Raw genomic sequence first — 63348 nt, 5'->3', positions numbered from 1 at the left:
AAACGATAGAAGATTGAAGACAGAAGAAGACGGAGTGGTTGGAAATCTGAATATTTTTACAAATACCGACCTCTGCATGCAACAGGTAAGCTAGGCATGGTTTTCATTGTGAGTTTATTTTGGCGTTACAGTATATCGTGATTTTTGCTACCTCTTTTGGCTGCCATGTAGCTAACGTTAGCGACATAATATTACTATTAGCAGTTGGCTTAACCTAATAACATGTCACCACGGACATGACAGCGGGGCAGAGACGGGGTGCAGTGAAGTCGTGTCGTTAAAAGTGGAGTTGGTTGTGAATTGTGAGGTTTTTATGGTGAGTTCATATTTTGGCGTTATATCGTGATGTTTGCTACCTCGTTTAGCTGCCATGTAGCTAACGTTAGCGTCATAATATTACTATTAGCAGTTGGCTTAACCTAATAACGTCACCACGGACATGACTGCGGGGCAGAGACGGGGTGCAGTGAAGTCGTGTCGTTAAAGGTGGAATCGGTTGTGAATTGTGAGCAAGACAGGGCAGGACTCGCTGATGGAGGTTAGCCAGAAGCTAACGCGCAGGACTGAATCAAGCTACGGTGCCAAAATGCAGTCGTACAGAACATTTAAGCGTCACGTCATTGACCCATATATATATATATATATATATATATATATATAACACATTTTTAACAAATAAAAACACATTCTTAGCAGGACAGTTGAGAGAAAATAATAGAAAAGACCGCCTTCAAGTTTTTCCAAATTTACATTGCAATTACAGCAATATAGCTGTAGCAATTCAGTTGTGGATGTTTTGGTCACATAATTTTTCAATAAAATGCGTAAAATGCAAAGTATTTAGTGAAAAATCTTTCCTGCTCTCAGTTGTCCATGTCCGTGACAATGTGAAGTGATGCTTGCCATTTTAGCATCTTATCTCAACTTCATTTTATATATATGTAAGGGTCAAAGACGTATAAGGATTTTTGACATTATTATTTTTAGTATTTTAAAATTGGCCTGTCGAAAATCCTTATACGTCATTGACCCATATATATATATATATATATATATATATATATATATATATATATATATATATATGGGTGTTTCTGCAACTGCGGGCACTTTTATGTCCCAGCAGTGAAATGTTTTATTTATGTTAAAATTTGTCATATGATGCTTTATAAATATATGCAGAGTACCAATACACACCTTGACAAAAAATACAATAACTGATTAATGTGATTTAATATAATATTATGAAGCATTTATAGCTCAAAACACCATTTTTGTTAACGTCCCACACCTGTGGTCTCAATGTTGAGATACATAAAATAAGCTAATTTAATGTCTTTACCGCAGCAAATTTAGGTGTTGCGGTAAAGACCTTGTGTTGCGGTAGAGACAAATTAAAGGTTTACTGTATATTCAATTACAAATATTCAGTATATTATTAATACTGAAGTATATATTATGTAAGGAATAATTGACGACAGGCCGTTGAATTATTATAAAAATAATGCACACCCGAGGTGGTAATGCGGTCACGACGCGAAGCGGAGTGGCCGTTACACTTCGGGTGTGCATTATTTTTATAATAATTCAACGGTCTGGAGTCAATTATTCCGCTTATACTACAGTTACCACACCTCGAAATATTGTTCAGATGATGTATTTCAAGACGTTTGTAAAGTTTTTGTCATTAAAACGCTCTTGTATGTAGGACTAATTCCTTGCGCATCTAAACCCATGCTCCGTTGCTAATTCCAAAACGTCATTTTAGAGTTAGTAACGGAGGTTTGAGCCGCTGATAGCAGAGTAATGCTGGACACACACGTAACGACTAGAAACATTCTCTGACTGTGAATGCAGCAGATGTTAAACACCACTGTGAACACAGACTGAACGCGCTGAAAACGCGTGCATGATCAGTCATAACATAAGTATCAAATTACATTCATAACCGGCCTTAGAGAGAAGCATGTGCGTCAATATTATTATTTATTTATTAATTCAATTCGTTTTAATTAATTCGTTCATTCTTTTTTTCTATTAGTGACAGTAGACTAGACTAATAAATGAAACACAAAGCCCTTTTAACAAGTATAGGCCTATCAATTTTATTTATTTGTTATATTATCTTCAATAATTACGAAAACCCGTGCAACAGGACTATCAATTTATTTAAATATTCAGTTTAATTTTCTATTGATTATGAATAGGACTGTTTACTTTATTTATTAAAATTAAACTGCATGTTTTCATTGATTGTGAAGTTAGACATTGAAAATTGCAGATCAAGCGCATGGGGCTGCAGCTCTTTCTTGTTATGAATTGTATCGTATTGTCCGTTATTACAGTTGACTACGCGAAGTGATATGGAACTGTAATGAGGTCAAGACCTGCCGGAACTACTTTAGCCGTGCGGTTCCCTGAAAATAATTGCACACCTCAGAACGTTCGTCAACCAATCAGATTCAAGCATTCAACGGCCCTGTAGTATAAATATTAGTATATATATAAACATGCCATTGTTGAACCCTAGATGAGACTTATTTTTATAGAAGTTTAGAAAGAAAAATTTATAAAATGAACGTTATTGTAACGTTGCGGTAAGGACACTTTTTAAGAAGATGACCTGAAAAACATAAAAAATAAACATGTTCCGGATTAAATTCTTAATGACTACATTCAATTTTGTGTACATTTTTATATGTATTACAGACTATGATGATTCAAATTGAAATTCATAGAGGTTGATTTTTTTTTTTAAATTGGGATATTCAAAAGTGCCCATAGTTGCAGAAACACCCATATATATATAACACATTTTTAACAAATAAAAACACATTCTTAAATTTCAGAGCATCTCACTGTGACTGATCAACAAATGTAGCAAGATGTGAAACCTTAGCTTGTTTAGACTGAATACTTCTAAGGGAAGTTTTCACCAAGCTTTTTGTCTGGGTGGTACCGGCCTACCCTGGACCCCCCCAAAACCATCCATGCGTGTATGTATGAGGAAGGATGTGATGCTGCATATGTCAGTCAATGGTCATGTGGCAACGCCGCCATGCTGCTGTACCAGAAGTTAGGTTTGACAGCCCTAGTTTAAATTGATTACTGAGTGTCTGTGCAGCACAACATGGTTATCATCTAACAAGTTAACTTCTCGGCTTCAACAGGCTCGGTCAGCTTTCAGTGTGCACATTTCAGAATTTGCATATTTCATTAGCCCGTGTTTGATGTTAAACAATGTGCATCCTGCAATAGCAAAGCTCAGTACACAGCTGTTGCAGCGTCTATGTGTTTGTATTAATGTCTGTTTATTTATTTATTTTACATAATAGATTTTTTTTGTGACTTGCTATTTTTCAAAAACCTTTTTGTGAGATTTGCCTTGACTAAGTACGAATTACAATTATTTTCACAGAGCCATTATGTCCGCAAGGAGGAGGAGAAAGAAGCCTATAGACGATGCAAAGACATACATTCTGTCTTGCACTGACAAGGATGGGTTTATGCCGAGATTCATTGACACTTACAAAGGTAAGTTGCAGAAGATTTTTTTTTTTTTTTTGCCTTTGTCAAAGACAGACAGTGATCGAAGTGAGTGTGATACTTTACAGCCCAGGCAAGATTGTCAGAGTGCTTTGTCAGAATATTCTACTGAAGTGTCCAGAGAAGTAGAGCCTATTGCTGTGGTAGACTAGCTGCAGTTTAGAGTTTAAGGCAAATTTTCATCTTGATTGATCCCAAATAAGTGACATGGAAAGGAAAGGGCGAAGTTAATGGGGATAAAACATCTGCATTATAAAACATTAAAAGTAGATGTCGTCATTCACATGTATGAATTTCAGTTATTTTCTTGTTGTTTCCCTTGGCCTGTTGGGTCTTATTTTTCATTTACTGAGCTCCTAAGGTTTTTGAAAAGCATTCGTTTTGATTTTTAAAATGATGCAGGAACCATGAAGTAGCACTTTCTTCTTCTCTGTTTCTGCTTCAGCATACAGTTTTTTCCTCACAGTCTCTGGGTGTCAAACCCCAATTATTACAAATTTGTAATTAATAAAGTTATTGCACTTGAGAATCCGAATTTCAATGCACCTTTCGTTCACTGCAACTTAAAGTCCCACTCCGATCATCTTTTGAGCTATTTTAAAGTGTTCTCAGTGGTCTTTAAATTATGATTATGCAGTTTTTAGCCCAAATCAAAAACATGTGCTCTTTTCCAGGACTTTGCTTCTGCAGAGCGGCAGTAGCTCATTAGCAATTCGCCTCTGCGTTGTGGGCGGAGCCAGCGCTGCGGTAAATTATGAAAGCTAATACCAATATCTCTCTTCTTAGCACTGCAACCCACTAAAGCACACAGGTGTTGATCCGCCATCGTCTTCTCTACTCCTCAGAACCTGAGTGGAGTGGGGCAGGAGCTTGTGGCCCCCCCCCCAGAGTTATTACATCACAACTCCAGTCTGTTTTAGGCTGCCTTATAGTGACTGCCATTGGTTCACAGCCATTTGAATGCAGAAATACTCAAAAATGCAATTTTGGGCTTAATTTTCTAAAGATATGTCCTCTAGCTTTAGAAAAATGCCACAAGAACATGTTAAAGTCCCTGTAAAGTCATAATTAAGTACGTGTTCTGAGTTTGTCATATCACAGAAAAATATGTTATTAGCCACCCAGCCAAATTTGAATGATAAAAAAAGCCGGCAAGTACATAAAATAAGCTATCAAAATCTTGAAAAAATGAGCAGTGGTCTCTGCTCTCAAACGCTGGGGGCGTGTCCGCTGGCTGCGCTGAAACCACGCCCACTCGCGGGGAAGCTGCCGTCGCCACACTCAACTGTCACTGCTACAGCCGGAATGGATGCTCCTAGCAGCTTATTAGGTTTATAATTATAACATAAGCACACAAGGCAGCTTACCCTCATTGGTGGGCACGCACTGCCGATGATGGCACAGTTGTCGGCGCGACGGGAGGATGAAGGCCGAGGCGGGAGATAGTCGGTTCGGCCCCATTCACCAGTAACAGCGGATTATCAGAGCATCCCAGTTAAGTTGTCTCCGACGAAAGTTTATAAAACTATCCCGTGTAAAATGATCACTACAGAGGCGGGTTTTGGTGGTGATCCTCAGCTCTCCATCAAGGTGGCTCTTCACAAAATTAATCCACCTCTTCTTGATGTGATCGTTTTTAGGAAATTTAAATAAGGACACCGATCTGTTTCGTACATGATCGCATCCAGGTAGTAGTGACGAAGGCATAGCTAACTAGCAAACTGTCAGCTGTAGTAACTAATAATAGTACTGACTGACAGTGACTCGCGATTGAGCGGCAAACCGATGCGAATGTGCTATATTTATATTGTTAGGGAACGCCGCGGCCAGCATCAGGGGCTCCAGTGCGTCATCAAGTAGGGGCGTGTCCAGCAGCTCAGGGGCTCCAGTGCGTCATCGAGCCCCCGTTTTAGCCCCGCCCAAAAAATCCGGAAAATAGCAATGGTGAAAAACTGTTTAACGGTCTAACTCCACAATTCAGTACTTTGCAGTTCACAGTCTTTGTAATATGTTTTAGCAATACATTTCTAACATGTATAATGTGTTTAGAATTTTTTTTTAGAATTACCTTTACAGGGACTTTAACAACACGAAAAACATGATTTTCATCGGAGTGGGTCTTTAAAGCTCATTTGCACAATACATTATTTAACCAGTCTCTCTATTTGTTGTATATACGTTTATTATATTGCTTTTCTGTGTCCTATATTTATTTTGTAAATCAGGATTACTTTCTGTTTTTTATATTGCTATTTAATATTTAGTTTCATGCCTTGCTGCGGCTACAATGTAATTTTCCAGTTTTGGATCAATATAGTACATCTGTCTGTCTGTTTATGTCAAAAGTCTGAGTTGCATGATGTTCTTACGCTTCACTGGTGTTACCTGCACTAAATGGTACACGGCACTCTCAGTTTAAAAGAGTCATAACCTAGTATTACCTTGGATACCCACGCTCTATTATAGTCTTTCAGGCTCTTCTAAAAAAATTAACACAGAGCTCCTCTGACCCTTATTTCTGAAGGCATTATTGTCTCGCGAGATCTGATGCGATATTTTGGTTGTCGTGGACGGTCATTTTAATAATGCAAATGAGGGGCGCGTTGATTGGTGGCAGGAAGGAGGGGGGTTGACACCGCAGGTAACTTCAGCATATCATTCCAAAATGACATCATGGCGCAAGTTGTGAATGAACCCGACCTGGCCGCAACCTACGGGATTCAACCGTAAATGCACGAGCCAGACTCTGAACCTGAGCTGGAAAGGTAAGATGTAGAGTCGATGGAAGTGAGATCAACGTTTGCTATCATGTGGTGTTTTTGCCTTGTTTCACGTTGTGGTTTTTTAGACATTCAAATTTGTGAACGATTCCGGCGTAAAATGATTAGCACAGACACAGACACCTAACGTTAAGCCAGTGGGAAGGGTTGTAGGAACCGCGTCATTAAAAATGAATTTAATCCACTGGTCCCTGACAGCTTGGTCCGTTCTTGGGAGAGAAAACACATTTAAGTTAAGTAATGTTGTTGATGTTGATTCTGGCAGTCAACAACAGAGCAACTCACGTGTGCGTAACTACGTTTCTGCATCTTTCGCGACTAAATATGAGGGGGAGAGGGCGGGCTTCCTGCAGCATAGGTCTGCGGTGTCCATATATGGTGTATCCAGAAATTAAAATCTCGTGTTTGAGTGCGCGTGCACGTGGGCTGGTTTACGAACCCTGGGGTAAACAAACGCTTCACTTTTAAATATCAGGTTCCCGGCCAGTGTATAATCGTTAGGCAATCATGACATACATTGATTCTCGTGGAAAAGTGAAAATTACAGGTAATGACTCCTTTAAGGGAACCGAACAGAGCATAGACAGGACCTCAGTAATGCATTAATGTGGATGGGTCTGCATCAAAAACATTTTTTGGCCACATAAAATCTGATCAAAAAAGCACTTTACCTGTAGAGTGTGTATCTCAACTGGGAGAGTGTTGAGCATTGTCTGCTGGTAATACACTGACTAGACGCAAGAACCTCAACCTCACTTTGAAAATACTGTAGTATCTTAGCCTGGGAAAACCCAGACCACTTCCGGCAAATTTAGATTTGCTCTGCAAGTGGGTCTGGCAAAGAGCCCATTGAAACCCATTTCCAATCCGCCGAAATCGCGGCACCAATCAGAAACGTTTTACACGATGACGACAGAGCAGAGACGGTGACGCAGATTTTGTACATTACAGAGATGGATGCCGCCGTGGAACATCACAACATCACTCGTTCGAATCAGCTATCGCGTCTGTTTCAAGCGATTTAAAATGGTCATTTTCGTTAACACAAACAGAGAATTGCTGAGAGTCTCGAGATGTTTCTCCGTCGCTCTGCATACGTCATGTCATTCATCGCTCTGATTGGTTTTAGATCTTTCCGACGTCCGTTGGTGACGCCCCTGTGGAAATGAATTGTCTATGGAGCTTTGCCAGACCCTTACTCAGTTACAACTGAGAGGGTCTGGGTTTTCCCAGGCTAGTAGTATCTCTTTTTGAGTCCCAGAATGAAATGTTTAATTATTATATATTATTGTAGGAAGAGGAGTGTTTGCCGCACACCCCATTGAACCCGGGGACTTCGTGTTGGAGTACAGGGGTAAACTCCTCACACAGGAGGAATGCAAGTCAAGAAAATACTCCGAGATTGAAAGCACATTTCTCTTTGACTTTCAGTGGCAGAATCATCACTTATGGTAAACATTGAAAGATGGATGTTTTGTATTGATTTAGAGAAATTATGAGTTAACCCTGAAACAAGGGTTTAATACTTGATGAATGAATGAAGCACACATACTCTTAAATTCTTTTGAAAATAACTCTTTCAATAAAACTTTTAAAAGAATGTAAAACTATTACCATTTTTCTGATACTTTTCAGCCTGGATGCATCGGAAGAAGATCGATCTCTCGGAAGATTGGTCAATGACAACCAGAAAAATCCAAATTGCGTTATGAAAAAAATCATAGTTGACAACAAACCCCATTTGTGCCTTTTTTCTCTGAAGAAAATAGAAATAGGAGATGAAATTGATTATAACTATGGTGATTCAAAATGGCCTTGGCGCAGTAAGGTGAGTTGGTTAGATGAAGTATAGAGATTTATTTATTTGAATTTTTTGTTGCAAAAGCAAATTTTGTATTTCTCCAATATTAACCATGTTTCTAATATTACTCTTGACTGTCTATGGAAATGCATTTAATCTTTGATCTGTGATGTGTGTTAAAATGAGTTCTTCTTTATCTGCAATCCAGTTGAAAAAAACCCAAGCTCCAGCCGCAGCAGTAGAGAATGAGACCAGCCCTGTTCCTCAGACGCTAAATGATGGACCAAACCCAGATCAGACCTGCACACAGGTAAAAGTACATTCAAACGCATTCATCTATGCTGACATGTGGTGGTGTTCTATTACTAAAGTGGACCAATGCTTATGTGGCTTTATATTGGCTGTTAAAGGCCAGGTAATGTCACACACACCGGCATGTTTCCAGTCATGTTCTTATGGGGTCCTTCCATCTTCCAAGTACATTTGTTTCTCTAGTCTCTCCTTTACACACTTATGTGTCTGTAGTCTGACCCATGTGGGGCCCTTCCGTCTAGTTCTTACTGTAATTGTTTTTAATGCACTATGACAACACCTGACATGACCTCAACTGTGATTTTAACATTCGTAATTGTATACTGTATCTGAGCCGTTCGATGTTTTAAAGCAATATTTTGATTTGATCCACTGCAAACTCCTGGAATAGACGTGAGCTGCTTTTTAGTCCATGCTCTCAGTTGAAGTTCAGTGCTGTTTCACCATTAGATGACCTTATTAGCCTGTGAATGTCTCTTCAGACAGTTCTGAGACTCTTCTTGTCTGTCTATTTCAGGTGAAAGGCCTTCAGACTCCTGCCACAGCAGTAGAGAATGAGACCAGCCCTATTCCTCAGACGCTAAATGATGGACCAAACCCAGATCAGACCTGCACACAGGTAAAAGTACATTCAAACACATTCATCTATGCTGACATGTGGTGGTGTTCTATTACTAAAGTGGACCAATGCTTATGTGGCTTTATATTGGCTGTTAAAGGCCAGGTAATGTCACACACACCGGCATGTTTCCAGTCTTGTTCTTATGGGGTCCTTCCATCTTCCATATACATTTGTTTCTCTAGTCTCTCCTTTACACACTCATGTGTCTGTAGTCTGACCCATGTGGGGCCCTTCCGTCTAGTTCTTACTGTAATTGTTTTTAATGCACTATGGCAACACCTGACATGACCTCAACTGTGATTTTCACATTCGTAATTGTATACTGTATCTGAGCCGTTCGATGTTTTAAAGCAATATTTTGATTTGATCCACTGCAAACTCCTGGAATAGACGTGAGCTGCTTTTTAGTCCATGCTCTCAGTTGAAGTTCAGTGCTGTTTCACCATTAGATGACCTTATTAGCCTGTGAATGTCTCTTCAGACAGTTCTGAGACTCTTCTTGTCTGTCTATTTCAGGTGAAAGGCCTTCAGACTCCTGCCGCAGCAGTAGAGAATGAGACCAGCCCTGTTCCTCAGACGCTAAATGATGGACCAAACCCAGATCAGACCTGCACACAGGTAAAAGTACATTCAAACACATTCATCTATGCTGACATGTGGTGGTGTTCTATTACTAAAGTGGACCAATGCTTATGTGGCTTTATATTGGCTGTTAAAGGCCAGGTAATGTCACACACACCGGCATGTTTCCAGTCATGTTCTTATGGGGTCCTTCCATCTTCCAAGTACATTTGTTTCTCTAGTCTCTCCTTTACACACTTATGTGTCTGTAGTCTGACCCATGTGGGGCCCTTCCGTCTAGTTCTTACTGTAATTGTTTTTAATGCACTATGGCAACACCTGACATGACCTCAACTGTGATTTTCACATTCGTAATTGTATACTGTATCTGAGCCGTTCGATGTTTTAAAGCAATATTTTGATTTGATCCACTGCAAACTCCTGGAATAGACGTGAGCTGCTTTTTAGTCCATGCTCTCAGTTGAAGTTCAGTGCTGTTTCACCATTAGATGACCTTATTAGCCTGTGAATGTCTCTTCAGACAGTTCTGAGACTCTTCTTGTCTGTCTATTTCAGGTGAAAGGCCTTCAGACTCCTGCCGCAGCAGTAGAGAATGAGACCAGCCCTGTTCCTCAGACGCTAAATGATGGACCAAACCCAGATCAGACCTGCACACAGGTAAAAGTACATTCAAACACATTCATCTATGCTGACATGTGGTGGTGTTCTATTACTAAAGTGGACCAATGCTTATGTGGCTTTATATTGGCTGTTAAAGGCCAGGTAATGTCACACACACCGGCATGTTTCCAGTCATGTTCTTATGGGGTCCTTCCATCTTCCAAGTACATTTGTTTCTCTAGTCTCTCCTTTACACACTCATGTGTCTGTAGTCTGACCCATGTGGGGCCCTTCCGTCTAGTTCTTACTGTAATTGTTTTTAATGCACTATGGCAACACCTGACATGACCTCAACTGTGATTTTCACATTCGTAATTGTATACTGTATCTGAGCCGTTCGATGTTTTAAAGCAATATTTTGATTTGATCCACTGCAAACTCCTGGAATAGACGTGAGCTGCTTTTTAGTCCATGCTCTCAGTTGAAGTTCAGTGCTGTTTCACCATTAGATGACCTTATTAGCCTGTGAATGTCTCTTCAGACAGTTCTGAGACTCTTCTTGTCTATTTCAGGTGAAAGGCCTTCAGACTCCTGCCACAGCAGTAGAGAATGAGACCAGCCCTGTTCCTGAGACGCTAAATGATGGACCAAACCCAGATCAGACCTGCACACAGGTAAAAGTACATTCAAACGCATTCATATATGCTGACATGTGGTGGTGTTCTATTACTAAAGTGGACCAATGCCTATGTGGCTTTATATTGGCTGTTAAAGGCCAGGTAATGTCACACACACCGGCATGTTTCCAGTCATGTTCTTATGGGGTCCTTCCATCTTCCAAGTACATTTGTTTCTCTAGTCTCTCCTTTACACACTCATGTGTCTGTAGTCTGACCCATGTGGGGCCCTTCCGTCTAGTTCTTACTGTAATTGTTTTTAATGCACTATGGCAACACCTGACATGACCTCAACTGTGATTTTCACATTCGTAATTGTATACTGTATCTGAGCCGTTCGATGTTTTAAAGCAATATTTTGATTTGATCCACTGCAAACTCCTGGAATAGACGTGAGCTGCTTTTTAGTCCATGCTCTCAGTTGAAGTTCAGTGCTGTTTCACCATTAGATGACCTTATTAGCCTGTGAATGTCTCTTCAGACAGTTCTGAGACTCTTCTTGTCTGTCTATTTCAGGTGAAAGGCCTTCAGACTCCTGCCACAGCAGTAGAGAATGAGACCAGCCCTATTCCTCAGACGCTAAATGATGGACCAAACCCAGATCAGACCTGCACACAGGTAAAAGTACATTCAAACACATTCATCTATGCTGACATGTGGTGGTGTTCTATTACTAAAGTGGACCAATGCTTATGTGGCTTTATATTGGCTGTTAAAGGCCAGGTAATGTCACACACACCGGCATGTTTCCAGTCATGTTCTTATGGGGTCCTTCCATCTTCCAAGTACATTTGTTTCTCTAGTCTCTCCTTTACACACTCATGTGTCTGTAGTCTGACCCATGTGGGGCCCTTCCGTCTAGTTCTTACTGTAATTGTTTTTAATGCACTATGGCAACACCTGACATGACCTCAACTGTGATTTTCACATTCGTAATTGTATACTGTATCTGAGCCGTTCGATGTTTTAAAGCAATATTTTGATTTGATCCACTGCAAACTCCTGGAATAGACGTGAGCTGCTTTTTAGTCCATGCTCTCAGTTGAAGTTCAGTGCTGTTTCACCATTAGATGACCTTATTAGTTCCTGTTCGATGTTTTAAAGCATCTTTTTGATTTGAATTTTGATTTTAAATATTTTGATTTGATGCACTGAAACCCCCTGTAATGGTCAATTGGACCATGGACCAATGCTCATGGGGCTTTAAAGTAGTCAGGTGACCTTATTGGGTTGTACAGGCCAGGTAATGTAACACACACTGGCATCTTTCCAGTGCCATTCTTGTGGGGCACCTTTTAATGCATTATGGTAACATCTGTGGAGAAAAAAGAAGAAAATCTGCATACTGGGTTAAAGCTCACAGTTACCTTTTTTATTGACTAAAAAACAAACGTTTCGATCCAAATGGTCTTCCTCAGGCAACTATATGATAGTATTGTAATACTATAGTATAGCTGTACACTGATTTTAACATTTATAATTGTACACTGTCTAAAAGGGCTGATGTTCACATTTCTGGATTTAGATTTTTAGTCAGACCATGCCATGTTTCTTTGGCCAAACTTTCTAATTCCATACTTACTGAATTTTTGTTTATTTTTAGGTATTTACTGTCCAAGGATTTTCACTGGTTGATTATCCAGATAGTGATGAAACTGATGAGGATGGTATGGAAAACGAACCTCCCACCCCACACCTGGATGTTATTATAGGGCAGAATGATATTGGCCCAGATGTTTCAGATCATTTGTACGAATCAGATGAAACTGTTGTGAAAGAAACTTGTGATGAGGCTTCTCCAAGCAACCATTCCAACAATCAATCGGATGATGAACTTGTTCCACCACTGAGACGCACAAAAAGCATTCTGGTAAGCCCCAAAACACATTTTAACAATATAATTAACTTGTTTATGTGATCAATTTTGTGCCACTAGTAAGCGAATTTGAATTATTTTATATTTGAATGGGAATCATTCACTTTGAACCTGAATCGATTGTTTTGAACAATTGCTTTTAAAATCTGAATCTAAATGGACTCATTTGAAATTGAATCTATTGGATTGGCATAAACACCTTTAGGAGTGATGTCCAGTGATCAGCGCTCAGGTGTGTTCTTAAAAAAAAAAAAAAAGATACAACGTGCCCAGTGGTGTAGGCTACTGGTCAGCCAGCATACCGGGACAAACCCCGGTAGGCCGACGCTATCACTCCCGGACGCCGCAGCCGGTCTCTGTTGCCAAAATCCGGTCGCGTCCTCCTCCTCGCCTGGTGCATTAATTATCAATTAAATAGAGATCACCAACAATCAATCAGTAATCATTTATTAGAGAGCTCAACTCTTCTTTTCTGACTGATTGCTGATTTTTAATTGATAGGGAGACAATTGTGAGGTGAGGAAGACACTTCGGAAAATTTACTAATCTCTCCCTCTCTCTTGAGTAGTTCCATGTCTACAGGAATGACACCATATCATTATGATGAATCATTTGCTGTGAAGTCATTCAATTTAACAATCAAATGCATGAAAACTGAAACGTTACTCTTTTTTTAATAATTTTGTCAACGTTTACTCCACCTGAAAGGCAGTTTGGACATGGGCCTCAGCAGGTGGATGGAGGGGTAATATTGGTCAATAATTTTCATAGGTGTCTAGCTCACCTGACAACCTCTGAATGGTCTCCCTATCAATTAAAAATACAGCAAAATATCTCCATGTCTCCCTTTTTGCAGATGGACAGAGTACGAGATTTTACCCACAGTCTCTATGATTCAAGTAGCGACGGCGCAGAGGAGACTCCTTTTTTTAAGCCTGAAAGGGATTCAAAGAAGCTGAGAAGAAGGTCTTGCCGTCCCGTAAGTCTTGGGGGGGGGGGCAAATGTCTGTTGCTCTTGCTAGTGAGTCTGATGGGGATTCTTCTAATTTGTAAATTTACTTGTACTGAAAATGGTCCATACACATTTTTCTTAATTTAATATCCTGAGCCTGTTCAATCAGTATACTCAGGTTTTTTATATTTAATGTTGCAAAAATAGTTATTAACAGATGTGTGTTTGTTTTTAAAGATTCAGATGAATCTCTTTGAATCGGATGACTCAAACTTAGGTAGCGAAGAGGAGTATATTCCAAATCCCAAGGATGAAAGCACAGAAAGTGATAGCAGTATGGAATTAACCCTGGAAAAGGAAAAAAAGAACAAAGGTGCATCATCCAGTCAGAGCAAGTTTAAGCCCAGAGAGAGAAGAAGTAGATCCTCCCGAGAGAGTGGAAGCGAGTCCTCCAGACAGAGCAAGTCTAAGCCCAGGGAGAGTGGAAGTAGATCCTCCAGAGAGAGTGGAAGCGAGTCCTCCAGTCAGAGCAAGTCTAAGCCCAGGGAGAGTGGAAGTAGATCCTCCCGAGAGAGTGGAAGCGAGTCCTCCAGTCAGAGCAAGTCTAAGCCCAGGGAGAGTGGAAGTAGATCCTCCCGAGAGAGTGGAAGCGTGTCCTCCAGACAGAGCAAGTCTAAGCCCAGGGAGAGTGGAAGTAGATCCTCCCGAGAGAGTGGAAGCGAGTCCTCCACACAGAGCAAGTCTAAGCCCAGGGAGAGTGGAAGTAGATCCTCCCGAGAGAGTGGAAGCAAGTCCTCCAGACAGAGCAAGTCTAAGCCCAGGGAAAGTGGAAGTAGATCCTCCCGAGAGAGTGGAAGCGAGTCCTCCAGACAGAGCAAGTCTAAGCCCAGGGAGAGTGGAAGTAGATCCTCCCGAGAGAGTGGAAGCAAGTCCTCCAGACAGAGCAAGTCTAAGCCCAGAGAAAGTGGAAGTAGATCCTCCCGAGAGAGTGGAAGCGAGTCCTCCAGACAGAGCAAGTCTAAGCCCAGGGAGAGTGGAAGTAGATCCTCCCGAGAGAGTGGAAGCAAGTCCTCCAGACAGAGCAAGTCTAAGCCCAGGGAGAGTGGAAGTAGATCCTCCAGAGAGAGTGGAAGCGAGTCCTCCAGTCAGAGCAAGTCTAAGCCCAGGGAGAGTGGAAGTAGATCCTCCCGAGAGAGTGGAAGCGAGTCCTCCAGTCAGAGCAAGTCTAAGCCCAGGGAGAGTGGAAGTAGATCCTCCCGAGAGAGTGGAAGCGTGTCCTCCAGACAGAGCAAGTCTAAGCCCAGGGAGAGTGGAAGTAGATCCTCCCGAGAGAGTGGAAGCGAGTCCTCCACACAGAGCAAGTCTAAGCCCAGGGAGAGTGGAAGTAGATCCTCCCGAGAGAGTGGAAGCAAGTCCTCCAGACAGAGCAAGTCTAAGCCCAGGGAAAGTGGAAGTAGATCCTCCCGAGAGAGTGGAAGCGAGTCCTCCAGACAGAGCAAGTCTAAGCCCAGGGAGAGTGGAAGTAGATCCTCCCGAGAGAGTGGAAGCAAGTCCTCCAGACAGAGCAAGTCTAAGCCCAGGGAAAGTGGAAGTGAATCCTCTAGTCATAGCCAATTTGACTTTAGCCAGAGAAGACTTTTGGAAAGATGTCATGATCCCACACAAAGATTTCCAAATAGCAGAGTTGATGGGAATGAAAAGGAAATAGCAACATATTCTGAAAACGATGTTTCAGTGCCCCTGGAAGAAGAGCAGTATATCATTGTCAGTCCAACTTTAAAGAAAGATGATGGATCCAGAAGCTATAACAAGAAACATTTCTGCTTTTATTGCAGGAAGTTTGTCCAGAAAATGTCAAGACACTTGTGGCGTAAACACCAAGATCAATTGGATGTTGCGAAAGCATTCAGTTTTCCAAAAAACTCAAAGGAAAGAAAACTACAATTGGACTACATACGAAATAAGGGAAACTTCGAGCACAACAGTCATGTTTTGGAAACACAAAAAGGAAAACTAATCCCATGTAAACAACCGGGGAAAAAATCAGATGGACATAAATTTGCACATTGCATTCACTGCTATGGGTTGTTCTCAAGAAGAGCGATGTGGCGGCATTTCAAGGTCTGCAGCTTCAAACCCAAAAGTACTAAACCAGGTAAAAATAGAGTTCAGGCATTGTGTGCTTTCGCTGAACCTTCTCCATCGGAATATACAGACGCGTATTGGAAGTTCTTGAGTGTAATGATTCAGGACAAGATTGCAGTTGCAATTAAAGGAGACAACTGCATCCTCAATTATGGGTTCAGGTTGTTCAAAAAGAATGAGAAGATAGTTAGTCAACACCAGTATATACGCCAAAAACTGAGAGAACTTGGCAGGCTTTTATTGGAAGCTAAAAAAATCACACATGTGAAGACCATTCAAGAACTCATCAAACCTGAACAGTACTCCCAGGTTGTCAGAGCTGCAAAGAACCTATCTGGATTCAGTGAGGAAACTGGCATATACCAATGTCCCTCTCTTGCACGCAAGGTAGGACACAGCCTGCATTCGTTGGCTATGTTTATCAAGTCCGAAGGACTGAAAAAGAAAGATAAAGAAACCATTAAAGATGCTGAGGAGTTCGCACAGTTGTATTTAGAGAGTTGGAGGTTTGATATTGCAGGCCAGGCATTAACCCAGCTTAACCGGGCCAAATGGAATGCACCGCAACTTTTACCTCTTACACAAGATATCCAAAGGCTACATTGCTATCTAGAAGAAAAACAGCAGCAACATCTCAAAGATTTAAAAGAACATCGTTCATCCACAAATTGGAAGGAACTTGCAAAAGTAACGCTGACTCAAGTTATGCTTTTTAATCGGCGGAGAGCAGGTGAAGTGTCCCGAATGCGCCTGTCTGCATACTTATCGAAGGACACATCAGAGGAACAAGGAGATGTAAATTTGGCCCTCACAGCGCTTGAGCAGAAGCTCTGCAGGCATTTTGTGCGAATAGCAATTGTTGGAAAAAGAGGAAGGAAGGTTCCTGTTCTTCTAACCCCATTAATGAGACAATCACTTGATGCTCTTACTGAGAGCAGAGAAGAATGTGGGGTGCTGAAGGACAATGAATATCTGTTTGCATTGCCAAAATCTGCCCATTACCTCAGGGCTTGTGACTGCATGAGGCAATTTGTCAGTGAATGTGCTGACATAAAAAATCCTCAAGCGCTAACATCAATTCAACTGAGGAAACATATTGCTACCCTGTCTACTGTATTGAACCTCAAAACCACTGAGCTCGACCAGTTGGCAGACTTCCTTGGTCATAATATCGCTGTTCACAGGAAACACTACAGGCTTCCAGAAAGCACCCTCCAATTAGCCAAAGTAAGTAAAGTTCTCCTGGCAATGGAACAAGGACGCCTAGGAGATTACAAAGGAAAGAGCCTCGATGAAATACAAGTCGATGTGAATGGTAATTAACTTTATATTCTTGAAGACACACTCATTTGAGAGATAATACTACTGTTGTATACTCTTGCAGATTGCCCATAGTTTCAGCTTTCCAAACTAAATTTTTTATCAATTATCATTTTAGAGACCATTGACATGGAGGGACCTTTAGCAGAGGACATTGAAGGTATGTGTATACCATGTTCCTAAATTGATTCTAAATGATCCATTTTAGATATTATGTGTATTGTATTCTTAAGTTATTTCCCTCTCCAGATATCAGTATGCTAGGAGATGATGGGACAGACGATGAGGTCAGCATGTCATCCACGGAAGAATGTACCTCCACATCACAAAGTCAAAACCAGGGAGTGTCTGCAACCGGTGAGCTTGAACGCAATTCTTACCTTTCGTGCATTTCACACAGCACGTGGCAAAAATGTTAACATCAACAACTCCACCTCCCTCCTTTGTCCCACCCACCTCTTTCTCCTGCAACTCTGTCAGGAGACCTGTCTGATGCAGAGGCTGCACAATCAGTCAAACACAACCCCAGTTTTAAAACTGAACACTGCGTCAGTACTGCCTGAAATTACAAGTACCATTAACTTTGAGGTTAGCGTGAACCCACCTATTGCTTATAGGTTGCTCTAATCTCTCGGCACAGACTTCATACAGGGATTGCACAGCTACTCCAACACGTCCCTGTCACTACAGAACATCTGGAATGTGCACGATAAGGTGATGCAGGACAATTCCCTGAGCACATTATCCAAGTCTGCTTCATAGCCGCAAACAGACTCCACGGTTGTCCGCATTGCTGAGCAGTGACCGCACTTGCACTGCAAAGGGTTGCCGACCCTTTCCTCACTGTCATCTCCGTCCGGAGCCGCTGCAGCTCCCTCAACTTCCGCAAAAACGGGCCTCTCAACCCTCCTCCTCATCACTGGCTCAAACGCATATGCCATCGGGTTAGATGACATCAAATAAACTCGTACAGCCTTGTCGTCTTGACATGTTTCCTCCTCGTCTGTGTACTCATACTCAACTCGCTGTAACTGTGTACTCGTCTCGCTGTAACTGTGTACTCGTCTCGCTGTAACTGTGTACTCGTACACAGTTGAAGAGGAAAAATGTTTGAGTAGACGTGCAATCCCTGCATGAAGTCAACCTATAAACAGTAGGTGAGGGCACACTAACCTAAACGTTAATGCTACTTGTAATGTCAGTAACAACAGTCGCTTTCTGTCTGATGAAATCAGTTCATCTTATATTGTCCAACATACAATCTTTTCGGCACACAGCTACTTCAGCACTAGTGGACTGCGTGGGACGGTCTGTCGTTCGTACACTATATGAGGAAATATACTGCTTGAGTGCCACTATCCTTTAGGTCTTAGATGTTTCCCTGCTGCAACACACCTGATTCATTGTGCAGAGCTTGGCAACAAGCTGTTTGATCTATTTAATTTGAAGCAGGGAAACATCTCAGACCTGCAGAATAGTGGCCCTTGAGGACTGGAGTTGCCCATACCTGGGCTAACATGACAACTAATATATTCATGTCTCTAGTCACTTGAAAAGAATTTAGGACGATAGGAGACGGGATGAAATAAACTGTGTCTCTCTTTAAGAGACACAGATCCCATATACCGACTTCTTGTTAAGTGCCTTGAGACGACATCTGTTGTGAATCTGCGCTATATAAATAAACTAAATTGAATATACTAAATTATTTTATAAAATAACACAACCACTGTACTGACGGCTATTACATATTTCATGTAGTGTATACTACAATAAAGTAATTTCTTTGTCCAGATGTCAGTATGCCAAGAGAAGAGGGGTCAGAAGATGAGGTCAGCATGTCATCCCTGCAAGAATGTCCCTCCACATCACAAGTCCAAAACCGGAGTGTGTCTGCAAAAAAGAGAGGTAAGCTTTGGGGCTTGCACTCTCTTTTCGGCCAGAGCTGCTCATTTATTTTTAAGGGCTTTTACTTTGCTTCCTTGACTCAACACTTGAAATATGTCTGTCCCTCCTTACTGTCCGGTGCCACAAGCCTGACAGTGGCTTGAAAGAAGCTGTTGCAGGAACAGACCTTGTGAGCCTGCATTGTTGTAGGGTTGGGGAAAGACTGGCATTATCACCTTTATATCAATAAGTTGTATTTAAAAAAAAAATCTTTAACACTTTATGGAGTTACTCAGGAAAAATGCTTGCATTTCCTCCAACAACGGAGGTGTACAGTGACCAGTTGAAAAACTCGAACAACCTATAATCACCTTAAATACCTCCTAACTACTAGTGTTCCTTCATCCAAGTCTCATTAAGCCTCCACATGCAGCTGACTTTATTAAATGACCTTTTAAAAGTGCCTTGTAAATAGAAAATATTATTATTATTATTGTTTTTATTATTATTATTTTGTGAAATGCAAGAAAGAATAAAATTGCTTTAAGTGAGAGAGAGAGTGTTTATACTCGAGTGTAGGGTAAAAGCATCCTGTTGCAGTTTCTTTTCCAGAATTATAATGTAATGCCGTCAGAAGTACAATGAGCCACTGCAAACCACTCAGTTTAATAAATACAACACACAAAGAAAAAAGAATGCAATCAAAACAGTTAACTATAAATAAAGTTAAAAAGCAAAACTAAACGGAATGCGTCTGAGCAGGCACTCCTCCGTTGCTTTCTGCCTTTCGTTCACCCGTTGCAGCTCTTCCTTCAGCCAGTTGTCGGTCGTTCTCATGGGGGTTTTGGCAAAAGAGGGAGCTCGGGGCTTGGAGAAGCTGGCAGCACAGGGGGGCTGGGGTTTTTCCACCGCTTCATGCTCTCTTTCAGCAACGAGACCCAAACATCCGGAGACTCGTGATCACTCTGGCCAATCACAAGAGAGTACATCCACGTAGGTGCGTTTGCGTAGCTGGGCAGCACGTCAGGTCCGAAGAGGTGCCCATCAAGCTGCATAATTAAGGATTAATGTGCAGTGTTTTTGTTTTTACCAAACCAGTGTATAAAATGAATAATAATCTCAGTCATGTTATTATGAAGAGTTGTTTATTCCAACAAATAAGAACTTTATTTATTTACATTGTTAACAGTGCAATGTCTGCAGTGTTCTCTCACTCTCCACTGAAATCTGTGTGCTCCGTGTGAAGTCCACCTTTACTTATAGTGGTAATCCCAGAAACGGTTCCTGTCCTCTGAAAAACAGAGGCGGACATCACACTTGCTGCATTGGGTATTGGTGTACCCTTTACTGCAATGTCTGCAGTGCCCTCTCTTTGTCTTCAGGGGGAAATGTCCAGTTTGGTCCATGCGCACATCCATGGGTGGTGGTTTGCGTGACTTTTTAGAAGAGGGAGCCTTTGGACTTCCATCATCCATGTGTGGTCTCTTTCCACTATTCAGAGGGCTCCTGTCTCTGGGCTCTTGTTGATTGAAGATGGCCGTCCTCTCTTTGGTGTTTTCAGTGTTGTGTCCACCAGATTAGAATATAAAGAACAAATGTATCAATTTATGTACATCTCAAATACCAGTCTGATTTATCACAAACAAGGTAAATAGCACAAATAGATCATTACCGTAATGAGAGAGGAAGCCAACTGTGCTTGGAACTTTCTCATGTTCAGTATCTCCTTCTTTGGAATCCTGAGAGCATAGGCTGTGCTGCTTGTAGAGGAGCCAGGCGTTGACCACAGCAAGGGTGATTGTGTGCCAGAAGATGTAAATGTACCACCGCCAGGATTTCAGTGCATACTTGTGTTTTGCTGTAAATGAGTCCAACAAATCCACACCTCCTATGTATTTATTGTAGATGCCCACAATGGAAGGCTTTCTAACGTCAATGTACGTTTTGGCGGCTTTGTCCCAGTGTTGAATCTCCTGAACAGGTTCTGGTCCAGCGAAGGATGACACAAGTGTCACCGCCCTGTTGTCGTACCATTTGACAGCACAGATGTTATTTCCCCTCCACTCTGTGGTCAAAGCCTTCTATGCCCTTCTTCTTGTGCAGTGGTGTGTGGAGGGAGGTGACATCATCTGTGAGAGCTTGACCAGAAAAATCAGTGACGTCTGTCATGTGGCATGATGTATTTCTTTGATTGCCCGGGCTCAATATTCACATTAGCTGGACAATCGGTAGGTTCTTGGTTTTCTTTGACCACAGAGACATCAATATCTGATTCTTCATCACTTGCATCAGTGTCGTCAAAATCTATGTCCACATCACTTTCTCCTTTTTGGATGATGGCAATTACATTGTGCACATTGTACCGAGGATTTCTCCTTGCTGGTGGCATTCTGAAATGAAAAAGATAAAATTGAAACAAATGTACATTGTATATACAAATAGCACACATGCCTCATTATGACGTGTTCACACTTTTGACTGAAGCAGCCTATTCACACATCTCACCGGTCACACTATACCTAATGGCTCACCTATAGTAGACTGTGATTGTAATCCTTACAGGAATGCATTCAGCGTCCAGTTTACAACAAAATCTAACAGTGATGAACATTTACACCTGTGCCAGAACAAAGCACCAGGAGCATCCCGCACAACTTGGAGGATTGGCCAGGTGTCTCTTGCAAAAGAGATCTTGGATCTCAATGGGACAGACCTGGTTAAATAAAGGTTATAGGCCTAATGATAATAAGCACTTTGACTATAAATTGATAAGAACATTTTGTTTATCAGTAGACTAAGAAAGGGAAGATTTGCACAAACAGAATTTCTTTGTTAGTAAGTCCTGCAGAATTTGATAGCAAATTATAATGTTTAGATATGGCAATATATCTTTCAACTTTAGTCTCTAATACAGTATAGAATATGTAATCCGATATAAAGCTAAAGGGTATAATGTTTAAATCATGTATAATTTGTTGTGAACATTTTCATTTAAGTTCCCCTCAATATGTTCCTCTTAAATACAGGGCAATTATGACTGCCACTCTCATCCAACATTGTAATATTGCAACATTTATAAAACAAGCTCTAAACAAAATGTAGGGCATATTTTTAACATTTACTGTATATGTCCTTGTTCTAGACACTGTAAGAAACACAGAAAAACATATTCCAAGCATTTTACTTACTTGAAGATGAATCCAGTCCAGTAAATCAAAGGGATGTTGCTTGATCAGAAAGTTGTAGGATATGTCACTTCTTGACTTAAGGGTGGGCTTTGTATACAAATCCTGGATCCAATTACATGGTTGGAATAAAATGTAAGACCCACAGATCATATTGATGTGGTTGTATAAACAAACAAACAAGAAAAAAAAGACAAAAGGGGTTTTGGGGAATAACCACAATTGTTGTAATTCTGAAACAGTGGGTCTTACAGGGTTAAGTAAGATTAAAATTTCTTTATAAAAGAAAACCTACAATATTTTGTGTTTTTGCCTACATAGGAAAACAAACGGCCGTCAAAAGAAGCTGGACCCCAGACGAGTGTGCTGCAGTGGACACACATTTGAGGAGATTTATTGTAATGAATCAAGTTCCTGGTAAAGAAGAGTGTCAGCGCTGTATTTCTGCAGAACCTCAAGCTCTCAGAAACAGAGACTGGAAAGCAGTTAAATATTATGTTAAAAATCGCATTACAGCCCTGAGAAGAAAAGTCTAGTGTGAAAGCACCTAATGGATCTGAGGTAAAACCAAAACATTAGAGGTAGGATCTTAAAATGTTTTGTCTTTGGTTGTGTTCTGTTGTAACGTTGTTGTTGTAAGGGTTTGCTCAGGTTTTATGGCTGTCCAGTGGCCTACAAATATACACATTTCACAGTACTTATTTAATTTTATTTTTAATTTGATGGATGTTGGATGGATATTGAATAGATGTTTGATCGATGGATGGATGTTCGAGAGATGGATGGATGTTTGATGGATGTAGGGTAGATGTTTGATGGATGAATGTTTGATGGATGTAGGGTAGATGTTGGATGGATGGATGTTGGATGGATGTAGGGTAGATGTTGGATGGATGTAGGTTAGATGTTGGATGGATGGATGTTGGATGGATGGATGTTGGATGGATCAATGTTGGATGGATGTAGGGTAGATGTTGGATGGATGGGTGGATGTTGGATGGATGGATGTTGGATGGATGTAGGGTAGATGTTGGATGGATGGATGTTGGATGGATGTAGGGTAGATGTTGGATGGATGGATGTTGGATGGATGTAGGGTAGATGTTGGATGGATGTAGGGTAGATGTTGGATGGATGGATGTAGGGTAGATGTTGGATGGATGGATGGATGTTGGATGGATGGATGTAGGGTAGATGCTGGATGGATGGATGTTGGATGGATGTAGGGTAGATGCTGGATGGATGGATGTTGGATGGATGGATGGATGTAGGGTAGATGTTGGATGGATGGATGTTGGATGGATGTAGGGTAGATGTTGGATGGATGTAGGGTAGATGTTGGATGGATGGATGTAGGGTAGATGTTGGATGGATGTTGGATGGATGGATGTAGGGTAGATGCTGGATGGATGTAGGGTAGATGCTGGATGGATGGACGTAGGGTAGATGTTGGATGGACGTAGGGTAGATGTTGGATGGATGTAGGGTAGATGCTGGATGGATGGATGTAGGGTAGATGTTGGATGGACATAGGGTAGATGTTGGATGGATGTAGGGTAGATGTTGGATGGATGGATGTAGGGTAGATGCTGGATGGATGGATGGATGTAGGGTAGATGCTGGATGGATGGATGTAGGGTAGATGTTGGATGGACGTAGGGTAGATGCTGGATGGATGGATGTAGGGTAGATGCTGGATGGATGGATGTAGGGTAGATGCTGGATGGATGGATGTAGGGTAGATGCTGGATGGATGGATGTAGGGTAGATGCTGGATGGATGGATGTAGGGTAGATGCTGGATGGATGGATGTAGGGTAGATGCTGGATGGATGGATGTAGGGTAGATGTTGGATGGATGGATGTAGGGTAGATGCTGGATGGATGGATGGATGTAGGGTAGATGCTGGATGGATGGATGGATGGATGTAGGGTAGATGCTGGATGGATGGATGTAGGGTAGATGTTGGATGGACGTAGGGTAGATGCTGGATGGATGGATGTAGGGTAGATGCTGGATGGATGGATGTAGGGTAGATGCTGGATGGATGGATGTAGGGTAGATGCTGGATGGATGGATGTAGGGTAGATGCTGGATGGATGGATGTAGGGTAGATGTTGGATGGATGGATGTAGATGTTGGATGGATGGATGTAGGGTAGATGCTGGATGGATGGATGTAGGGTAGATGCTGGATGGATGGATGTAGGGTAGATGCTGGATGGATGGATGTAGGGTAGATGTTGGATGGATGTAGGGTAGATGCTGGATGGATGGATGTAGGGTAGATGTTGGATGGATGTAGGGTAGATGTTGGATGGATGTAGGGTAGATGTTGGATGGATGTAGGGTAGATGTTGGATGGATGTAGGGTAGATGTTGGATGGATGTAGGGTAGATGTTGGATGGATGTAGGGTAGATGTTGGATGGATGTAGGGTAGATGTTGGATGGATGGATGTAGGGTAGATGCTGGATGGATGGATGTAGGGTAGATGCTGGATGGATGGATGTAGGGTAGATGTTGGATGGATGTAGGGTAGATGTTGGATGGATGTAGGGTAGATGTTGGATGGATGTAGAGTAGATGTTGGATGGATGGATGTTGGATGGATGTAGGGTAGATGTTGGATGGATGGATGTTGGATGGATGTAGGGTAGATGTTGGATGGATGGAGGGTAGATGTTGGATGAATGTAGGGTAGATGTTGGATGGATGGAGGGTAGATGATGGATGGATGTTGGATGTGTGGATGTTGATATTCTTATTTATTTTAATTTACCTGAACACTGAAAGTGTGTGGGGCATATGTTAAATATTTTTCATTTCTTTAAATATCTCTGTATCATGATTTCAAAATTTGAGGCTTCTCTGGAAAGAATAACTTGTGAACAGAGACATTATGGATGCAGTGCAATGAAACATAATTTCAATGCCTATATAAGAGAAACTGTTGGGTTTACATAAGTTCAGGCTGATGTTGTTAAAACATTGAGTGGATGGATGTAGGGTAGATGTTGGATGGATGGATGTAGGGTAGATGCTGGATGGATGGATGGATGTAGGGTAGATGCTGGATGGATGGATGTAGGGTAGATGTTGGATGGACGTAGGGTATATGCTGGATGGATGGATGTAGGGTAGATGCTGGATGGATGGATGTAGGGTAGATGCTGGATGGATGGATGTAGGGTAGATGCTGGATGGATGGATGTAGGGTAGATGCTGGATGGATGGATGTAGGGTAGATGCTGGATGGATGGATGTAGGGTAGATGCTGGATGGATGTAGGGTAGATGTTGGATGGATGGATGTTGGATGGATGTAGGGTAGATGTTGGATGGATGGATGTTGGATGGATGTAGGGTAGATGTTGGATGGATGTTGGATGGATGTAGGGTAGATGTTGGATGGATGGATGTTGGATGGATGTAGGGTAGATGTTGGATGGATGGAGGGTAGATGTTGGATGAATGTAGGGTAGATGTTGGATGGATGGAGGGTAGATGATGGATGGATGTTGGATGTGTGGATGTTGATATTCTTATTTATTTTAATTTACCTGAACACTGAAAGTGTGTGGGGCATATGTTAAATATTTTTCATTTCTTTAAATATCTCTGTATCATGATTTCAAAATTTGAGGCTTCACTGGAAAGAACAACTTGTGAACAGAGACATTATGGATGCAGTGCAATGAAACATAATTTCAATGCCTATATAAGAGAAACTGTTGGGTTTACATAAGTTCAGGCTGATGTTGTTAAAACATTGAGTGGATGGATGTAGGGTAGATGTTGGATGGATGGATGTAGGGTAGATGCTGGATGGATGGATGGATGTAGGGTAGATGCTGGATGGATGGATGTAGGGTAGATGTTGGATGGACGTAGGGTAGATGCTGGATGGATGGATGTAGGGTAGATGCTGGATGGATGGATGTAGGGTAGATGCTGGATGGATGGATGTAGGGTAGATGCTGGATGGATGGATGGATGTAGGGTAGATGCTGGATGGATGGATGTAGGGTAGATGCTGGATGGATGGATGTAGGGTAGATGTTGGATGGATGGATGTAGGGTAGATGCTGGATGGATGGATGTAGGGTAGATGTTGGATGGATGTAGGGTAGATGTTGGATGGATGTAGGGTAGATGTTGGATGGATGGATGTTGGATGGATGTAGGGTAGATGTTGGATGGATGGATGTTGGATGGATGTAGGGTAGATGTTGGATGGATGGAGGGTAGATGTTGGATGAATGTAGGGTAGATGTTGGATGGATGGAGGGTAGATGATGGATGGATGTTGGATGTGTGGATGTTGATATTCTTATTTATTTTAATTTACCTGAACACTGAAAGTGTGTGGGGCATATGTTAAATATTTTTCATTTCTTTAAATATCTCTGTATCATGATTTCAAAATTTGAGGCTTCACTGGAAAGAACAACTTGTGAACAGAGACATTATGGATGCAGTGCAATGAAACATAATTTCAATGCCTATATAAGAGAAACTGTTGGGTTTACATAAGTTCAGGCTGATGTTGTTAAAACATTGAGTGCAGATTGTACAGACCTCTAGACATTACATTAATAATTTGTTTTAATCATTTCATAAAAAGTTTGACTGACAACTGTGTGGCATAAACTGTGTCATTACAATAAAATTGGTAATTACAGTTTTGTCATAAAACTGTCTTTGAAACCGTATGTCTTGTAATCTGTAAAGGCAGATGGAAAGTTTCACATATATACATAATTACTCATTACAAAAATAACTATTTTAGTCCAAAATATGGAAACTGGGAGTAATAATAAAGGCTGGTGTCAGCAGCTGCAGATAGTGACCTTGGGCCCCATTAACATATAAAAACTTGGTATGTATGTGTGTATGTGGGCGGACCCCACAAGTCGGCAATCCTAGAAACAGTCCCCACAAGGGGCCAAATACCTTTTTTGACAAAACTTTAGAAATTTGTCAAATTGAAGTGATATTAATGATTGAGATTTTTTTTTAGATCTAATGTTGTTTTTTACAGCAGTGTAGGACCACTGGAAAGGGTGGATCCCACAACGCATAAAAAAACTGGTGGGCCCCATGAGAGGGTCTGCGCAAGAATGTGTGTGTGTGTGTGTGTGTGTGTGTGACAGAGCTGGTAATAAAACAAGAATCAACATCAGCTTGTCTTTAGGAGATGAAGAACTGAGGGATTGAAGTGTTGTAAAGTGACGTGGAGATGATGGTGTGTATTACTCAGCAGGAGAGTGAGTGTGTTATTGAACAGATGAACTGTCGTGTGTGTGTGTCTAACAGAGTTCACTGTAAAGCGTGCTCTACTGTAAAGATCGGGTCATTATGGTTGTTGTGCTGGAGTTTATTCTCAAGGAAGTGTGTGTGTGTGCGTGCGTGCGTGCGTGCGTGTGTGTGACAGAGCTCATAATAAAACAAGAATCAACATCAGATTGTGTGTGTGTGTGTGTGTGAGACAGAGCTGGTAATAAAACAAGAATCAACATCAGATTGTGTGTGTGCGTGTGCGCGTGTGTGTGTGTGTGTGTGTGAGACAGAGCTCATAATAAAACAAGAATCAACATCAGATTGTGTGTGTGTGTGTGTGTGTGTGTGTGTGTGTGTGTGTGTGTGTGTGTGTGTGTGTGTGTGTAAGACAGAGCTCATAATAAAACAAGAATCAACATCAGATTGTGTGTGTGCGTGTGTGCGTGTGTGTGTGTGAGACAGAACTCATAATAAAACAAGAATCAACATCAGATTGTGTGTGTGTGTGTGTGTGTGTGTGTGTGTGTGTGTGTGTGTGTGTGTGTGTGTGTGTGTGTGTGTGTGTGTGTGCGTGCGTGCGTGCGTGTGTGTGTGTGTGTGTGTGACAGAGCTCATAATAAAACAAGAATCAACATCAGATTGTGTGTGTGTGTGTGTGTGTGACAGAGCTGGTAATAAAACAAGAATCAACATCAGATTGTGTGTGTGTGTGTGTGTGTGTGTGTGTGTGTGTGTGTGTGTGTGTGTGTGTGTGTGTGTGTGTGTGTGTGTGTGTGTGTGTGTGTGTGTGTGACAGAGCTGGTAATAAAACAAGAATCAACATCAGCTTGTCTTTAGGAGATGAAGAACTGAGGGATTGAAGTGTTGTAAAGTGACGTGGAGATGATGGTGTGTATTACTCAGCAGGAGAGTGAGTGTGTTATTGAACAGATGAACTGTCGTGTGTGTGTGTGTCTAACAGAGTTCACTGTAAAGCGTGCTCTACTGTAAAGATCGGGTCATTATGGTTGTTGTGCTGGAGTTTATTCTCAAGGAAGTGTCGTGTTTATTAATGTGTAAAACTACAGTAACGTCTTCAGCTCGTCGGCTCGAGATCTTTACGTCTGAACTGCTTATTTCTCTCAAGACTAGCAGTGAATGTGTTATGAGCAGGAGGATAATAATCTCTCTCTCTTTAGTTATGATAATAATCATATTCATCCGCACAGTCACACAGAGCCGGAGCACAACCGAACAGTGTTCTTCCACAGAAGGTGTGCAGGTGTTTTTAAGCACTAGTGTACCTTTAAATGATCTTTTGTTGTTCTCTGTATGTCTAGTGTATTACATTAATTTTATGTCTGATTTATAATCTAAGAAAGCTTTTGGTTGCTTCTGTAAAAATGTATTGATTGATATTACTAAAGGGTTCTGTAGAGGAATTGTTTCTATAATGTATTTTTTTCTATGTCACTACAAACATTCAGTTTCTCATTGTAAGGAAAGCACATAATAATAATGGTGCATAACCATCAGAACTGGGGCCAGTTTTATTGACAATAATATTAAACTCATATTCAATCATAAATTGGTGTCAAGCATTGGCAGATTTTTCCATCTTACATTTAGTAGAAAACTTACAGTGATGATTTATGGATGGTAATATATGCTCAATTACATGAGTACTTGTATTTATGTAAAGAGTTGTACATCATTTCTCCCATCATCACGATTGGCATTGACTTCAACATGACTCTGGAGTATAATGTCCCCTGATGAACAAACAGCCGTGATACTCGTCAGATTAATCAATCTCAGCATCTGCACATTTAATTGTATTTAAAAGGGAATTGATTGAAATTTCAGTCATTTTGACAGTATTCTTGCTTTTCTATCCGGCTTTTTTTACAGTCCGAGAGTGAGATTCCGATCAGAAAGGACCTACTATCTCAGGCGAGCGGGTCGATCTTACACCCCCGCCCAGAGTTATGGAGACTGCCTCTGAGGGGGCTCAGCTCCTAGATTCCGGTCTGAGGACTGAGGTCGTTGAGACCATTCTCCGATCCAGAGCTCCCGCTACAAGGAAGTTATATGCCGCGAGGTGGAAACTTTTCACCTCCTGGTGTGGAGAACGCCAACTGGACCCAGTTAGCTGCCCGGTTGGTACAGTGCTGGAGTTCCTGCAGGACCGTCTCTCCACGGGGTTATCCCACTCCACACTGAAGGTGTATGTTGTGAATTCCCTGCTGTGAGGAGGTCACGTCACAGCAAGCAGCTTCATGCAGAGACTGAGGGACTGTTTGCGCATGTGCAGTGTGTTCGGGAAAACTTATTATTGAGGAAAGATTATTTATTGAGGTCGTTATTATTTTGATGTTAATGTGTCAAACTACAGATCGGTAGTCTGTACACTGACCTCTAGTGGCGATTTGCAGTATTACACACTGTTTATATCTGTTGTAATGCATGCTATTTTATCATTATTTACCATTGATGCCACTGAACTTTAATTAGTATTAATATTGGTTTACTGTTGTTATTTCTGCAGGCATCACAAACCACACACATACACATATTACAGTGCCCTGTAGAGTTGTAAGAGACCAATAAATTCATCTAAAGGAAAGAAGTTTCTGCGTCTTCTCTGACCGGAGGATTAGGCCAGTATACATACAGCCAGCATTTCATCACCGCAGCTGTTCCGTTACAGTATACGTGGCGGCCCTGGCTGCTTACCTCGCCCCTTCGAGTGAGGTTTCTCTTGGGAGACACCCACTTATATCTCGCTCCCTTCGTGGCACGCTGAGGCTGAGGCCAGCAGTACGCACGAGGGTACCATCAGGGGACTTGGCCTTCGTCTTAGAGGGTCTCTCCCTAGCTCCTTTCGAGCCCCTTGAAGAGGTTTCCGAGAAGTTCCTTACTCTCAAAATTATTTTTCTGCTTGCTATTTCGTCTCTCAAGAGGATTGGAGACATTCAAGCACTCTCGGTTGCTCCCTCGAATTCTCACCTGGCATGGCTAAGGCTTTTCTCTATCCGATACATATGTAACCCGGGACGTTTCCTATTCTTCGCGGAATAAGACAGGGTTTATTTTTATTGGTTGTAGAAACATTATCCATTGATATTTTGCGCAATGATAACTTTGTTGGTCTTAGTGTCTTTAACAGAGAGATTCGAATATCACAATTAGCAGATGATACCACTTTATTCTTAAAAGATAAAGAGCAAGTTTCTCCAGTCTAAACTACAAGTAATGCTTTCTCTATTGCTTCTGGACTCAAGCTTAATTTATCCAAGTGTGAAATTATTTGCTTATTTGACAATGTAGAAACTGAAATTGAAAATATACCAATTAAAAATGAAGTGAAATATTTGGGGATTCAGATAACGAAAAATGTAATTAGTAGACAGCTTATGAATTTCGCTCCATGACTATTAAAAACAAAATATATTTTTAATAGTTGGCTACAAAGAGATCTGTCAATTTTAGGTAGAGTCTTTTTATCCAAAGCAGATTATCCAGATTATCCAGATTATCCCTTCCCTGTCTTTAGCTGTAGATAATCACACCTCCAAAAATATGGATAAGATTTTTCTTGATTTTATTTGGAATAATAAATCTCACAAATTGAAGAAATATATTTTAGCAAACAAAAGGAGTGAGGGGAGTCTTGAAGTCCTGAACTTTGATGATACTAACAACACATTCAAAATTAATTGGTTGAAGAGATGCTTGCTTGGGTCAGATTCTGTGTGTTTTTTTTATCCCTAATAATATATTTAAAAGGGTAGGTGGCCTTTCTTTTTTGATGAAATGTAATTATTCCACTGGTAAATTACCCATTACATTGGCTAGATTTCATCAACAGGCTTTGTTAGCCTGGAAATTGATTTACAACCACAACTTCCCCCCCCCCCCCCCCCCCCCCCCTATTCCATTTTTTTATGGAATAATTCCGATATTAAAATTAGAAATAGATCATTCTTTTTTGATAAGTGGTTTGATAAAAACATTTTTTTATTGCTGATTTATTCAACTGTTATCTTATGAGAGTTTTATGAATATATACCAATATCCTATCCCGTTTAAAGAATTTAACTCTGTTATAAAGGCTATTCCAGGTGGTTTAATATGTCTGATGAAGGCTTTCCTTACCCATGAGTCATGTTCTGAACAACTACCCTTGTTATGGTTGGGAGGTGTTTCGCTTTTAAGTAAAGAGTGTAATAATAAATATATTCATCAACTCTCTCAATCAAAAAACGCTCTTACTCCAAAGGGAAAGCATTTTTGGCGTTCTATAATAGATGTCATTCAATGGAGGAAAACATGGTTACTGCCATTTAAATATTGCATATAAAATGAGAGAAGTGCATTTTAAAATGTTGCATAATATATACCCTTGTAATGCACTTTTGTGCAGATACTGTGATGTAGATGATATATGCACCTTCTGTAAGGTTGAAAATGAAGACATATGTCATTTGTTTTTCTCTTGTAATGTTTCATAAAAATGCTGGGTTGTTTCAACCCAATTTTGGGTAAAATATGGACAAACCCAAACGTTGGGTTAAAAATCTAATGTAAAAATTTAACCCAACTGCTGGGTTTGTCCATATTTGACCCAAAATTGGGTTGAAACAACCCAGCATTTTTTAGAGTGTAGTTTCATCAATTTTGTGGAATTATTTGAGCTCTTATTGTTTTTCTAAAGTTAATATGAATGGTAATGCATTAAGGATGTCATTTGTCTTTTTGAAAACCCAAACAAATCTTTAGAAACTACTGTTAACTTCCTTATCCTGTGGCAAAGTTTTACTTTCACAAACAAAGATGTCTTAAGAAAATGCCTACTTTTATAGATTTCTTATGTGAAGTAAAATATTTAATCAAATCACTAAGAATAATTGATAACAGATAATGTACTTATTTTTTGAAGAAATATGATGAAATCTTTCATGTACCATGATTTATAAATATATATATATATTATTTTTTTCTTTCTTTGTTTCGTTCTTTCTATTATTGTCCTATGATTGTGCAAGATACAAATTTACTTGTGTTAATAAGGTTCTGACTTTATCTTGTGTTTGTGTTATTATAAGTTATTATTTAGTTTACTGTGGTGTCACTTTCCACTTTATAAGTGCTCAGCAACAGTTAGACCAATCAGCATTCCCTTTTTTCTCCACCAATCAGACAGTCTCCATTATCGCGCAACCCCGAACTATACTTAGTATGCATGTAACTGTAATCGGAGACACTCGCTTTATTCCCGATCTGGTATATCTGAGGGAAAATATCTTTATCTCTTCATTTTTGCTTCATGCGTCCATGAGAATGTGAGTCTATGTAAATATTGTTGTCTATTTCTTGCTTAGATTAATACAGTATGCTCAAATCCTTACACTTTATTTTGCCTATCGATGTGTGCATTTCTGGAACTAAATAATAGACCATATTTAGGTTAAATGATAGTTTTACACCTTCATATATCTTTGAAAGTGTTTAGAGCAATTTCATCGTGTTTTGTAGTGTTCAGAGCGATTTCACTGTGTTTGGTTGTGCGCCTCGTAGGTTTTAACTCTGATCGCGCGACACCAGCACGCGCGCTCTGCATGTCAGACGTGGCGCGCGACTTAACCCTTTCTTAGCCAAATGTTATAGAACTAAATATTGGTGGATTTTTTTCAGCCAAACAGGCAGTTTAATCATTATGTCTGTACAATTCAACGCAGTATTATATGTACCAGTTAGTTCATATTTTGCACTTTTGATATATTGTTTATTGTTACAATTGTGTATGAATGTTATTCATGAACCCATTTTTGTCTGTTCTGTTTAGAAACCATGAACAAACTCACATCATTGTCAAACTGTTTCATTAAAAGAGTGGCATAAGAGTGTAGATATCCGTCATCATTATTGTTCTAACCGGACAACCTGGGGAGATTGAAGATTTAGTATCAACCCTAATTATAGTCTTTCACAAAGGTCACAAGTTTGGGTCTCCTTCCTGACACCTTTTTTTATATGGTCCTTCGAGCCGGATCTTCAGTTTCCTCAGAAAATGGATCACACTCGTCCACGCCGTGATGTCCGTCGGCCTCGCTACCTCGATGACTTCTTGGTGAATCTCCCGCCACATCGCACGTCTCCTTTCACACTCCATGACCACTCCAACGAGGGAGCAGCTTTCCAACATCCTGCCCCAGTCATCACTCCAAATACAGTTAGGTCTGCGCATCAGAACCTCAGCTCTGAAGCAGTCATGTCAGCTTTACAGGAGATGAAAGAGGAAAACAACCAGCTCAGGCGAGATATGCAAAGCCTCTTCAATTCTCTCTCCCTGAGATCAGTGCCTCAGCCTCAACACCTCGATCCAAGGCATTCTGCTCAGTTTGAGGATAGCGCCACCTCATATATGCCTTATAAACGTCCTGAGAGAACATCCACTCCTAATTGCAATCTTCAAGCAATAGTTGATGATCTTCCGCCCTGGCCTGACGCTGTACCTATTCCTCCCTGGAACGAGCCTCTACCTCCTCCACCTCCCGCTGACGTGCCGCTAATCCCTCCGCCGCCTCCGCTGTCATACTTTCCTTCATATGAGGCAGGGAATCAGTCCACTCCAGCGTATGTAGAGCCATATACTCTCCCTCACAATAAATACTCTGTGGAGGCAACATACAGAGGGCCAAAGCCGGACATTCCATGTTTCACACATGATGATCCACGTCAATTTGCCCGTCTCAAAATAGCACTTGACAACCTATTGCCCAGAGATGCAACTGAGCGGTTTCAATACCAAATACTAGTTGATCACCTCAAGTTTGAAGACGCGCTCCTCATTGCAGACTCCTATAGTAATAGTCCAACTCCCTACTCGAAGACAATGGCCTCACTGACCGAAATGTATGGGCAACCTCACAAACTAGCCCTGCAGCGTATCAATGAAGTCCTGGCCGAGCCTCCGATAAGAAGTGGAGACAGTCGAAGTTTTCGCCTCTTCGGTCTCAAAGTCAGAGCTCTGGTCGGTATGTTAGATCAATTGGGCAAGGAAGGCAAGGCTGAGCTGGATTGCGGGTCACACACATCACAACTTTTATCTAAGTTGCCTCATGAACTTAGAGCACAATTCAAACGTTACATTGACCCCATTCGCAATCCGATACCTACCTTGGTGCACTTCTCTAATTGGCTTGAATACGAGGTCCGTGTTCAGGATGAGGACTATCAACCTTATCATTCACGATCTCCACGAGACGAACCACAGAAGGGCTTCAAGTCCAAATTGCAGAAGTCCAGTGCACGCCCTACCACAGTTTTGCTCGGCTCTGATCCTTCTTCTAAGTCACCTGAGTTTTCATCACAGGTTCGACCACACATCAGCTCTAAACTTGAGAAACCTAAGAAGTATTGCTCCTTTTGTGATGACATTCAACATTACTTCAAACAGTGTCCAGAGTTTAAGAAGTTTTCCACTGATCAGAGAGCGTCATGGATCAAAACTGGCAAGCGCTGCTGGAGATGTGGCAGAAATCACCTTGCTGCTCAATGTTATCTCAAAGCTAAGTGTCAGCAGTGTAATCAGACACACCTTGATATATTGCATGAGGTCAACACTCCCGCAACCAAATCATCCCATACAACCACAGAGACTGGACAACCAGCTACCTACTACCTAGATCCAGACCTCAGGAGTAGTTGTGTATTGCTGAAGATGGTCAAAGTTATTCTGCACAATGGCAAACACAGACTAGAGACTTATGCCATCCTCGATGATGGCTCTGAACGCACCATCTTGCTTCACAGTGCTGCTCAAGATGTGAAGATTGTTTCAGGAAAGTCAGTGTCATTCTCCATATCCTCATCTGCCCATCATCAGAAACAATTTCGCATCCATGGAGCCTTCACTGCGGCAGAGCTTGGCCTTTCCAAGCATTCTCATCCAGTTGAGGCCCTACAGAAAACGTATCGTCATCTCAGAGGCCTTCCACTACCTTCATTCAGCCAAGCGCAGCCACTTCTCCTCATTGGATCAGACTATCCTCATCTTCTCTCTCCAGTTGAGCCTGTGCACTTAGGTCCACCAGGGGGTCCTGCGGCATTGAAAACTCGTCTCGGCTGGACTCTGCAAGGTCCTGCCAAAGTCCTGCTCCACCAGACCTCCACCCCCCAGTGTCTGCTTATTAACACTCCCACTTCATCTACTGACCTTCTCAATCACGTGTCCAGATTATGGGAGATGGACATTCTTCCTTATCGTAACGAAAAGCTCATCACCAGGTCAAAACAGGATAAGGCGGCCATCACACTGCTGGAGAAGAAGACAGTCAGAGTTAACATTGACAACGTGCAGAGATACGCCACCCCACTGCTCTGGAAGGAAGGTCTTCCTCCTCTCAATGCCCCAAAGGAAGCTGTCCTGAGTCACCTACGAGGCACAGAGAGCCGTCTCGCCAAAGATCCAGTCAAGGCTGCATCATACTGCCAAGAAATCAATAAACTGGTGGATTCGGGTTATATCAAGAAGCTCACATCAGCTAAAGACCATAACAGGCAATCATGGTATATCCCACATCACATGGTCCATCATAATGGCAAAGACCGCATCGTCTTCAACTGCTCATTCACCTTCCAAAACACCAGCCTGAACGAACATCTACTTCATCCTATGGATCAGTTGCCTACCTGCGGACTGTTAGCGCCAACGATGATGTCCAGGTAGTGTTCCTAGCGGCCCGTTCCCGTGTTGCTCCAGTCCGCCAGCAGTCCATCCCGAGGCTGGAACTCTGCGCTGCCCACCTTGGAGCCCAGCTTGGTGCAGTCCTGAAACGAGAGCTCACAGTCTCCATCTCCTCTGTCACCTACTGGACCGACTCCACCACCGTGTTGGCATGGTTGCTGTCTCCTTCCTGCCGCTACAAGGTGTTCGTCGGTACCAGAGTTGCGGATATTCAGGAATTAACTGAGAGCAGCTCATGGCGCTATGTCCCATCCAGTGAGAATCCTGCTGATGATATAACTCGTGGACTGACCCTCTCACAGATACAGAGTCCCAGCCGCTGGAGATCTGGACCTGCCTTCCTTCTCGAAAGTGAGTCAACCTGGTCCTCCTATCCAGACATTACATGTCCTGAGGATTCAGCAGAGCTACGCAAAACCAAGTTTTGTGGCGTCATCTCAACTTCCCTTCATCCATTTTTTCCTGACACTAGCCAGTTCAAAAGCTTCCATGAGCTACTGGAAGCCACAGTTCGAGCATCTCACGGGGCGGCCACAGACTCTAAACCCACAGCTGAGTCTTTCAGACAAGCTGAACTCTCTCTTTTCAGACAAGTGCAACGTGACTGTTTTCCAGAGGAGTTTGCTCTCATTTCCTCCCAAAAGCCCATTCCATCCAGCAGTAGGCTTATCACTTTGGCCCCGGAATATGATCCAGAGACTCAGTTAATCCGTGTTGGGGGCCGACTAAGACACTGTGAATTCCTCAGCTCAGACACTTTGCATCCCTTTGTCTTAGACCCTCATCATCCCATCACAAAGTTGATCATTGCTGATTACGACAGCAAGCTTGCACATCCAGGCCCTGAGAGAGTCTTCGCTGAGCTACGCAGAAGGTTCTGGATCTTGCGAGGCAGAGAGGCTGTCCGCAAGCAACAACACCAGTGTCCAGAGTGCCGGAAATGGCGCAGCCAACCCATTATTCCCAAAATGGCCGACCTCCCACCTTCCAGTTTAAGGTTACACCATCCAGCCTTTTACTCAACTGGCATGGACTGTTTTGGTCCTTTCCTCATTAAAATAGGGAGGCGCAATGAGAAGCGATGGGGCATAATATTCAAATGCCTCACCACACATGCAGTGTACCTAGATCTGCTGTCCAGCATGGACACTGATTCTTTCCTCATGAGTCTACGCCGTTTCATCTCAAGACGGGGAAAGCCTCACGAATTGTTGTCCGATCAAGGTACAAACTTTAAAGGTGGCAGCTCAGAACTTCAAGAGGCCTTCAACTCCCTTGCCCCCACTCTGCAGTCACAACTCGCTAGCCAGCAAATCCATTTTCGCTTCAACCCACCTAGTGCACCTCATTTTGGGGGTTCCTGGGAGAGAGAAATCCGCACCATCAAGTCAGCACTGCATGCCATACTGGGATCACAAACGGTCACAGAGGAGGTCCTCAGAACGATCCTTACAGAAGTGGAGAGCATTATCAACTCCAAACCGCTGGGTTACACCTCTTCTGATGTGGCAGACCCTGATCCAATCACTCCAAATGTGTTGTTGATGGGGCGGCTGGACCCATCTACTCCGCAGGTCGTTTACTCAAGCACAGAGCTCCTCAGTCGCCGCAGATGGCGACACTGCCAGGTCTTAGCGGACCAGTTTTGGATCCATTTTATCAGGAATTACTTACCATCTCTCCAGAGTCGCTCCAAATGGCAACAAGACCGAGAAAACATCTGTATTGATGACATTGTTCTTATTGTTGACCAGCAGCTTCCGCGTGCCTTGTGGCTTGTTGGCAAAGTCACAGACGTTTTCCCTGGATCCGATGGAAGGATTCGTATTGCTCAGATCCAGATCAAAGACAAATCCTACACCAGACCTGTCGCCAAACTCATCAAGCTGCCTGCACTTCCTCGAGACATTCCTGACTGACTTGTGTTCAACTTTGCTGCCCAAAGTTGGGGGCGGCTGTTAATAAGGTTCTGACTTTATCTTGTGTTTGTGTTATTATAAGTTATTATTTAGTTTACTGTGGTGTCACTTTCCACTTTATAAGTGCTCAGCAACAGTTAGACCAATCAGCATTCCCTTTTTTCTCCACCAATCAGACAGTCTCCATTATCGCGCAACCCCGAACTATACTTAGTATGCATGTAACTGTAATCGGAGACACTCGCTTTATTCCCGATCTGGTATATCTGAGGGAAAATATCTTTATCTCTTCATTTTTGCTTCATGCGTCCATGAGAATGTGAGTCTATGTAAATATTGTTGTCTATTTCTTGCTTAGATTAATACAGTATGCTCAAATCCTTACACTTTATTTTGCCTATCGATGTGTGCATTTCTGGAACTAAATAATAGACCATATTTAGGTTAAATGATAGTTTTACACCTTCATATATCTTTGAAAGTGTTTAGAGCAATTTCATCGTGTTTTGTAGTGCTCAGAGCGATTTCACTGTGTTTGGTTGTGCGCCTCGTAGGTTTTAACTCTGATCGCGCGACACCAGCACGCGCGCTCTGCATGTCAGACGTGGCGCGCGACTTAACCCTTTCTTAGCCAAATGTTATAGAACTAAATATTGGTGGATTTTTTTCAGCCAAACAGGCAGTTTAATCATTATGTCTGTACAATTCAACGCAGTATTATATGTACCAGTTAGTTCATATTTTGCACTTTTGATATATTGTTTATTGTTACAATTGTGTATGAATGTTATTCATGAACCCATTTTTGTCTGTTCTGTTTAGAAACCATGAACAAACTCACATCATTGTCAAACTGTTTCATTAAAAGAGTGGCATAAGAGTGTAGATATCCGTCATCATTATTGTTCTAACCGGACAACCTGGGGAGATTGAAGATTTAGTATCAACCCTAATTATAGTCTTTCACAAAGGTCACAAGTTTGGGTCTCCTTCCTGACACCTTTTTTATAACTTGTATAAGATACACAATTTTAGATATGTTCTGATTTCTAAGAGATGCGTGTTTCCACTATTGTAAAGAAAATTCTTGAAAAAATAAAAATAATATATATATATATATATATATATATATATATATATATATATATATATATATAATAATAATTAACAGCAGATGGAGATTATGCTCGGTAATCTACTGCTTTTCCTGCAGATCCTTGATATCAATGTTGAATTTACTGTCGAATTTGAACCACTGAATTTGTGGAAGTGAAATAAAATGAACCGAAAATTGCCCGTTGAATATTATAGGTTGTATTTTTAAACAGTTTGAAAATTTTGGAAGTGAAATATAAAAGGTGAATATGGATTATTGAATTTGTATTAATGAAAATGTGTTTTAAATGTTTTGAATTGAAATATTCACAGCTTAAATATACAACCTGAATACATGTTGAATTTCAGCCCATAAAAATGCAAGCCCTAAATATACAATACATTAAAATGCAAGCATGGTTATTAATGCAATGCATATTTTTTTCAAATAGTGCAATTACACAGGCTTTTTTATTTCAAAAACATTTGGCATTATTTTACTTCCATAAACAACGCCCTTCACCCGTGACTTATTCACGATACAGTACTAGCCTCGAGTACCTTATTGCTTACATATAAACGGCTGCTTGTACGTTCATGTTTCTGAACTCGAGTTATAGGATAATATACATATGAACATATGAGGATTTCACTGGCAAGAAGATTTACTAAAATATGTCAATACTTTATCTTGTCTTACATATTGTAAACATGAATTTAAACATATAATAATTTTAATTTTTTATTTAATTTTAATTTTAATAACAATCATTTTTCTTTATCAACTATTACATGCACATATAAAAATTAGTACATATACACAAACCTCACAGCAACACAAACACAATTATTACACAATAATTTATCCAATTGGCTCTAATATGCAGAATCAGAAAACAGGAAAAAAGTGAGTATTCGCTTTATAGACCAAACCTGAGAAAACGGCACCATCTCGTAAAAAGAAAAAGATGCTTTTATTTTATTTTAAAGCCCTGCCAACAGACCAAAAGTCTATTAAAGGATAATTCCGGTATTTAACACCTTGAGTCTATATTGTAGTTTGTTTTGGATGAACAAGAGTGGTGGACAACATTTTTTTGACAATGGTTCCTCTCTCGAGTTTTTGACTATAAAAGAATTGGCCATGGACCCATTTAACATTGGAGTCAATGGGCATGTCCGAAAATGTCATTAAAACAGCCAATAATGTTCGTTTACAAAACTGTTAAACTCACCGAGTGATTAGTGATGTTAGTTGATGTTCCAGAAACAAAAAGTGTTGGGAAATACAGTTTCTGTCGTGTTTTATTCGTCATTTTGTAAAATCCCATTGAATTCTGTTGAAGGACTGAGTGCTCGTTAATATAAATGCGCTAACGGAAACGGAAAGGGGGCTGTTTACATTTGGTCGATGTCGTCTTTTTGCTCGCTTCCGTTTCTCATAAGGCTAGCGAGCAGAGCAACTGTGCTCCGGGAGAGTAAGCCAAATAAACAAACAAAACCTTGAAAATATTGAAAGACGTGACCACTGACCAGTGCAATATGAAGTTGAACTCGACTGTGACCGTGAGTGTCCCGCGAGACATAAACATCGGTTATCGCCATCAAGTGGTTGGGAGTGTGCTAACGCTTCAGATTCAAATATTGAGCGGAAGTTACACGGTTGTGAAGTGTCTGAAAAAATAGTTCCACTATAGCAAAATAAACGGATTGGAATCATATATTACGACGATATATTGTTTATAATCATCAATGAACATCACTAACCACTCGGTGAGTTTAACAGTTTTGTAAACGAACATTATTGGCTGTTTTAATGACATTTTCGGACATGCCCATTGACTCCAATGTTAAATGGGTCCATGGCCAATTCTATTATAGTCAAAAACTCGAGAGAGGAACCATTGTCAAAAAAATGTTGTCCACCACTCTTGTTCATCCAAAACAAACTATAGACTCAAGGTGTTAAATACCGGAATTATCTTTTAACAAAGACTGCATCATTTTATAGTTAAATGGCCCTGTGATAAAAAGAAATTGGCCGTTTTAATGGGTTTCAATGCGGACATTTGTGTCCTTAAGGTCCTGAGTGTAAATATGTTGTGTACCGAGTGATTTATGAAAGGAAATGCAGAAAGGAAATAAGAAAATTACAATAAAAATACACACTTCTGCCAAAATGTATGCAGTTGCATTAACACAGGAACAATGATTTTAAAAAAAACTGAGAGACAAACATGTCCTTAAGGAAACACAAGGGTTAATTTGGTTCTTAACTTTACAATGAAGTGATTGGTCAATGAGACACTATGATTACAGTGTTATTATTGAAGCATAATTTGCAGAACTGTATTAATCCAGAAGCAGAATCAGATTTAACTGTGATTTTCTGCTGTAATAAACAGTTTAACTGGTAAGATCCTCAGGGGGGAAGTTGTGCAGGCATTACATAAGAATGGAAAGACAGTTTCTGTAAAGGATGTCCTGAATGTGAACAGACAGTCTTTAGTTACAGGATCAGAGAATGACACTGTTCCTCCGTCATAGTCCAGCTGAACTCTCACACGCTGGAGCTTCTGTTTAACAGTAAAGACAGTGAGACGTTGCTCTGGGGATTGTGAGATGTATTTGCTGTCTATGTACCACACACACCAGACATTAGACTCAAAGAAAACACGTTCCTTCCTCTGGTTTGATGCTGTGGTTATTCCAAGAATCCAGCCTGTATTGTCTCCAACCTCCACATCCCAGCAGTGTGTTCCTGAGTTAAAGCCCTCAGATCCCAGGACACACGGATAACTGTCAATCCTCTCTGGATTATCAGGAAGTGTTTTATATACATCACTGTACGACACACTGGTCAGATCAGCAGAGAGTGTGAGACGAGGATATGCTGTGTTTGGATCCAGAGTCAACGGCGCTGCAGAGAGAATAACAGCAGATTAGAGGATGAGATATGATGTATTTAAATATAAATATAAAACATTTGGGTCCGAGTCCACCTTTGTCGAGTCCGAGTCGAGTCCAAGTCCTTAACAACCGAGTACAAGTCCAAGTCCGAGTCCAAAGAGGGTCGAGTCGGACTTGAGTCCGAGTCCTTAACATCCGAGTCCGAGTCGAGTCCGGCCGAGTCCACAAAGATTTAAATGATTTGAAATTGACCTTTCACAAAGACCCGCCCCTCTTGGTTACTGTTGCTACGTCCGACAAGCCATTCCTCTCTCACTCCACATGTTCTCGGTCGGAGCAAAGAGGACACTAACAATGTGCCAACAGACAAGACAGAGCAGGGTACTTTTGGTTTGAAATAAAGTCTCAGCTTTCAATTTTTTAAATTTTTATGAAATTCAAACGATAAATACTGTTTTGTGGTGCTTTAATGTGTAGGCCTCAGTTCAAGCAGCACGTGAACTGATAATCTCTTCTAGTTATAGCACAAATTTCTAAAAAAGAAATCAATACACACTATTTTTCAAGTTCAAGTCCACTGCCTTTAATCTACTAACTGATTTGGTTTGTTTGTCGAACAAAAATGGCGTGTATCTGCATTATAATTGGTCAGATCACCTGTCAATCAAATCCCGGCGAAAGGTCTCAACACTGAGCTCTTAAATTAATATTTTAAACCTTACAAAATGATTGCAATGTATAGTTACAGTCATACGTTTACCTATTGTACATCTTTTAGAATCTGCAAGGTAATGCTTAATAATGCAACACGATGCATTAAGAGCCAGGGGTAAACTTTTGAGCAAGATGATGATGTTTAAATTTTTCTTATTGTGTTGTACATGCTAATATCTTATTTAGCCTCTGAAGGGTTGGACTAAATTAATGAATGCATTTTTAAACAAATAAGACCAATTTACACCAATGATCCAGTTCAAAAGTTTACACCCCTTGGCTCTTAACGGATGCTTCCTTCTTGTGCATCACTAAATGTCTGCAGGGTTTGTAATAGTTGTGTATGAGTCAGTTGTCACCAGTGTGAAAGTATGGATCTTACAATCATAGTCACTGCTAGTAAGGAGTCAAATATGCAGAAGATGCTGGAAAAGCAAAGAATGTGCAGGAGCTGGATGATTTTTCCTCAACCATTAAAAAAAAAAAAAAGTTGTGGATCATTCAGGTAATGACACAGTATTAAAATCGAGCCTATGTAATTTGTCTTTATTTTGTGTTTGTATTTTATTTAGGCTATTAAACATCTGTTATGTGAAAAAGCTTTTTCAGGGCAGTAGGCTAAATAGAAACAATGTGTATGATCCGTCTTATTAAAAAACATAAAAATAACATTTTGGAGATTCTGCAAGGAGTATGTAAACTTATGACTAAAGTATAAATGCAACAAAAATGATAACATTATTAGACGCCAAAATGTTGCTATGGTTATCACGTTCTTATATTGCTATGTGTCAAATCATCGCAATTTCATGACTCAAAGGACAAAAATTAAGTGGATTCAATCCCAGATTTAAATGCAGTTATCACTATTTATAATTTACAGTGTGAACGTAACCACTGGTCCTCTAGAAGTATGAAAAACAAAACTATTTAGATTGTCAACAGCGCTCCCTTTAAGCCATCACTTACCGCGTTCGGCACTCTCCCTAAAACTCTCGTCATAAACACTGACTGAAGTTGTCTGCACTGCACAGTGAATATCTTATTTATATTGCGTCTAGAGAGACTTTGTTGTTTATGAGGGGATTTGCGAAAGGATAAAGCTCGTGCTGATTCTAAACATACATTTTGAGCGAATTATTCGCATGCAGACTCTAAAACGCCTCTGATTTGCCACTGTGTTTATGCACTTAACTGTGATTGGCTACAATGCTCAACGCTGAAACAACGTTGTTTCGTTTCGTTTTTTAATTAAAAAAAATTCACAAAATTTAGTTTTGTGTCATCCAGTGCCCGGACTCGACTGGACTCAGACATTTTTCCGAGTCTAAAATGTCCCGAGTCCGTGTCAAGTCCGAGTACAAATTCATTCGAGTGCGTGACAAGTCCGAGTCCATTCAAAATTGGACTCGAGACCGGACTCGAGTCCGAGTCCGAGTTCGAGTACCCCAACTCTAAACATTTTTCTTTTGTTGAAAGCGATCATAAATTATACTATCATAACATTGGTCTGTCAGTTACTGTCCGAACGGATTGAGGCTCCAGGTTTAATATCAGTATTCAACAAACACGATTGTATCCTAATATATAAACATAGATCATAAGGAATAGACTTCATTATGAGTTCGCTGTATGATCTGATGATTTTCTGAAATGCAGTTCAGATTCACTTAATTCAATTGATTATTAAATATATTTCTATCAAATGTGATGTTGTGTGTGTTTCTATCTGCACTGTCTTCTGCACTGGTGTCAGATCTGCTGAGACTCACTGTGTTGGACAGTTTCCAGCATCTTCTTCCCGACTCTGAACGGCAGGTTACCCAGATAACGCGACACAGGAATCAAAGCTCCAGAACTCATCCGTGGATCCGGCTGTGAGATCTGGACTCTGAGGAACATTCAGGAGTCAGAACTGCAGTGAGTTTGAGTTCAGATCCACTGAGAGAAGAGATACGAGCAGCTCACTTACCTTTCCATTGAGGCGTTAAAGTTCTGGAAAATATAGAGTTTAAAAACATTTTAATATCTTATCAAACACTCTCACCGTCAGTGAGTCTCTCTATACAAGTTGTTTTCTGCACAGAGAATGAAGCCAGATTGATTTGTCACCTTTAGAAACGAGACGTCGTTGTCTTTCATCATCTCCTCCATGTCTCTGAGTGTGTGTGAAAGAGCTGAGATGTGTGTGTTCATCTCCTCCAGCTTCTTCTTCATCCTCTGCTTCTTCTGCTCCTCTTCCTCCCTCAGTGCAGTGACTGCAGCTTCTTCTTCGTCTCTGAGAAACTGATGAAGCTTCTCAAACTCTTCTTTAATCTGACGCTCTGTGTGCTCAGCTTGAGCCTGAAATCACATCACATTCACTTCAGTGTGAACACACACTCCACTAATGTCAATAATCAATTCTGTGTGTGAATGTTGAGTATTTAACTCTTTATATCCTCACCGTGATGTGTTGAATTGTTTCATCACACTTCTTCTTCATTTCTTCTCCATGTTTGAGCTTGTTCTGTAGGGACGTCAGCGCTGTATTAAATTCCTCCTACAGGTTAAGATGAAAATCTGTGAAACTTATGCAGCTATAAGAGGTTTAAACAGTGTATGTTTGGATGTTTATATTGTTATATTATTTATATGTTGAATAGATCATTCCCAGTTAGCATTTGTGCCCGAAAATGGCAAGAGATGTATTTTTAATTATTAATATGGTAAGGATGAACATCAAGAAATCATGTTTTCACCAAACAAATGTGTGATTTTTTTTTTTTTTTTGCAATGGCCAATTTCGCAATTATTATATCCATGCAGTTGTATACTTTGTTTTGTCCTTTTCACAGCTAGGCCTTCAGTGTTGTCCAACCTGAATTAATAACTTTTAGTAAGCGCACAGACTCTATAATTGTTGTGAAATTGCTGTTTTTATTTTGCACCGGCAGTTATAGCGTTAATGCGGTGAGTTCGGGTAAGTTAGAGAGGAACGAGCGAGTGAGTTCGGCTTGTGCGTTAGTGTGCAGTGGCTCTTGCGTTCCGAGTCCGATTATAAGTTCAGAAACGGAGTATTATTGAACACACTGCTCACTAGTCTCGCGTAGTGACTGACGGCTGAAGGTCTGGAATTCATAGCAGCTAAGGGGGGAGTCCAAGATGGCGTCCTGCTAACTTAACTTTCGCCGAGCTCTGCTGACAAACTTTAATAACGGCATAAATATCATTCCTTAAAGTTACTTTTATGTAAAATCACCCACATATATTTTTTCTGCTCTCTCTGAAATTCGAAATATGAAGTCGACCGCTGACAAAAGGAAAGATGCGTCGCGTGTTTCGCAGCAATCTGACAAGATGGACTGTCACAACTATGTGTCTGTGGAAGAAACTCTGACCGGGGCCAGAACACCACTTCCAGATAGTCCAGCTAAACCTCCATCCAAGAAGGGCGCTCTCTAATCTGATTAACACTCGCTCTGACACCATAGAGAAAATGGTGAGTGAAAATGCCCTTAAAATCGAAGGTTTAAAAAAAACAGTGGACTTTGTATGTGCTGAACTAAACGACATCAAAGGCAAAGTCAGTCACGTTGAGACTAGATTGAACACTGAAGAGAAGAAGTTGGGATTCTGTGAACAACGTATCACTGACTTGGAAAGATACTCCCGTCGATGGAATCTACGTTTACACGGTGTCACTGAGAAGGAAAGAGAGGATGTAAGAGCAGAATCCATCCGTATCTGTGAAGCCACTTTCCCCGAGGGAGGAAGCAGCCTAGCTGGCACAATCGATACAGTTCACCGCATTGGAAGGAGGCTCCAGAATAGTTCGCGACCGCGATCAATCATCATTCAATTTTCTTTGCGAGTTACGAGAGACGGAGTGTGGAAGGCCGCGAGGACGTCGGAGTTTCTTCGTGCCAATAAACTTCGCTTCACTGAGGATCTCATCGCGACTGATCGAGAAAGAAGACAGCTGCTTTGGCCTGCTGTAGATAAGGCTCGAAAGGAGGGAAAGAAAGCTCACTTCATTGGAGGTCGTGCCTTTGTTGATGGATCTGAAATTTATCCACCTTAAGCATGGTAAACCACTTAAATTTTAGTGGGTGTAATATTTTATTTTAAGATAGCTCACAAATTTAATTGACTGAGTTTATGCCGAAGATTGGATTTACCAGACTCTAGTCAGCTAGCTACCGATGCACTTTTTTTCCCTTGAGGTTTCTACCACTGGTATTTTTGTTCTTTTATCTCTTGTTCTGTTCTTTTGAATGTCTATTTCAATTGTTTCTCTCAATGCCAGGGGGTTGCGTGATAATGTAAAGCGTAAAGCGTTGTTTTTGTATGCTAAGTCTTTCAAAACTGACTTTTGTTTTTTCCAGGAGTCTCACTCTGTTTCCAATGACATTACTTTTTGGAAAAACCAATGGGGCAATGAGGTTTGGATGGCTCATGGTTCAGAACATTCTGCTGGTGTTATGATAATGAAAAACCATTTTGCAGGTTCAGTGTTACATAGTTATATTGATCCTAAGGGACACTTTGTTATATTGGTAATTTGTATCAATAATATATTTGTTTTATTGGTAAACATTTATGGGTATAATACCTCTAGAGAAAATGACTTGTTACTTGAGGAGATAGGAGACAAAATTTTATTATGGTTTAATACATTTCCTGATGCTGTAATTTGTATTGGTGGAGATTTTAATATCACCCCTGATAACAATCTCGATAGATTTCCTCCCAGGCAGTCTACTTCTCCCAATTTAAAATTGAAAATTTTCATGGAAAAGTTGGATTTAGTTGATATTTGGAGGGAGAAGTTTCCAAATACTAAATCTTATACATGGGGTAACAAGAATCGCTCAAGACTTTCTCGTTTAGATTATTGGCTTGTACCATATTCTTTCAAAGATTATAATGTTTCGGTTAGTATTCTTCCCTCTCCCTTAACGGATCACCACACTATTCTCCTTTCTACTCCTCTATCCACAGGACACTCAAATATAAATTCTAGAGCCTCTTACTGGAAAATGAACTCATCTCTACTTAAGCATGATGAGTTGAAAAAAAGAATTTCCTTTTTGATTCGATACTACTGGGTGAAAGCTTCTTCTGAAAAAAATACTTTTAGACTAAATTGGGAATTGTTAAAATATGAAGTAGGAATATGTATTAGACATTTTAGCAGCAATTTGGCAAAACAGAGAAGGAATGAAGAGGAGAAGGTCATATCAAAGATCATAACACTTCAGAGCAAAATTCAGGAAAGCTTATCGGAAACCGTTCTAACAGAACTTGCAGAGCTCCAATCTAAATTAGACAATATTTATAAATACAAAGCTGAAGGCTCCTATGTTCGTTCAAGGAGGAAATGGCTAGAACAAGGTGAACAGAGCTCTGCTTATTTTTTTAGAATGGAAAAACACAACTCTAGGAATCTTTCTATTAGTTCGCTGCAAATTAATGGCGTTTTGACAGATAATTCGAAGGAAATTGCCTCTTTTTGCAGTGATTTTTATTCAAAGCTATATACATCTAATTACTGTAAGGACTCAGCCTCCCTTTTCTTTCAGTCATTAAATGAGGTTAAATCGATATCTAAAGATGAACAGCTTGACTGTGATAAAACTATAACTATCACTGAAATAATTGAGGGGATTGAGGGCCTTAAAAATAAATCTCCTGGAACCGATGGCCTAACGGCCGAGTTTTATAAAAGCTTTGCTGAAGAATTAGCACTGTTCCTGCTAGAGATGTTTTTGGAGAGTATTCAGTCAGAAACTTTGCCTTCTAGTTTAACACAAGGGCTTTTAACTCTGATACCTAAACCTAAGAAAGATACAACTTTAATAGATAATTGGCGGCCTATTTGTCTTCTTAATAACGATTATAAAATATTAGCCTGGGCTTTGGCTAAAAGACTTAAGTGTGTTCTGAGTTCAGTTATTGATGAGACACAATCAGGATTTATGCCAAAAAGACATATAGCAAACAATATCCGACTTGTTCTAGATTTATTAGACTATAGCGAATTAGTTGATGATGACAGTCTTATTCTTTTTGTAGATTTCTACAAAGCTTTTGACTCTCTTGAACACAAGTTTATTTTTCTAGCTCTCCAAAAGCTTGGGTTTGGTGATCCTTTCTGCAAGTTTATAAGAACTCTTTATAATAATGCCAACTGTTCCATCAACCTTAAATCGGGTACCTCGCCTAGATTTCAATTGTCAAGAGGAGTTCGTCAGGGTTGCCCTATATCCCCTTATTTATTTCTTGTGGCTGCACAACTTCTTTCCTCCTTTCTTCAGAGTAGTCATCTGCAAGGTATTACTATTACCAACAAACATATTCTTATTAGTCAGCTAGCTGACGACACTACCCTGTTCTTAAAAGATGAATTACAGATTCCGATTGCAATCCAACACATAACATTTTTCTCTAAAGCTTTACGGTATTCCAGTTAAGTCACATGTGACCTATCTGGGTATATCCATATGTAAGGATGATAAAGTTAGATGCAGACTGAACTTTGACCCAGTTGTTGGGAAAGCTAAAAGGAAATTCAATTCATGGTTACAGAGAGATTTATCTCTGAGAGGACGAACTCTTATTGCTAAAGCTGAGGGTATCTCAAGAATGACTTACCCTGCCCTCTCCTTATATGTGGATAAAGCTGCATGTGCAGATATTGATAGAATGCTATTTGATTTTCTGTGGAAGCATAAGAGGCATTACGTTAAAAAATCTGTCGTCATTAATAATTATGAATATGGTGGTCTAAACTTTCTAGATTTTACTTCTTTAAATAATACTTTCAAGATAAATTGGTTAAAACAGTACTTAACAAACCCTGATTCATTCTGGAATACTTTTCCCAGTCTTGTTTTTTCTAAGGTGGGAGGTCTCCCTTTCCTGTTGTTGTGTAACTACAACATCACCAAATTGCCCCTTAAATTGTCAAATTTTCATAAACAAGCGCTTTTGGCCTGGCACCTAATTTATAAACACAATTTTAGTCCTCACCGGTATTTTATTTGGAATAATTGTGATATTATTTATAAAAATAAGTCTTTATTTTTCCCAAACTGGTTTAATAATAATTTTATTTTGGTTTCTCAATTAATCAATAATGATAGATACTTGTATTCATATTCAGAGTTTTTGAATAAGTACAATATACCTGTCACTCCTCGAGAGTTCGCTATTGTAATGGATGCAATCCCTTATGGAGCAATAACTCTTCTCAGAGACTCGGCGAGATCCCATATTTCTTTGTCAGTAGCTCATCCTTTTGATACAATGATTGGAAATATTTGTTTTTTATCTAACTCTTCTAGTCGGAACAGAAGAATTAGACAGTTATTTCAAAATGAGATTGTTTCTCTCCCATACACCGTGTCGTACTGGAATGGCCAGTTTGTCAATATTCCATGGAAGAAAGTGTGGACTTTGTCTTCTAAATATTTAATAACCAATAAGGTCAAGGATGTCTCTTACAAATTACTTCATCTTTTTTATCCTGTGAAGCTTTACTTTAAAAAGATGTTTCCTGATATTGACACTTTATGTTCTTTTTGTGGTGCTGAGCAAGAATCTATTTCTCATCACTTCTGGGAATGTACATATACAAGTCTGTTCTGGAAGGATTTCTGTATCTTTGTTCGCACATTTTCATCACAGAGTTTTTCTTTGTTATACAAAGATGTTCTTTTTGGTCAGCACAACTTTGATAAAGAGGAAAAGGACCAATATTTTTTGATAAACCTATTTATTTTTCTAGCAAATTTTTTTTTACACAAATGTAAATTTCAGGGTGCTAAGCCCTATTTCTTTATTTTTTGTAAGGAACTTAAATCCTATCTGGACACCCTCAGTACATCCAGCAACTCCAAAGCCCTTAAAACTGTCTCACTGTGTCATTTGCATGATATTCTCCTGACTTTATAACTGTACTCTCAATTACATTTACCCCTGGTATTGATTCTGTATGTTCTTAGCAATGCAATAAAAAAAAAAATAAAATAAAATAAAAATAAAAAAATTCATAGCAGCTTTCTTTGGCCAAGGCCCGCCCATAAGGCCGTTTGACCGACATGTCAAACAACCAATTACAGTTCGTTTCGTTCAGCGTCACGTTTCGGGGCGTGGAAATGTCCCCACAACAACAGACCGGCGTGCAACAAGTCAGTCAGCATAGAAAATCAAAGAAGGAGAAGAAAACAAGCAGTAAGTCATTGATCTGTTCGTGCACGTATAACAACAATGGCGTCTGCATTACCACAATATAACACAATACTGAATCGGCCAGCTGCGATGTCAGCGTCTGTTGTTTCATGTTTGCCGGCAAACGCGGCTGATATCCCCTTCGCAGTTAGGCACTTCACTTGATCTTCCATAATAGATAGGAGGGGACACACAACTAGTAAAATTGGATCTGCTGGGAATCCTTCTAAATGCTGACAACGGGTCGGCCAGGCTTGAAAAATAATACTCTTCCCAAATCCCGTCGGCAAACAGGCTAAAATATCTCTTTTTGTCTCCACTAAGTGCCTCAAACAAAACTCCTGGACATCTCTTGAAGAGTCTATGCCGTGAACCTCGCATACTTTTGAGGATCCTACGTTTAGCTGATCTTGATAAATGCTCATTGTCACTCATGTAAACACAACAGTTTTTCTTCCGCAATCACACGTCTGCGCTTTGTTTCCCGGCGGACCGAAAATAAACGCGACACTCGCGCCCCCCGGAAATCCGATAAAATTTAACCAATCAGATGACGACTTCGACATTCCTGAAGTGTTTCCAGTTAAGTGTACCATATGCATCAGACATTTAGCCAACGCTCCGTGGGCGTGACGTCTGAGGCTGAGACTAACTGCTCACCAGCCTGTGCATGTATATCTCACTCACTCCCGGTAACCACAGTATTATAAAACAAGGTGGCCCTCTAGTGGAGTCAATATGCAATTACACCACAAATGTATTTAACACTACACCACAGCAGAGAAGGCCTTGCCACTGATATTTGTGGTTGTGCAAATGCAAATACAGAAAGTGAAAGTATGTTAGTATCAATCACTTTTCGGTGTCTCAAATCACATATTATTATTGAAAATATTAATAACCCATGACATGTGCAGATGCTGTTACTTTTAAGATGATTTGAACATCAGAGGGTTTTCAGAAAATCATAGAGATTTAGTCTGAGTAAAAATAAATACTGATCTATTGTTTACACAAATAATACTGTTTCTATGTTTAGCACTGTATTTATGAAATGAGAGACATTAGTCTTACCTTGTGAGATGAAAGCACTTCACTGATGGGTCTGAATGTGTGGTTGGTGTGTTTCTCCGAGTCTCTGCACACTAAACACACAGGCTGTTTGTCCTCCAGACAGAAGAGTTTGAGTTTCTCACTGTGTAAACTGCAGATCTCCTCAGATCCTGATGAACGTTTCTCATTTCTCTCCTTCAGGAACGACTCACAGAAGTTTTTTAACGCTAGATTAACTGGAGGATCTTCTCTTGAGGATCTTCTCCTGCAGAGAGGACACTCCTGAGTTTCCTTAGTTTTCCAGAACTGTTGTAGACACTCTTTACAGAAACTGTGACTACAGGACAGAAAAACAGGAACCTTGAAGATGTCACAGCAAACAGGACAAATATAATCATCTTCAGCTGCTGAAGCCATTTTCACCGCTTGAGTCTCGCAAACTAAACTTTACTCTCACTTTCTGAACGACGGTTTTCAAAAATGAATCACAATGAGAATCAAAAATCTGCTGTCTGTCCAGAAATGAACTTCACAAAAATCCTTCTGTAAAGTTTTTCTCTTTGTTCTCCATCGATTGCTTATTCTTTATTGCTTTTGTTGAGACAAAGTCGGTGTGACAGAAAGGAAAAATAACAAGTCAGTCTCTTCCTGGTTAGTGTTGTAAGAGGGAGGAGTTTATGATCAGCTTTGGGTGTGTACAGTTCAGTTCAAGATTATTGTCATATGCATATTAGTACAGAGTACCACAGCAATGAAATACAATGTGCCATGGCACTCTCTCAACACTAGTCAATAAATAACAATTATAATAACATTAAAACATCCAAGCACAGTAAGCACACTAAGCTCAAACCTCAACCCTCCTTCCTGTTGTACTACTATCATTCAGTATCCACTCATTATTACTTTATGATCAGCTTTGGGTGTGTACAAACAGGAACGTCAGGATTTCTTCAGGTAAAATGTATTCAAAATGGACCTGCATTGAAGTGTTAAAATTTAATGCTGTAAAATATTGCATAAAACACAAATGAACAATTAAAATACATAACTATTAATTATAAAAGACCTCAAAATGATTATACTTTTTATTTATTGCTCTTTATTTTTCAAAGAGTTTCTCCAGGGTCTGTCATGATCAAATCAAATCAAATTTTATTTATGTAGCGCATAAACAACATAACAGTAGTTGGCCATTGTGCTGTACAACAGAATAAATATCTAAAAACAAAACAAAAAAGAGCACAGAGCAATTATAAATGGAGTTTACATCAGAAAATTCTACATTAATTTTCTGTTATGATCAAATCTTTGTCAGTGTAATGGGCAGGAATAAAGATCTGAGTGACTTTGATAAGGGCCATCGCAGCAGGTAAAGCTAGCGCCCGCGGTCTCTCAGCCCCGCCCAGCGGCTGAAGTCCGTCACCGCTCTCGCTCAGCCAATCGCCAGCAGTTCACGGCGAGACAGGGACCCCGGCCCACGGTTGTGCTGGACTCCGAACCTCGCAAGCCTTCCTAGCCGTGAGAAGAAGGGAGAATTCGAGGCCGGACCAATCTCCAAAAGACTTCTCAAACATTTCCCAGCTCCCTCCTCTCAGGTGGCTGGAAATGTATATACTGCAGTAAATGGGTCTGTTCTAAAACATGCGCACCTGCAAACAAACGCAGTTTTTCCGGCGACACAAATAAAACACGAAAAGAGCTCTTTTCTGTCTGTGTCACATGTAGGTCACGTGCCCACTGTAATGTACGCACCCCTACACACAAGCACTGTCCCCACAGTAAATGTTTCTCCAGCTCATGCTGTGAATGTAGATCGTGTGCCCACGACAAAGTGCGCACCGCTACACATAAGCACTGTACTGACAGTCCCAAACTTTCCCCCAGCATGCGCTGGAAGTGTAATGAATGTAGTTTGCGCGCCCACTGTAAAGTGCGTGCCCCTACATGCAAATACGGGTTCAAACTCCCTCCTATGGAGCTAAATGAGTCTCAATAAAGATAAATGCACACACTACATTCACATATGCACACACAGGATTCATACATGCACACACATGATTCATAAATACACACACAGGATACACAAATGCGCACAAAATTCACAAATGCACACACAAAATTTAAAAAGCACAGAAGATTCACAAATGCATACAAAATTCACAAATTCACACAAAATTCATTAAATACACACACAATTTAGAAATACATACAAAATTTACAAATGCACTCAAGATTCAGAAATGCACAGGGCAAGATTCAGACGTGTATTTCTGATGCACACACAAATATATATTGATTTACAAACTGCTTGCGGTCTGTGAACTTCACTGCATTTGTGTGTGAATTTTGAGACTCCCTTGACTTGGCTCGACACACAAATGCCTTTTTTTAAACAGGGAATGATCAGCAACCAATCAGATATCTCCCTTGGTTTAGCCAATCACAAGAACGCACCCCGCGTGGGGGATTGTTTACTCATAAGCCAATCACATGAATGCGTTCACACAGCGCGATATGCATGTGGCGCGGGCGCGGTGGAGTTCTGTCTGTCAGTTGGTTGAGACATAGACATCATATAGATAGACGCCCTATCGACTGCTACTGTATGGGAAGCCAAACAAACCAAAAGTGGGACGAGACAGCGGGGGTTTACAGAGCTCGCGCCGCGCTGACATGTCATCTGCGCGGTTCAATGGTCCGAGCCGCGCGGCCGACTCGTCAGCGCAGCGCGGACGTGTTTCCTAGCGACAACCAATGGGCAGCGCGGCGCGAACAATCCTCACCAGCGCTGCACTGATCAAACAGCGCAGCGCAAACCATACATGCAAATAAATGTACAATAAAGAAACCCCAGCTTCCTTACAAAAAATTGGTTCTCTGCTGAAGTTTAGGAGTTTTTCCCTACAGAAGACAAAGAAGAAGAAAGACAAGATGAAATGCATACATTTCTTATGTTTATTAAGTTAGAGTAATTAGGACCTCTAGCGGTCAAGTATGGTATTGCAGGCTGAATCAGGAAGTTAGTTTATTAGTCAAAGCAGATGGTGAAGATTGTTCCAGCTGCAATAATCCTGTTATGTTTCGATTTCTCCTAAGCAAGAACTGCCTGTAAGTAGTTTATATATTTTATGTTTACAGTATTTATAATAATAGATTTGAGCTAATTTCATGTTGAGTTAAAATCATATACGAGTATAAATCTTTGATTTCAATTTGTGAACTGATTGTTTACTGAGACATTATATTTCATTGTAATTAAGCTTTGTTAGTATTTGTACGAGAGACAATTTCACCTTAGTGTATTTTTTGTGCTTATTTTCAGTTTCACTCCTTTGTTCATGTCTTCATGCTCAACAAGAGTCTCTATTAAACGGAGCTAAGACGCTATATTCTGACTCTCATGTTTTTCATGATGGGAGTTTGGCTGGCTGTCTAATTTTGGTTAAGAACACCAATTGGAGGACAGTACAGTGGCATCTTTCAGAGCGGGCGCACACGCACCCCTCAAAAGATTTCAGAGGATGTTAGGTCTCATGGCCTCAGCATCATCAGTACTCCAGCTAGGACTACTTAACATGCGCCCTCTTCAACGCTGGCTAAAACTACAGGTACCAGCTCACGCGTGGCGGTCTGGCCTATTACAAATCAGAGTGAAGCACGGCTGCTTCAAAGCCCTGGCTCCCTGGAAGGTGACAAACTGGTATCAGTCTGGCGTGAGTTTGGGAGTGGTTTCGAGGAGAAAAGTGATCTGACAGACGCCTCCAACTTGGGTTGGGGAGCCCTTTACGAGGGCAGGCGCGTCTCTGGCCTTTAGTCAAGCCCAGAGAAGCGCTTACACATAAACTGTCTGGAGATGAGAGCTGTCGGCCTAGCTCTGAGAGCTTTTCTCCCGTACCTAAGGGGTCACCATGTCCTGGTCCGAACGGACAACATGGCAGTGGTGTCCTACATAAATCGCCAGGGCAGCCTCGGGTCTTTTCAAGTCATGTCAAGTCAAGTTGAGATTTATTGTCATTCCGCTACATGTGGGGACAAATGTCGTGCCTCACAGGACCACGGTGCTACAGAAATACAGACATACAACAGTGTAGGATACAAACTATACGAATGCTTAACATAATACTGTACATGTGCAAGAGAGACATTATTAGTCAAGCAGCTGGTTAGGGAACAGTGCAGGATGATTTGAAGTGCATGAGCATGTAAACATACATAGATTGCTGAGTCTTTTTATGTACACGCAACAGTGTGTGTAAAGTGTCTAGTGCTTTAAAGTGTTTTAACCTGCACGCCATGGCCAGGAGTCTCATTCTGTGGGCCCAGCACAACCTGCGTTCGCTGAGAGCGGCACACGTGCCAGGCATTCTGAACCGGGGTGCAGACATGCTGTCCAGAGACAACGTTCCCCCAGGGGAATGTCTCTTCACCCCACACACGGTTCAGCTGATATGAAGCGGTGGAGTATCTTTGGCGAGGCAGAGGTGGACCTCTTTGCCTCAGAAGACTCAGAAGATTTAAGTAAAGGGTACTGGCAGGTGCCTCTGGACTTGGAGTCGCGAGAGCTGACCGCTTTCCGTACACCAAGAGGGCTAATGCATTTTCGGGTGTTACCGTTCGGGTTGCACGGAGCACCCCCGACTTTTCAAAGATTGATGGATACGGTATTGGATGGTTTAGGAGAATTTGCGGCGGCTTACTTAGACGATATCGTGATATTTAGTACATCCTGGGAGAATCCCCTTCAACATCTTCGAGGGGTTTTCCAACGAATTAAAGATGCTGGTCTAACCATTAATCCGGCCAAATGTTCATTGGTTAAAACCGAGACCGAGTACTTGGGGTACGTATTGGGAAATAGAGTTATTAAGCCTCAAGTGCAGAAAATCCGGGCTATTCAATCCTGTCCACTTCCAGTGACAAACATTTTTTTTCGATCATTTCTTGGTTTAGTCGGTTGGTATCGGAAATTAATTCCCCATTTTTCGACCATCGCGGCCCCGTTTACTGATTTAATTAAAAAGACGAATCCTAATAAGGTGCAGTGGACCACACCTGCTGAAGATGCCTTCTGTGAGCTAAAGGTGCTGAGCAATGAACCCATTTTACGTAGTCCTGATTTTGAAAAATCATTTGTTCTTCAGACAGATGCGTCCGACTTAGGGTTGGGAGCTGTCCTGATGCAGGAAGAACCCGGAGGAATGCACCCTGTGGTGTATTTGAGTCGGAAATGATTTCCTAGAGAAACGAGATATTCTGTGGTGGAGAAAGAATGTTTAGCATTGAAATGGGCTCTCGACTCATTGAAATATTATTTGCTTGGCCGAGATTTTGTTATCGAAACGGACCATAAAGCTTTAAAATGGTTGAATAGAATGAAAGATACAAATTCCCACTTGACACGATGGTTTTTATCTATCCAACCCTTTCGCTTTACAGTAAAGCATCGCCCGGGCGTCGAAAATATAGCAGCCGATTTTCTTTCTCGCTCACCGTGCGAGAGTGCATAGGTGGGGGGAAATGTGATGGCTAAGGCCACACTGAGTGAACAATTCATTTGAATGGTTCTAGTTTACTTTGTTTGTTTATTTGTACATTTTTATGTAACTATTTTGTTTCATTAAATATAAGTTGCCCAAACATTGGAACTGAGGAGCTACGTTGTCTCTTTAGCATTTTAACCCTCAAAGAGCAACAAAGCCAATAACCATTTATTTCTAGAGTGCACGCTAGGGAGTAAATGAAACCACGACCAATATATGGGTTTAACATTTTATTTAAGTTTGTTTGAATGTCTACATCTTACCCGTTGTTCCGCCGGGATCCATGACTGCCGCATGGACCAAAGGTTTGGAATTAAAGGGGGTGCGGTCCTTTATATATCCCTTTGGGAATTATGGGAAATGTAGTTTTGGGACAATATGTGTTGGGGTTGTGTGTTAATTCGAATGTGTTTAAAGGATGTTTATTTTTATGTGTGCCCATGTTTAAGTGTATTTTCATTGTTGCTGTAGGGTAAATGTGATTTCTATGTTAATTTGAGATGCGTGTATATATATGTTTTTCTTTTTAAGTTTGAGGATAATTTTGTGAGACCCCTGTAATTATAAAAATTTGGTCTAGTTTTGTTAAAAGGGCTTCATTTTCTGTGGCTGAGTTAGTTCTGGTGAGGGATCCCTGAGAAACATCTGAGACCCAGAACTCAGTAATGTGCTGATGTCCCTTTTTATTAGTCAGTGTTTTTTAGTTTTTTTCCTCTTTATTTATCTTTATCTGCACAATGTGTGGTCAGTACGTGAGTGTCGCAGTCAATAAAATGACACTTTGTTGACTCCATGAATGTCTCCTGAGAATTTTATGGAAGAACCCTTACACTGTCACAAAGCAGAGATTATCGCGCTGGATAGTGGACGCTATCGCGCTGGCCTATGAGTCTAAGGGCCATTGAACTAAGGCTCTATATATATATCCCTATATGAAGCCCGTTACGACCGGCTTATATTAGGACTCACACTTTACTCTTCATAAGTCTCAGGAAGCTGCCTCAGGCTATAGTATGAGCGAAGATAGCAAGCACAGCGTTTCGAAGGGGGTTCCCATAGCGTAAGCGTTACGCAATAGGAGAGACCTCTCGAAAGGGAACTACTTGGTTACTAACGCAACCTCAGTTCTCTGAGAGAGGGAACGAGTATTGCGTAACCCGCCGTGCTACTGTGCTTTGATCTGGGTTCGCTTCAGTCGATTTAACCTGATTTCCTAGACGAGGTCTGGTCCCTTTATAGTCATGGACCACGCCCATTCTGGCGAGCTCTGACGTGTCAGGGCGTGAAGTGTCCTGATTGGTTCCTGCGTCTGAGCCGCCTCGCCATAGGTTTGTGCAGTTGCCGCAGCACAGCCAATGACCTCGCTCGCGCTCATATGTGTCTGCTGTGCAGCTACACTGCGTTTTGAAAAAATTGCTTCAGTATTCTCAAGAAAATTTGTTTTCCCATAGCATAAGTGTTACACAATACTCGTTCCCTCTCTCAGGGAACTGAGGTTACGTTAGTAACCGAGTAGTTAGTTGCGATGCCAAAAGAGGTTAAAGAAAAAGTTCTGCAATAAGGGGAAAGATAATGTGTTGAGTTATTAGACTATATTGCTTTTTTACAATATAGGGGGGGGGGGTTCTTTATTTAATAGGGGAGGTGTTTTTACAAAGGGAATAACTGGGGAAAGTGGCTTTCCAGCTTGAGAAAGACACGCTGATCTTCAGTGAGGAAGAGTGTGAGTGTGAAGGTGTAGGAGAGAGCGGGGCACAACACTTTGACTTTCTCAGTTTGTGTAAATCCACTTGGCGTTCAGAGAATTTTTCCTCCCACGTCTAGTACAATTATGTGGTTTTGTTTCATTAACACAGTGTATAGCCTACTTTTCTCGATTTATAGTGAAAGAATGGAAGTGAAATGTGACAACATGCCCCATAGGTGAGGTTCATTATAACATGACAGATTAAAATGCCATCTGATCTAATAAAAACAAGACAAACTAAAATATTTCTCAATAAAAAAACTTTTTCATATAAAAGAATGGCATTTTTTAATATTTAAAAATAAACTATAACCATAGCCTATACAATCTGTATAGTTCAAAACATAATGATAAACAATTTCTGAACTTTGGCTCTCAGTCTTTATTCACCTTTTTCTCATGGTTTCTGGATAGAATTCATAAAAGTATAGAATAGAATAGCATAGCTCTAATAGGGGCTCACGCAGTGTGACAACATGCCCACCTCATGGTCGTCACTAGGCCCTTTTTACAAAAAATAAATAAATAAATATGTGATTAACTCCGTAATCTGTACACTAATTCGTGATCGCTTCAGTCCACTTTAAAACATGAAACTGGCGGCAGGCTTCATGGCTTCGCGGCGTCTTGTTATAATCAGCGCGTTCTTCAATCCGCAGCGGCGCGGAGGACAGGGTGTGTGTGTGTGTGTGTGTGTGTTCATCTGAGTCTCATTGGTCTGTCATTTCTCATCAATGTCAGAATATTTGAGATGACCAATCATATCACAGTAGCTGGGCTTTATGTTCACTGAAGCTGCTGAACGCGAAATTTAGCACCACGAGATAAGATGCATAGATAGGCCTACTAAACATTTCATATCTGACAGCTGTTTTAGGTCATAAATGTTAAACGAATGACAAAATTAATTAGGCAAACTTATAAACCTTTGTCTAATTTCGCCATTTTGAATTGAAAATAGGCCTATGTTAGGCTACGTGACTCATGTAATGTAATAATTAGTTTACTGTCATTGAGAGGGGACAAGATACATTAACAAAGAGTGTGAGAGTGTGTGTGTGTGTGTGTGTGTGTGTGTGTGTGTGTGTGTGTGTGTGTGTGTGTGTGTGTGTGTGTGTGTGTGTGTGTGTGTGTGTGTGTGTGTGTGTGTACTAACATTTACATCGGTGTGGGTTCCCATCGGTGGGAGCACATCCACCTAAGGAGGTCCAAAATCGGAGTGGGGCCCAAAATGGTGGACCCCACTTCGATTTCAATTAAAATAGGCTCAGCAGCCTCCCCTGATCCTACCATTGCTTTTTTTTCCATCTCTAAAAAGTGGCCCGTAAGGTAGCAAAAAGTGGGTAAGTGTGTGAAGGTGTGTATCGTCGAGCCTTTTTGTACCGGAAGTCAGGATATACACTTCCCGCGAAATCGAATACACACCGCGGGAATCTGAAACCTTTGGCCAATGAAATTACTGCACTGTACAATCAGCCGCGAATGTAAGGAAAACGTACTCGGTTACTAACGTAACCTCGGTTCTCTCTAGGAGAGGGAACGAGTACTGCGTCGAAGAACGCTACGGGAAAGATATTTCTTTGTCGAGATTGAAGCCAAAAATTAATCCTTAATTTTGTAATATTGTAAAACGCTTTTCTGAAGCATACAACCTAGGCGGAGCAATACAGCTCACCCATTGGCTGCTCTGCCAGAAAAGCACAGCCTATGCGAGGCCAGGACGCTGACCAATGAGGACGCTTCGCGCCCTTCTGCGTCACCTCCCGCCCAAACAGGCGTGGCCTAGGCCTATAAATACGAGCATAGCTGTCTAACACGCCGATTTTCGTCAATGAAGCGACGCAGCGTGGACACGCACGGCATGAGACGCAGTACTCGTTCCCTCTCCTAGAGAGAACCGAGGTTACGTTAGTAACCGAGTACGTTCTCTTACGTAGAGTTCTCTCGTACTGCGTCGAAGAACGCTACGGGAACCCTATGCAAACCGCCGTGCGTGTTCTTGGATCGACACAGACACCTAAGGGCGCGCGCGCCCTGGTATACAAGCGCCTACCCCAAGAAGTATAGGGAGAGCGGCTAAATAGCATCATCCCTTATAGTAGTGCCTCTTAAGGCATAATAGCATATATATGTAAATATAGATATATATGAAGGGTAATAGCATGCTCATGGGACACATTGTCAGTGAGTGATGCTTAAACATTGAAGTGACCTGGGCCGCAGCGCGGGGCAGGAACACCTATACATATTAGGCATTGAAGTGACCTGGGCCGCAGCGCGGGGCAGGAGCACTTGTACATATTACCATTGAAGTGACCTGGGCCGCAGCGCGGGGCAGGAACACTTATACATAGTCTTCTAGACCGAGAGCAGTTTAGCCTGCAACGCAGGAACCTCTAGGTTACAGAACCTAATAAATGTAGACGGGGAGGCCCAGCCTGCCGCCATACAGATATCATGTAACGAGATTCCGCTATACCAAGCCCATGAAGAGGCCATGCCTCTCGTGGAATGTGCTCTGATGCCCAAAGGGCATTCCAAGCCTCTAGATGCGTAGGCTAGCGCAATGGCGTCCACTACCCATCGAGATAGACTCTGTTTCGTTGCGGCTCCTTGGAGCGCCCGCTGAACGAAACAAAGAGCTGCTCCGTCTGTCGAAAAACAGCGGAGCGGGACACGTAAGCTCTTAATGCCCTGACCGGGCAAAGGGAGCTATTTCCGTCCTCTGAGGCCGGCATGGCCGACAGGGAGATGACCTGAGCCCTGAACGGTGTGTTGAGGGACTTAGGCACGTACCCATGCTTCGGTTTCAATACGACTATAGAGTCGTTTTGGCCCGAACTCCATACAAGAAGCTCTCACTGAGAGCGCTTGCAAGTCTCCCACACGCTTCACTGAAGCGAGAGCCAAAAGAAACACGGTCTTGAGAGACAGGTGTTTCATGTCAACTGAGTGAATAGGCTCGAAAGGGGCCCCTTTCATAGCGTTCAACACTGTAGAAAGGTCCCAAACGGGGACTGAAGGAGGCCTTGGAGGGTTTAACCTCCTGGCGTCTCTCAGGAAGCGGACCACCAGGTCGTTCCTGCCTAGTGAACGGCCAAGCGTTGGATTAACGAACGCTGATATGGCAGCCACATAGACTTTGAGCGTGGATGGGGTTCTTCCCTTATCCAATAGCTCTTGCAAGAAGGAGAGAATCTCCGGTTCTCCACACTGAAGTGGTGACAGACCTTGATCTGAACACCATCCAGAGAACACCGACCATTTGGAAGCGTAGAGCCGTCTAGTAGACGGAGCCCTAGCTTGTTCGATCGTGTCTAACGCTCCTCTTGGGAGGTTAGCGGGTACCCGTTTATGGCCCATACGTGTAGGGACCAAAGCTCGGGGTGAGGATGCAGAATCGAGCCCTTGGCCTGTGAGAGGAGGTCTCTCCTCACTGGAATCGGCCACGGGGCAGTACTTTTCAGTCGCATCAAAGCTGGGAACCAGGTCTGATTCGTCCAGAATGGAGCAACTAGCAGTACTGAGCATCCGCTCTCCTTGATACGCTCCAGCACTTGAGGCAGGAGTGAGACAGGAGGAAAAGCATAGAGCGGGCGGCGGGGCCAGACTCTGGCCAGCGCGTTCGCGCTCTTCGAAAAGAATTCTGGGCAATGAGCGTTTTCCTGGTTTGCAAACAGGTCTATTTCCGCTCTGCCGAACGTTTTCCACAGCAGACGCACTGTCTGTGTGTGTAGGGACCACTCTCCCGTAGGAACGTTGTTCCGTGAGAGTCTGTCCGGGCCTACGTTCAAGTGACCTGGCACGTGCATTGCTCTTAACGAGCGCAGGTTGTGCTGGGCCCACACCAGTATGC

The 63348-nt window shown here is 41.3% G+C and overlaps 3 protein-coding genes across 3 annotated transcripts; 2 read left to right on the top strand and 1 right to left on the bottom strand.

Annotated features, from left to right (window-relative positions):
- The first annotated feature begins 2925 nt into the window (after window positions 1-2925).
- Window positions 2926-16145, top strand: LOC307008039 (uncharacterized protein). Its single transcript, XM_079630593.1, has 10 exons — window positions 2926-3534; window positions 7621-7777; window positions 7962-8154; window positions 8336-8443; window positions 8957-9058; window positions 9578-9679; window positions 10199-10300; window positions 12524-12790; window positions 13653-13775; window positions 15584-16145. Exons 1-10 carry the CDS (start codon window positions 3426-3428, stop codon window positions 15620-15622), a joined length of 1302 nt encoding a protein of 433 aa, XP_079486719.1. The 5' UTR covers window positions 2926-3425; the 3' UTR covers window positions 15623-16145.
- Window positions 16146-17138: 993 nt separating this feature from the next.
- Window positions 17139-22988, top strand: LOC307007827 (uncharacterized protein). The gene is made up of 5 exons (XM_079630201.1): window positions 17139-17208; window positions 17332-17373; window positions 17463-17570; window positions 19008-19121; window positions 22607-22988. The coding sequence occupies exons 1-5, from the start codon at window positions 17142-17144 to the stop codon at window positions 22819-22821; spliced, it is 546 nt and encodes a 181-aa protein (XP_079486327.1). The 5' UTR covers window positions 17139-17141; the 3' UTR covers window positions 22822-22988.
- A 17052-nt stretch (window positions 22989-40040) lies between these two features.
- On the bottom strand, window positions 40041-52864 carry LOC307007812 (zinc-binding protein A33-like). The gene is made up of 7 exons (XM_079630183.1): window positions 52224-52864; window positions 45382-45477; window positions 45048-45278; window positions 44908-44930; window positions 44708-44826; window positions 41302-42231; window positions 40041-40352 (listed from the first exon to the last, which is right to left on the bottom strand). Exons 1-6 carry the CDS (start codon window positions 52617-52619, stop codon window positions 41687-41689), a joined length of 1410 nt encoding a protein of 469 aa, XP_079486309.1. The 5' UTR covers window positions 52620-52864; the 3' UTR covers window positions 40041-40352; window positions 41302-41686.
- Window positions 52865-63348: the final 10484 nt, after the last annotated feature.

This window comes from Phoxinus phoxinus, assembly GCF_949152265.1.
Source record: "Phoxinus phoxinus genome assembly, chromosome: 12".
In the NCBI taxonomy this organism is placed as follows: domain Eukaryota; kingdom Metazoa; phylum Chordata; class Actinopteri; order Cypriniformes; family Leuciscidae; genus Phoxinus; species Phoxinus phoxinus.
The sequence above is the reverse complement of the archived record's forward strand: the minus strand, read 5'-3'. Positions and strand labels throughout refer to the sequence as shown.

Excerpts from the sequence above, each read along its gene's own strand:
- LOC307008039 (XM_079630593.1), top strand. The coding sequence starts at position 3,426 with ATGTCCGCAAGGAGGAGGAGAAAGAAGCCTATAGACGATGCAAAGACA. Across the intron at positions 9,680-10,198 it reads CAGATCAGACCTGCACACAG|GTGAAAGGCCTTCAGACTCC; the intron begins GTAAAAGTACAT and ends TGTCTATTTCAG. Across the intron at positions 12,791-13,652 it reads GACGCACAAAAAGCATTCTG|ATGGACAGAGTACGAGATTT; the intron begins GTAAGCCCCAAA and ends CCCTTTTTGCAG.
- LOC307007812 (XM_079630183.1), bottom strand. The coding sequence starts at position 52,619 with ATGGCTTCAGCAGCTGAAGATGATTATATTTGTCCTGTTTGCTGTGAC. Across the intron at positions 45,478-52,223 it reads AAGTGCTTTCATCTCACAAG|GAGGAATTTAATACAGCGCT; the intron begins GTAAGACTAATG and ends CTTAACCTGTAG. Across the intron at positions 44,931-45,047 it reads ACGACGTCTCGTTTCTAAAG|AACTTTAACGCCTCAATGGA; the intron begins GTGACAAATCAA and ends TATATTTTCCAG.
- LOC307007827 (XM_079630201.1), top strand. The coding sequence starts at position 17,142 with ATGGAACAAGGACGCCTAGGAGATTACAAAGGAAAGAGCCTCGATGAA. Across the intron at positions 17,374-17,462 it reads TTTAGCAGAGGACATTGAAG|ATATCAGTATGCTAGGAGAT; the intron begins GTATGTGTATAC and ends TTCCCTCTCCAG. Across the intron at positions 17,571-19,007 it reads CCAGGGAGTGTCTGCAACCG|ATGTCAGTATGCCAAGAGAA; the intron begins GTGAGCTTGAAC and ends TTCTTTGTCCAG.